The 58304-nt window shown below is 14.8% G+C and overlaps 11 protein-coding genes across 11 annotated transcripts, besides 89 other annotated features; 5 read left to right on the top strand and 6 right to left on the bottom strand. All coding sequences in view use genetic code 6, as the record gives it.

The window, feature by feature from the left end:
- Positions 1-457: 457 nt before the first annotated feature.
- Positions 458-556: a microsatellite.
- Positions 465-570: a microsatellite.
- A 54-nt stretch (positions 571-624) lies between these two features.
- Positions 625-682: a microsatellite.
- Positions 636-687: a microsatellite.
- A 1043-nt stretch (positions 688-1730) lies between these two features.
- Positions 1731-1794: a microsatellite.
- A 728-nt stretch (positions 1795-2522) lies between these two features.
- On the bottom strand, positions 2523-3962 carry IMG5_181300 (hypothetical protein; the record flags this gene model as incomplete). The annotated part of the gene is made up of 3 exons (XM_004027497.1): positions 3944-3962; positions 2839-3890; positions 2523-2783 (listed from the first exon to the last, which is right to left on the bottom strand). Exons 2-3 carry the CDS (start codon positions 3325-3327, stop codon positions 2523-2525), a joined length of 750 nt encoding a protein of 249 aa, XP_004027546.1. The 5' UTR covers positions 3328-3890; positions 3944-3962.
- Positions 2531-2573: a microsatellite.
- A 1877-nt stretch (positions 3963-5839) lies between the features above and the next one.
- Positions 5840-5921: a microsatellite.
- A 524-nt stretch (positions 5922-6445) lies between these two features.
- Positions 6446-6482: a microsatellite.
- Positions 6483-7317: 835 nt separating this feature from the next.
- Positions 7318-7357: a microsatellite.
- Positions 7358-7786: 429 nt separating this feature from the next.
- Positions 7787-7840: a microsatellite.
- A 12-nt stretch (positions 7841-7852) lies between these two features.
- Positions 7853-7981: a microsatellite.
- Positions 7862-8028: a microsatellite.
- Positions 7919-8101: a microsatellite.
- Positions 7990-8100: a microsatellite.
- Positions 8027-8064: a microsatellite.
- Positions 8027-8075: a microsatellite.
- Positions 8032-8100: a microsatellite.
- Positions 8038-8091: a microsatellite.
- Positions 8102-8126: 25 nt separating the features above from the next.
- Positions 8127-8204: a microsatellite.
- Positions 8127-8247: a microsatellite.
- Positions 8183-8245: a microsatellite.
- An 895-nt stretch (positions 8248-9142) lies between the features above and the next one.
- Positions 9143-9187: a microsatellite.
- A 588-nt stretch (positions 9188-9775) lies between these two features.
- Positions 9776-9807: a microsatellite.
- A 292-nt stretch (positions 9808-10099) lies between these two features.
- Positions 10100-10129: a microsatellite.
- Positions 10130-10815: 686 nt separating this feature from the next.
- Positions 10816-10856: a microsatellite.
- Positions 10857-11173: 317 nt separating this feature from the next.
- Positions 11174-11206: a microsatellite.
- Positions 11207-11654: 448 nt separating this feature from the next.
- IMG5_181290 (hypothetical protein) lies at positions 11655-14543 on the top strand (the record flags this gene model as incomplete). The annotated part of the gene is made up of 5 exons (XM_004027496.1): positions 11655-12150; positions 12206-12444; positions 12511-13325; positions 13375-14021; positions 14087-14543. The coding sequence occupies exons 1-5, from the start codon at positions 12125-12127 to the stop codon at positions 14541-14543; spliced, it is 2184 nt and encodes a 727-aa protein (XP_004027545.1). The 5' UTR covers positions 11655-12124.
- Positions 14301-14410: a microsatellite.
- A 17-nt stretch (positions 14544-14560) lies between the features above and the next one.
- Positions 14561-14601: a microsatellite.
- Positions 14562-14614: a microsatellite.
- Positions 14615-14870: 256 nt separating this feature from the next.
- Positions 14871-14926: a microsatellite.
- Positions 14927-16197: 1271 nt separating this feature from the next.
- Positions 16198-16235: a microsatellite.
- A 320-nt stretch (positions 16236-16555) lies between these two features.
- Positions 16556-16594: a microsatellite.
- Positions 16595-16747: 153 nt separating this feature from the next.
- Positions 16748-16780: a microsatellite.
- A 738-nt stretch (positions 16781-17518) lies between these two features.
- Positions 17519-17543: a microsatellite.
- A 111-nt stretch (positions 17544-17654) lies between these two features.
- Positions 17655-17709: a microsatellite.
- A 665-nt stretch (positions 17710-18374) lies between these two features.
- Positions 18375-19278, top strand: IMG5_181280 (kelch motif family protein, putative; the record flags this gene model as incomplete). Its single annotated transcript, XM_004027495.1, has 2 exons — positions 18375-18786; positions 19037-19278. 2 exons carry the CDS (start codon positions 18375-18377, stop codon positions 19276-19278), a joined length of 654 nt encoding a protein of 217 aa, XP_004027544.1.
- Positions 18549-18599: a microsatellite.
- Positions 19279-20347: 1069 nt separating the features above from the next.
- Positions 20348-20408: a microsatellite.
- Positions 20357-20418: a microsatellite.
- A 361-nt stretch (positions 20419-20779) lies between these two features.
- IMG5_181270 (ligand-effect modulator 3 LEM3 family protein, putative) lies at positions 20780-21584 on the bottom strand (the record flags this gene model as incomplete). Its single annotated transcript, XM_004027494.1, has 1 exon — positions 20780-21584. A coding segment is annotated over one exon (804 nt), but the record flags the coding sequence as incomplete, so codon positions are not given.
- Positions 21585-21775: 191 nt separating this feature from the next.
- Positions 21776-21820: a microsatellite.
- Positions 21821-21826: 6 nt separating this feature from the next.
- Positions 21827-21870: a microsatellite.
- Positions 21871-21954: 84 nt separating this feature from the next.
- Positions 21955-22000: a microsatellite.
- Positions 22001-22626: 626 nt separating this feature from the next.
- Positions 22627-22680: a microsatellite.
- A 97-nt stretch (positions 22681-22777) lies between these two features.
- Positions 22778-22857: a microsatellite.
- Positions 22782-22850: a microsatellite.
- On the bottom strand, positions 22857-23977 carry IMG5_181260 (hypothetical protein; the record flags this gene model as incomplete). The annotated part of the gene is made up of 3 exons (XM_004027493.1): positions 22857-23417; positions 23471-23841; positions 23914-23977. The coding sequence occupies 3 exons, from the start codon at positions 23975-23977 to the stop codon at positions 22857-22859; spliced, it is 996 nt and encodes a 331-aa protein (XP_004027542.1).
- A 1731-nt stretch (positions 23978-25708) lies between these two features.
- Positions 25709-25751: a microsatellite.
- Positions 25752-26169: 418 nt separating this feature from the next.
- Positions 26170-26229: a microsatellite.
- Positions 26175-26229: a microsatellite.
- A 1899-nt stretch (positions 26230-28128) lies between these two features.
- Positions 28129-28166: a microsatellite.
- Positions 28167-28828: 662 nt separating this feature from the next.
- Positions 28829-28874: a microsatellite.
- Positions 28875-30309: 1435 nt separating this feature from the next.
- Positions 30310-30430: a microsatellite.
- Positions 30431-30442: 12 nt separating this feature from the next.
- Positions 30443-30527: a microsatellite.
- Positions 30528-31008: 481 nt separating this feature from the next.
- Positions 31009-31093: a microsatellite.
- Positions 31029-31078: a microsatellite.
- Positions 31050-31093: a microsatellite.
- Positions 31094-31609: 516 nt separating this feature from the next.
- Positions 31610-31653: a microsatellite.
- Positions 31649-31688: a microsatellite.
- Positions 31689-32685: 997 nt separating this feature from the next.
- On the top strand, positions 32686-35391 carry IMG5_181250 (hypothetical protein; the record flags this gene model as incomplete). The annotated part of the gene is made up of 2 exons (XM_004027492.1): positions 32686-33592; positions 34115-35391. 2 exons carry the CDS (start codon positions 32686-32688, stop codon positions 35389-35391), a joined length of 2184 nt encoding a protein of 727 aa, XP_004027541.1.
- Positions 33693-33731: a microsatellite.
- A 151-nt stretch (positions 35392-35542) lies between the features above and the next one.
- Positions 35543-35592: a microsatellite.
- Positions 35593-36611: 1019 nt separating this feature from the next.
- Positions 36612-38036, bottom strand: IMG5_181240 (hypothetical protein; the record flags this gene model as incomplete). Its single annotated transcript, XM_004027491.1, has 5 exons — positions 36612-36739; positions 36791-36974; positions 37021-37301; positions 37365-37626; positions 37671-38036. The coding sequence occupies 5 exons, from the start codon at positions 38034-38036 to the stop codon at positions 36612-36614; spliced, it is 1221 nt and encodes a 406-aa protein (XP_004027540.1).
- Positions 37628-37667: a microsatellite.
- Positions 38037-38143: 107 nt separating the features above from the next.
- Positions 38144-38244: a microsatellite.
- Positions 38214-38261: a microsatellite.
- Positions 38262-38729: 468 nt separating this feature from the next.
- Positions 38730-40113, bottom strand: IMG5_181230 (hypothetical protein). Its single transcript, XM_004027490.1, has 4 exons — positions 39646-40113; positions 39507-39579; positions 38906-39057; positions 38730-38830 (listed from the first exon to the last, which is right to left on the bottom strand). The coding sequence occupies exons 1-4, from the start codon at positions 39649-39651 to the stop codon at positions 38732-38734; spliced, it is 330 nt and encodes a 109-aa protein (XP_004027539.1). The 5' UTR covers positions 39652-40113; the 3' UTR covers positions 38730-38731.
- Positions 40114-41124: 1011 nt separating this feature from the next.
- Positions 41125-41172: a microsatellite.
- Positions 41126-41168: a microsatellite.
- Positions 41173-46310: 5138 nt separating the features above from the next.
- Positions 46311-46361: a microsatellite.
- A 157-nt stretch (positions 46362-46518) lies between these two features.
- Positions 46519-46568: a microsatellite.
- Positions 46525-46577: a microsatellite.
- Positions 46526-46580: a microsatellite.
- Positions 46563-46607: a microsatellite.
- Positions 46608-46663: 56 nt separating this feature from the next.
- Positions 46664-46706: a microsatellite.
- A 165-nt stretch (positions 46707-46871) lies between these two features.
- Positions 46872-47489, top strand: IMG5_181220 (hypothetical protein). The gene is made up of 3 exons (XM_004027489.1): positions 46872-47010; positions 47064-47387; positions 47443-47489. The coding sequence occupies exons 1-3, from the start codon at positions 46888-46890 to the stop codon at positions 47443-47445; spliced, it is 450 nt and encodes a 149-aa protein (XP_004027538.1). The 5' UTR covers positions 46872-46887; the 3' UTR covers positions 47446-47489.
- Positions 47398-47441: a microsatellite.
- A 321-nt stretch (positions 47490-47810) lies between the features above and the next one.
- Positions 47811-47860: a microsatellite.
- A 247-nt stretch (positions 47861-48107) lies between these two features.
- Positions 48108-48151: a microsatellite.
- Positions 48108-48161: a microsatellite.
- A 693-nt stretch (positions 48162-48854) lies between these two features.
- Positions 48855-48909: a microsatellite.
- Positions 48910-49499: 590 nt separating this feature from the next.
- Positions 49500-49541: a microsatellite.
- A 91-nt stretch (positions 49542-49632) lies between these two features.
- Positions 49633-49680: a microsatellite.
- A 116-nt stretch (positions 49681-49796) lies between these two features.
- Positions 49797-49855: a microsatellite.
- Positions 49798-49914: a microsatellite.
- Positions 49843-50007: a microsatellite.
- Positions 49897-50020: a microsatellite.
- Positions 50021-50108: 88 nt separating this feature from the next.
- Positions 50109-50182: a microsatellite.
- Positions 50110-50169: a microsatellite.
- Positions 50121-50182: a microsatellite.
- Positions 50183-51491: 1309 nt separating this feature from the next.
- Positions 51492-51550: a microsatellite.
- Positions 51551-51595: 45 nt separating this feature from the next.
- Positions 51596-51629: a microsatellite.
- Positions 51630-51789: 160 nt separating this feature from the next.
- IMG5_181210 (hypothetical protein) lies at positions 51790-54438 on the bottom strand (the record flags this gene model as incomplete). Its single annotated transcript, XM_004027488.1, has 3 exons — positions 51790-53251; positions 53306-53640; positions 53703-54438. Coding segments are annotated over 3 exons (2532 nt in total), but the record flags the coding sequence as incomplete, so codon positions are not given.
- Positions 52760-52809: a microsatellite.
- Positions 53268-53320: a microsatellite.
- Positions 53935-53990: a microsatellite.
- Positions 54439-54843: 405 nt separating the features above from the next.
- On the top strand, positions 54844-55251 carry IMG5_181200 (hypothetical protein; the record flags this gene model as incomplete). Its single annotated transcript, XM_004027487.1, has 3 exons — positions 54844-54879; positions 54947-55042; positions 55179-55251. The coding sequence occupies exons 1-3, from the start codon at positions 54875-54877 to the stop codon at positions 55249-55251; spliced, it is 174 nt and encodes a 57-aa protein (XP_004027536.1). The 5' UTR covers positions 54844-54874.
- Positions 55252-55368: 117 nt separating this feature from the next.
- Positions 55369-55403: a microsatellite.
- Between the last annotated feature and the right edge of the window lie 2901 nt (positions 55404-58304).

Genomic DNA, 58304 nt, shown 5'->3' with positions numbered 1-58304 from the left:
AATAAAAAACATTATTAAAATATTTTAACAGCATGTTGTACAAACAATAGTAATATAGCTTCAATAAAATAAGCTGAATATAATTATTGTAAATAAAAAAAATTATTATAGTATATATAATTTAAATTATTAAAAGGGGATACAAGTGTTAATTTTAATGATTAAATAAATGATACAAAAATATAATAATAATAAATAAAAAAAGATATGAAAGATAGAATAATATAAACAGCAATTCAAAGATCTTCAAATTCATAAAAAACTATATTAAAAAATGAAAATTTATTAAATAGTTATGTGAATAAATAGAAAAAAAATAGTCCAAAATTATAAAATATAAAGGAAAGATCATACACAGAAGATATAATATAAACATAAGAATAAATGTAATAAATTAAAATTTAAAAAATAAACAAATAATAAAATGAAAAAAATTAGGATAATTACAAAAATTAAAAATAATAAATAATATAATAATCATAAAAATAATAATAATAATAATAATAATAATAATAATAATAATAATATTAAAAATAATAATAATATTTATAATAATTTTAATTTTTATAAAAACAATAAGAATTTAATTATTAATTTTAGTAAATATTAGGTGATTAATAATCATAATAAATAATTTTATAAAATTAATAATAATTTTATAATTAAAATGATTTATAAAATTCAAATAAACCTAATTTATTAAAAAATGAATAATTATGTTATTAATAATAATTGAATTCTTAAACAAGTTAAATTATTTGTGATTCATTTGATAATAATTTTAATAAATAAAATACTTCTTAATTTTAAATTTAATAATAATAATAATAATAAAAAATTAATTTATATCAATAAAATTGTTATAAAATTAATATTTCTTAAACTTAGTAATCTCCTGTAAATATTTAACCTACTTAATAATAAATCTATATTTAATAAAGATAATAATAAAGATCTAAAACATTAATTTTTGAAGAAATAAATAATAATAAGAATGAATTTATAATTTAAAATATAAAAAAAATGATATAAGCTGTATAAGTATAAGATGTATCATGCAATAATTTAGATAATCAAAATATATATGAAAAGTAAAATGATAAAAAAAACACTTAAATAATTAATTTGGTTAACATTTAGAAATAAAAATAAATTAACAATACTAATAAAACAGACTTAACTATAAATTCAAATAAATCTAATTAAATTAAAATTAGATAAAAAATATTTGAATAAAGAACAAATACTCCTTCATTTTATTATAATAAAAATGATATAACAACATTTAATAATTATAATACTTTAAATATATAATCCAATATAAATTAAAAATAAAACTTTCTCAAAACAAATAGTGGTGTTAATTTGGAAAATTCAAAAAATAGTAATATTTAATAACTTTAAATGTAAATCAATTAATAAAAAATTAATTCAAGTTTTAATAAAATAAATAAATAAAAATTATGATAATAATATTAAATATATGTTTGATTTATTTGATATAATTAAATAGAATTATATATAATAATTTTATTTTTAAATTAAGTTTTTAATAATATTAATTTTGTTTAAACCTTTAATAGATTATCGATTGATTTTATAATTTTTTTTAAAAAATAAGATAAATGAATATTTAAAGCAAAATTTATTAATTTTATTAATAAATATTATTTTATTATACATACTATTATTAATAAAATTATACTATTAATTTATATATTTTTTTATATTTAATATATTTAAAGATTATTAAATATTAAAAAATTAATAAATATAAAATATTGTTACAATATTTATTATGTTTTTAATTTTTAATTTATTAATAAAATTAAATATACATAATCATAATCATTATTATTTTATTTATTTTCTTATTTTTATTATCATTCATTTTACTTCTTTTCTTCTAGTAAAGTATTTAAATGTTCAATTTTAAATTTTGAAGGAGTTTTTTTTCTTTAATCCACACCTTATTAATCTTCTATATATAAATTTGTATTTCCAGCTTAATTATAATATTTATGAGGTTTAATAACAAGAGAGTTTTAAGAAGCATTTTCATTATCAAATTATTTTAATTATTAGAATCTAATTATGAGTTAGGCTTTAAGTCTTCAAAAATAAGAGAATCTTATTTTGAAATAATTTTTACACTATTTTCATATATATTATTATTTGCATTTATTGTACAATCATCTTATGTACTTTATTACCAAAAAATACTAATTTTTGAACATTCCATAGATTTTTATTATTTAAGGCTGTTTTAAAAAAATGAATGCATTTATATATTTATAATTATTGTAATTTTTTGTTTTTACTTTTACTAAACTTTATAGTTTATGTTACTCATATTAAATATATTTTTTTTTAACTCAAATTCTTAAGGAACATCATCATCAGGGACAATAAAATCTTTTTCATCATAAAAACTATCTTTAGGTTTTATAAAAGGATGCAAAAGTGCCTATTGAGGAGTTATTCTAGCTTAAGGATCTTTATTGAGCATATTTTTAAGAAGATCAAATGCTTTTTACTTTAATTTTAGTTTTTATTTAATTTTTTTTTTTTACCATATTAACTATATTTTGAAAAATTTTCGCTTTTTAAATCTATTACACATTCTTTATTTAATTATAAAAGTTATTTTGCATTTGAAGAGACAAATAAAGGTTTTAAAGTTAGCCTTACAACTAAAATAAATAAATATAAAAAACTAATAAAATATACATATTATACAGTACAACTCCTAATTAGAACATATCACTTTAAGTACTCTGAGCCTTATTTTATAAAAAATAAATATAAATATTTAATTTTAAAATAAATTATTAAAACTTCTTTGTTTCCTGATTTTTATTATATGATTTCGGGAGATATATATCCTGGAGTTCCACATTTGTAATATAAATATTCTTTTAAATTAGATTTAGTACTAAGTCCAAAATCAACAAAAAGTGCAGAGAGTTATTCCGTGTTTTTTTATTTATTAACTATTTTTTTAAATAATATGTTATCTGGTTTAATATCTCTATGTATAATATTTTTCTCTTATAAATAAACAAGTGCTTAAAGTAATTATTTCATAGAAGTTTATATTTCTTATTCATTTAAAATAGAAGTTTAATTGTTATAGATTTTATCATTTTTTTACTTTTTAGCTTAACTAATTCTATTTTATAAAGAACCTGCATTTGCTAATTCCATAACGTAAAAGAAACTATGACTATTTTCCCAAACTTCATACAATTTTAAAAGATGTTAATGGTTTATTTATTTCATTATATTTACTTCATTAAAAAATGATTCAACTCCTTTAGCTTCCATTAAAAGTCTTTCTTTTAATAAAGCTTTTGCAGCTAATTATTTACCTGTTTCTTTATGTACTACTAAATATACCTTTATATTATTATTTTTATTTCTTTTTAATTAATTTTTACTGTAGCAAATGATCCTTAACCTAGTTTTTTAATTATTTTATAATGGTCATGAAATTACTTCATTATTACTCTTGGAGCAAAATAATTGTATATATTTTTTAAAACTTGTTTTTCAGTAATTTAATATGTTCCCATTATTTATGTATATTCATCTGCATCTTCTATTGTATTAGTTTAATTTTGATTTTTTGTGTCTCCTAATAGTAATTAATTTTATGATGCTTGGATTGCTTAATATTTTATCTTTTGAAGTTAGCTATTATTTTAAGCATTTTTTATCATATCTTTTGACTTTTGATATAAATTATGATATTTTATGGAAAATCCTGTGCATCTATCAAATGCGTGTATATTTTCTTCTGGTTTACAATTGTTTAGTAGCCATTCTATACGGATTTAATTACTCATAAGAGTTTTTTGAGAAGGTTTATTTGATTGTGCATCTATTATCTTTTATAAAAAAAATTCAATTTAAAAATATATTTGTTTAATTAAAATATTACTAATATGTGTTAAGAATAAAAATTCAATTTTAATTATTTATATCCACTTTAACAAGATACACTTAAAAATAATTATTCTTAATTCTCTTAACTCATTTATTTTAGCCTTTTTTTTATTTTTTTTGTTAATTTTTTGTAATTTCTTGTTTTTAGATATATTAAAAAATAATTTAAATTTAGTTTTAATCAAAAAATATTATTAAAATTATTATAAGAATTTAAAAAAATTATTAAATATAAACTATAAAAAATTATAATTTTGTTATTATTATTATAATCTTTAAAAATATTTTTTTATTGAATTTTCATTAATAGTATTTAAACATAATAAAAAATTTTAATATCTCAAATTAAATAATTTAATAATTTAAATTATTATATATATAAAATATGAATTAAAAATATAGTAATTAATAAATTTTTCGATAATATAATATAAATTATTCTTTTATTAAAATCAATAAAAATTTAAAAAACAAAAAACTTTTTATTACTAAAAAATGAGTTTTAAATTAAAAGTAAAAACAAAAACGTGGAGAAAAGACAATTACAATTTGTTCGATTATTAATCATGTGATTCATTAGAAATAGTAAATAATAAACATAACATAAGTTCAAGTGGAGTTTTATAGCGCGTAAATGATAATACGTTATATATTACAGATAAAGTATTAAAAAAGCAGTAATTAAATAAAATTAATGAAACTTCTACAAATGATAATTAAAATACTTAACAATTATTAAAATTTCAAATTAGCAGTAAAAAACTATATTATTTATATTTTTTAAAAATAATGAAAATAAATATTTGAATAAAATTAATTTTTAATTTTTATTTTATATATAAAAGATAGGTAATTAATTGTTGTACCTCCTTATAATGAATATGGCTTATGGAAACCTGTTTATTTTTAAAATTAAAGTATGCATATATTAAAAAAAGATGATATTATAAAATTAGGAAAATTATAGTTTAAAGTTGTTTATGTAAAAAATATAGAAAATTAAAAATAGTTTATATCAGTATATATTATTATTTTTTACTAAAAAAAAAAATTATAGATACATAATGGTAATAATTTTAATAATTATTTTAATAATAGTCATTATAATATATCAAATTTATCATAATCTTATATATCAGAATTACAAAATTCCGTAAAAAAAATAAAAAGCTAATATAATAATATATAAATTAAAAAGGCACTAACAGAAGATAAAAATATATATTCAGAAAGTTCAGAAAAATAAAATTGCAGAATATGTTTAAGTAGTTCAAAATCACATATAAATCCTTTAATAGCAATATGCAAATGCAAAAACAGTGTAAGATTTATTCATTTAGATTGCTTAAAGCATTGGATATTAAGTAGAATCTAAGCAAAACAAGGTTCAAGTTTGATATAGTTTAATACAACAGCTGTTAATTGTGAATTATGCTAAACGCTATTTCCTCCAATAATATAAACAAAAGATTATAAGTTTAATATATATCCATTTATTGATGATATTTAGAATTTTATTTTACTAGAAGATATAGAAAAAAAAAATATGTATTTATTAAATACATAAAATAAAAAAGTTTTTGAAATTGGAAGACACTGTGATTCGGATATTAAGCTTGTTGAAATTACTGTTTCTAGAAAGCATGCTAGAATATTTGTTTAATAAGATGGTAGTATTTTTTTGGAAGATTTAAAGTCTAAATTCGGGTCTTTAATTAAAGTTGACAAAAATGAATATTTATATCTTGATTAAGAAATTAATCTTTAAAGCGGAAGAGTGCATATTTTTATTAATTTTAGTCAGTAAATAAATATTGTTAAAAAAATATTTAATAAGATTTGTTGTTAAGAGATAGAAAATGGGTTTATTAATAATTATAATATTTTTAATTAATAATAATAATAATAATAATAATAATAATAATAATAATAATAATAATAATAATAATAATAATAATAATAATAATGAATAACTGATTAATTTAATTACAGTAATTAAGTTTATGTTGATGCTGATGAAAATTAATTACTTGATGAATAAAATTAACATAATTAATAGAGTCAAAATTAAAGATTTAGTATTGAAAATTAATAATAAGTAAATATTTATAACACTTAACTAAATACTCATTTAAATACTAACACATTTCAGATTATTTGAAAATAAAAATATTGTTAATAATTTTTTTTATTTTATTTGAAAAAATAAATAAACTATTTTTTACTAAAGTTATATTATAAAGATATTTTATAAAATACAATAAAAATATATATTAATATTAAATTAAGAAAAAATAAAAAATAATAATAACGAAAAAATCATATAATATTTAATATATATATATTAGATAATATAATTTGTTTTCTATTTATTTTTTATTCTTTTAGATATGAATTTAATTTTTTAATAATTTAAATATATTTTTGCCCGCTCATATTATTTATTAATTTTATTTTTTCTGTATTTTCTTTTTTATTATATTAATAATACGAAGAAATATATATATATATATATATATATATATATATATATAATTAATATAATCTATTTAAATCGTTTAATACTTAGTGTTAATTATATACTAGTTTTCTTTATTTTTAATAGAATTTCTTTTAAGATATCTAAATAAATTTTAAAATTTTGACTTTTTACTAAACTATCAATATGTTTAATATATTATTTAAAAGTTTAAAACATATATTTTTTTACATACTATTAATTTTTTTTTAAATTATTATTCCAAATTTTAACACTTTTAGATTTAATAAATGTTATAAACTTTAGTTTAAGATAATTACATATTTAACTATTTATTTTAATCACTTTACATTTATTATTATTTTTTATCATCTTAATTTTAATTTATTGATAATTCACTAAAATCTGTAATAGATATATTTATGTTATTATTTGTATTATTGAGATTAGAGTTAAACTTTAATAAATTAATTTATTACTTTATTATATATTTTATTGATTATTAAATTTTAAGTTTTCTTATAAACTTTAAGAAGATTATATTTTATCCTGTTCTTTTTTCTTTTTAAAGATATAAATTTTTAAGAGACTCTACAAGACATTCATTTTCTTTTCAATATTTAATATTTATTTATTAATTATTATTCAATTTTTTACTTATATTTTTATTTTTTTATTATATATTTGCCAGATTTTATATTTTCAAGAAATTTGAATTATTTATTCTAAATATATTCTTAAAACTAATTAATTTAAATTTTAAAGAATTAATAGTATCATTTTATTAATATAATTATTTAATTTTCTTATTCATTATTTTGTTGTTTTTATTATCATAAGATATTTAAATATTATAAATCTAAACAATTTAATTTATTATACAATTAACTATTAATATAATTTAAATAATTAATATGTTTTAAAAAATTATTTTCTTTTGATTATAAAAAAGATAATTATAAATATAAAAAGATTATCTATATTAATATTTTCTAACAATATCTTTCATCTATTAACTATCTAGGCAATTTTTTAGTGCTTAGAATTATTTTAAATTTCTACTTCATTATTTTAATCTAAAATTTAAATTTAAAAATCATATGAGAATGAATTAATAAATGAACTACTAAAATATGAATTTATATATTTTCTTTTATAAAATAGTGATTGTATATAAGTAGGGTATCTAAAAAATAAATATTAATTATATATTTAGTTTTATATCAGAATTAAATTATTTTGTAATATTATTAAAAAATAAAGTTTTTACATTTAATATGAATATAAATTATGATAAAAAAATAAAAAGATATATAAATTATATATTTTATTTAATATTTTTAAAGATATAAAATAAAAAAAAAAATAATAAATTATATAATTAAAAAAATAATATAATAAATAAATTAAAAATAATTAGATATATATTATATGTATTATTATTATTATTGTATTATTATAATAATAATTATTATTATAATATTATTATAATTTTATTATTATTATTATTATTATTATTATTATTATTATTATTATTATTATTTTATTATTATTTTAATACCTTTTTTATTATTTTTTATCTTTTTTTTATTTTATGTATTTTGTTTTTGTTTTTGTTTTTTTTTATTTTTGTTTTTCATTTTTTTTTTCTATTTCATTTTTTTATTTTTTTTAAAGGAGATTAGTTTATTAATAAATCTTTTATATTATATATTTATCTTTATTTTATTTAATTAAATTAATTTTATTTTAATTTTATTTATATTTTATTTTATTTGTTTTATTAAATTATTTTTTTTTATCTTCATTTTTTTTATTTTTAACTTTAATAAAATTAACTTTTATTCACCTATTTTAACTTTTATTTTATTAATAATTTTATTATAATATTTTTTGCATTTTTTTGATAAAATATTTACACTTTTATTTTTTTAAAATTTTATTTAATATTATTGTTTGATATATTATCATCTTTTTTTATTACATTATTTTTTTAAGCCTTTTCTTTTTTTTAACTTGATTTGTTTATTAATTAATTAAAGTCTTTTTAATTTCATGAAGATATTGAATATGTTTTTTTAATCTTTTTTTTTTTTGCTTTAAGTTTCTTTAATATTTTTTCATGATTTCATTCAATTTTAAAAGTTTAAATTTTTATAATTTAATATTTCCATTTTATATTTATTTATTTAAAAGAATAAAATTAATATGTATATTAAAAATGTTATTTTATAAATAATAATAAAATATTTTTTTAATTTTTAATATATTTTTTTTTTCTGTTAATAAAAATTTATTTAAGAATTATTTTTTTCTTATATAAATCAAATAAATATAATTTTTTTTTTAAATAATAGATTATTCATAATATTTTATAATTTAATAAGCTTTTTATTTTTCTAATTTTATTCTAACAAATAGAAATAGTTTAGCTAAAAAAATAATTAATAAAAATAAAATAATTTCATTTTTTCTTTTACATATTTAGACTAATTTATATTTAAAGTAAGTATTAACATTTTTATATTTTTTTAATAAATTAATAAACTGTTTCATTACTTATTTAATTAAAATTAAAATTTATTATTAATATTTTTAAAGTTTTTAAATTTGATAAAGATTTTCCAAATTATTAAAAACTTGTGCCTAATAGCATATTTTAACTATATATAAAAAATAATAGGTTTAAAAAATTACAAATTATTTTACTTTAAATATAAAGATAAAATTTTCAATTATTATAAATATTAAATTTAATTAGAAAAAGCATTTAATCCTTTGTCATTAATTTTATTTTTACTTTTTTTTATTTTCTAATTAATATAATATGTTAATAAATAAAATACCTTAAGTATAATTTTAAAATTTTAAGTTAATTAAGTTTTCTTAAATTTACTGAAAATTCTTAAATACCATAATCACTTACATTATTATGTCTATTATTTATATAAAAATATTATTATTTTTTGTTATCAAAATATAAACACTTAAAATTAAAAATTAATTTTTCTATTTTAATACACTTAGATATATTCTTTCCTATATGGATTAATCCTTCATCCAAAACTTTATTTTCATTAAAATCTATTTTTATTTTTTTTAAAAGCATGCAATTGTATAATTTTTAAGTTATTTTTTCGGCTCCTACTTAGCTTAAATTATTCCATTGAATACTTATTTTCAAAGAGATTAAACTTTAGCATTATTATAGGCCATAACCAATCTCAGCAGCTCCTAATTCTCCTAATTTATTCATTTTTAACATTATAGTTAACTTTTATAAGCTTTTGTATGAATTTAAATATTATCCAATACCATTATTTACTTATCCTACAATTTTATTTCCACTATTTTATTTTATTTTATTTTATTTTTTTTATAAGTTAAATATATTATTTTTACTGAAAATTAAGTTTTAATTAGTTAATTTTTAAAGTTTTTAAAAACATTAAGACATATCTGAATATCCTATTATTCCAATATTATTTCTTCTAAATAAGAAAAATTAATATATGTTTTAAATATAGGATTAAATTAAATATTTATATTAGTATATATTTTAAGTTTTTTTATTTACTATAAACTAATGTTTAAATATTCTATATTTTTACATGATGATATTCCTTAAGCTAAAGCAGAAGCTCCCTCATCATCAATTTAATTATCACTTTTTTAAAAAATAAAAAATTAATAAATAAAAAAATAAAATATAGTTAGTTAAATAATTTAAACTATAAAATTCTTTATATTAAAATAAATAATATAAATTAAAAAGCTACTCTAATTAAATATAATATTAACTATAATTCAACAGTAAGAGATTTCAAATTTATGTTTTTGAATAAGTTTTTTGTTAAATTGCATGCACCAAAGTCACTTATTGCATTCTCACTTAAATCTAATTATAGTAATTCAAGCTTTTTAAATTTTGATAAAAATTTTGATATCTAATTCATATCTTATGGGACTAGTAAGTTTTTACTTTTTATAATTATTATTTTTTTTTAGTTTATTTCATTTTTATTAATTTTACGAAAAATTTATTCTTAATTAAATTATTTAACTTGAAAAGTAATTTTATTAAAGATTTTTACAAATTTTTAATAACTATAAAGAACCCAAATTTTAATTTCTTTTTTATATAAATGTTTTATTTTAAAAAAAAATTGTATATTTAATGTTTATTTTTATTTAAAATTTACTAAAAATTTAAAGTCATATTTGTTAAATTTTATATATTTTAAAATTTTTTAAATTCATCTAATTAAGTTATAACATTTTTTTTATATTGTTTACAATATTATTTTCTGTGTTTTTTTTATCATTAGTTTCTTATATATTACATAATAACAAGTTTCCCATTTTTTAATTTTTAAAATTAGTGAAAATATATATTTAATATATTTATAGTATTTATATATAATTATAGATGATGCTAATAAATATTTTTAATAATTAAATTAAAATAAAATATAAGTATTTTATATATTTTTTTTTGAAAATTTCATAAAAAAAAAATTAAAATTAGCATTTTAATATTTTTGGATATTTATTTATAATTTTTCACTTTTTTTATTTTTTTTATATATAATTTTTTTCCATCTTTATAAATTCTCTAATTTACTTAAAAGAAAAAATTTAAAAATTACTTAAATAAATTAGAAACACATAGAAAAGCAAAAAATATATTTTCGCTCTAAATTTAAAATTAAAAAGTGTTTATTTAATTTGTATACCTTCTATATACAAAAAAATAAAAAAAGCAAATAAATAAAAAAATAATTAAGAAAATAAAAATAAAAAAATGTAAAAAGAACAACAAGATAAAGATTTAATTATAATCCTTGAAAAGCTAAACTAATTCTAAAAGTAATTTACTGATTACATAGCCAAGCTAAAAAGATATAATAAAAAAATAACATCTTAGCCGACTAATATAAAAAATGGAGATTTAAAAGATTATTAGCTTGAAGGATTAACATGGCTAATAAAGTTATTTGATTTAAAGATAAATGGAATATTAGCAGACGACATGGGGTTAGGAAAAACAATTCAAACAATAGCTTTATTAGCTTTTTTGAAATAATAATATAAAATAAAAGGCCCTCATTTAATAATTTGTCCTTTAACAACTTTAACTAATTGGTAAAAAGAATTCAATTAATGGCTTCCTTGCTGTAAAGTAGGCCTAGTGGAAGCTAGAAAAGAACCTCGTTAATTAATGGAAGAATTGTTCTAGAATTCAAAAGTTATACCCTTTGATGTAGTGATAACATCCTATTAGGGAATCAAGACGTGTAACTTTTTATAAAAAATTAATTGGAATTATTTAATTGTGGATGAAGCACATGTTTTAAAAAACGAATTTTCTCAAATTAGTTAAATTGTGAATTCTGTTAAAAGCTAACATAGACTTTTGTTAACAGGAACTCCTTTGTAAAATAATTTACATGAATTATGGGCACTCTTAAACTTTTTAACGCCAAGTCTTTTTAATGACTCAGAGTAGTTTGATAGCCTTTTTATTGAAAATATGTCTAAGAGTGGTAATGTGGAACATAAGTTGGAAATTATTAAAAAATTGCATTAGATTGTGTCCATTTTTATTCTTAGAAGAACTAAAAAAGACACTCTTAAATTGTTTCCTAAAAAAAAGAAATTCATCTATATGTTGGACTTAGCTAGAAGCAAATTTAAATGTACTAGAGTATTTTAACCAATAGGTAATTCTTTTTTTATTATAAAAAAATAACTTATTTATTTTTTATTTAAAAATAGAACTTTTGGAGATAATTCAAAATTATAATTTAATAATGTTTTAATGTAATTAAGGAAAATATGTTGTCATCCTTATTTATTTGGAGAGGCTGAAGATAAAAATGAGCCAGAATACGGTGAACATATAATCGAAAACAGTGGTAAATTAAAAATTTTAGACAAGTTACTTAAAAAATTATATTCGGAAAAAAAACAAAAGCACTAAGTATTAATATTTTCATAATTTACAACAGTACTAGGTAAAAAAATAATAATTAATTTATTTTTTTTTGATAAAAAAAATATATTTTATTAAAATAAAAAAGATATACTAGAAGATTATTGTACATATAGAGAATTTTCATATAGTAGAATAGATGGATAAACTGACTTAGAAAACCGAAATTTAGAAATAGATTAATTCTAAAAAAAAGATTCAAAATAATTTATATTTTTATTATCTACAAGGGCAGGTGGATTAGGAATAAATTTAACAAATGCTAATTTTGTAATTATTTTTGATAGTGATTTTAATCCTTAAATAGATTAATAAGCGGTTGATAGAGCCTATAGAATTGGCTAGACTAGAGATGTAATAGTAATAAGGATGATAACATAATTTACAGTGGAGGAGAAAATCATTGAAAGATAAGTTATTAAATAAAAATGGAATCAATTAGTTAGTTAGGCTGGTAAAATAAACTAGTTAAATGAAAAAAAAGATTAAGGATATGATATTGAAAATATTAGGAATATTATCTCTTATGGAGCTGATGAAATTTTCAAAGCTAAAAATATAGGAGTTAATGATGAAGACATAGATACTTTATTATAAAAAGGAGAAGAAAAAGCTTAAGAAATCTAAAATAAATTTTCCTAATTTGAAACTAATGAGGATGAAATTTTAGACTTTGATATCAAAACTATTCAATATAAAGAATTTATGGGATAGGAAGCTAGAGAAGTTGATGAAATAGCTATTAGAGATGCTGCTTTATAAAATAAAGAATTATAAAAAAAAAGTAATGCTAGAAGAAAAAATAATGATTAATAATATTAATATGTCAATGTTAAACCTGTTATTATTGAAGATTTTTAATTATTTGTTGATAAAGAAAGGGTGGCTTATTTACTTTAAAAAGTATAAAAATTATTCTATTTTTATTTTTTATTATTATTTATTTTTTTAGTAAGAAGAATTTAAGGCTAATGGAATATCTCCTTAAGATGAAGAAATGTATAATGAAGAATATTTGGAGGAAATTACTTAATACTAAGGACTTTCATAAGACGAATTCAATGAATTAAATAGTTTGCTATATGAAGGATTCATTAATTGGAAAAAGAAAGATTTTACTGCATTTGTTAATGGATGTGTTTAATTTGGCAAAAATGATATAGAAAGTATTTAAAAAAACTTTTTAAAAGACAAAAGTATAGAAGAAATATAAAAATATTCTAAAAGATTTTGGGAAATAGGTCATTTGTGTATCAATAATTTCAATTAAATAAAAATCAAAATAAATAAAATTTAAAATGATAAAGACAGACTATAAAAATTAGAAGATTTAGTATAATATATATATATATTAATTGTTTTTTTTTATATTTATGCATTTTTTTAGATAAAATAGAAATTCAAATAAAATCCAAAGTTTTCAGAAGACATTAAATTTAAAAAAATAATATAAAAAAAGTATATGAATGATAATATTTTCGATTAATGTTTCTATAAATTTTTAATTAAAAAAGTTAATTAATATGGATGTAGTGCTGTTTAGAAAATAATGAATGACATATAAGAAGATTCTTTATTTGCATTTAATATATAATTAAAGTAATTATTATTAAAAATAAATTAAATTAATATTTTTTTTCGTTTTTAAATAATATAAATTTTAGGGTTCAGAAAGAATATGTTATATCTGGTAAAATAAATATTTTGAACACTTTGCTTAAAGGAAACAGTTATTTTATTGATGATAATACAATTTAAGATGAAAATAAATAAATTACAGATACTAAGAGCATTTCTTCTATGTCTGATATCTAAGAAAATGAAACAGATGTTTAAGAACAATAACAGGAATACGATTAAGAATAAGAACAAAAGCAGGAATAAGAATAAGCGTAACTATAAAAATAAAATTAAGATTAAGATTAAGAAAAAGAATAAGAACAAGAATAAGAACATGAATAAGAATAAAAATAATAATAATAATAAGAGAAATAAAAAAATAAAAAACCTTAAAAATAATTATCAATAGATTAAAGCTTTCAGAAGTAAAAATTATATGTCTAAAGAAAATCGCTTCGATTAAAAGGAGAAGATATTAATAAAAAACTAGTTTAAATTTGATATAAATATATTTAAAAATATATATATATATATATATATATATATATAATTATATATAAGTTATATGTATAATTAAATTTTATAATATATTTTTGATTAAAAGGATAATATTATTTAATATTTTTACTTGATGAAATAATTTAAATATAAAATTTGATTATTTTTTTATTTTAAAAATGTATATTTAATTTATATTTTATTAGAATTATTTATATATTAATATTCGTTTCTATATTTATTTTTAATTTAATTATTATAGCATTTATTTAAATAATTTGTAAAATATTGATATAAAATAAATTTGATAAAATAATTTTTAGAAAAAAATAAATATTATGATTATATATATTTATATTATTATTATATTATTTAAAATTATTATTTAATATGTTTTTTATTTAAAAAAAAATCAATATTATAATATTAAACACCAAATATATTAATTATTTCTATATATTTTTTAAATTTTTATTTTTGTATAACTCAATTTATTATATAAAATAAATTATACAAAACAATCAAAATCTCTATATAGCTATTCCATTATTTAACTTTTAAATTCCTTTAATAGATAATTTTATATATTTTATTTTTAGAACTAATTCAGAGTTAGAATTTTTAAATTGATTCTAAAGTTAAATATTGTTTATTTCTTAATTAATAAAATTCATTTATAAAAGAATTATTTTTGAAATAATATATTTTAGTATGTTTGTTTTAAATATATTATATTTATCTTTTAAATCAAATACTTAGTAAACAAATTTAGTCATTTCACTTTAATCCGCACAAAAGTTATTTTGGAGGGTTTTTTCATTCAAATTTAAAAACAAGCAATTATAATGGTTATGATTATAGTATTATGTTTAACTTAATTCATTTTTTTTACCTTTTATTTTAACTCTTTAGGCTATATTATTAATTAAATTAATAAAGGAATCATTAAACCCCAAAAGTTTTAAATGATTAACAGAAATTAGTTCGAGAATTAAATGCATTAAATATTTTGATAGATTGTAGAATTGAGATTTTTTATTAAAAGTGTTTCTTTTTTAATTAAAAATTAAATTTTATAAATAATTTTCTTCATCATATTCTAACTTAACTATCATTTATTTATTTTTATTTTATTCAAAATATTTTAGAAATCTATATTATCCTTTAAGATACCATATAAATTTTTATTTTATTTATTGTTATATCATTATATTCAATTTAAAATTATTTATATTCATTATTTATTAAAAAGAAGAATTAAAGTTAGTAGTATTTTCAAAAAGGGAATCTAAAAGACTTTTAAAAGATTGTTATTATTATTCTTTAGTTAAAATCTAAGAAAAGTCATACGAATTTACAAAATTATATGTATTTTATTAGATTGTATTATTATTTATTTTAAAGTTTATGAATTATAAGTTTTTGTATTTTTAAATAAAGCAATTATATTTGATTTCTTTAGTTTTACATATTTTTTTGACTATATAAACATTTTAATCAGAAAATTTGTTGCAATAATCACTATAATGTTCTTTTTAATTATTTTCAATATTATTATATTCTTAATAGTTTAGATTATTAGATAATTTATTATTTTTTTTAATAAAAGTTTTGTTTTATATTCGTTTTATTATTATTTCTTTATTCATTTATTTAGTTTAATTTTTTAATATTTATTTTTTTAATATTATTTTTATATAAATATTAAGATTTAGGATATTATTTTTAAAATATAAATTAAATTATTATTAAATTAATTTTTATATGGTATAGATAATAAATATTATTAAAAATATCTTTATAAATATTAATAATTTAAAATTTATTTATATTAAAATAAAAAAAGATTAACAAAAATTTATTTAAAAATAATTAAAAATAATAAATAAAATATTATTAAATTCTATTAATAAAGAAGAAATTAAATATAAATCAAAAGAAATTAAAATAGAAAAATTAAAACAAAAAATATTTAAATTTAATATGTAATTATAAAATATTATTTGAATTTTAAAAAATAATATATAAAATATTAAATAACATTAAAAAATTAATTTTAAAATAAGATTTATTTTAATTATTTATTTATATACAATTTTGGGGTTTATTTATTATAAATATTTTTTATATATATTTATTCAATGATATTATATTTATTTTTTATTTTTTGATTTAAAAAAAATATCTAATTTAATAAAAATATAAAATAATTTTATTTTATATTTTATTTTAATTTTATTAAAAATAAAATTTTAAATAATAACATTATTTAATCTTTATATTATAAATAAAATAATTATTAATAAATAAATATATAATTTCTATAGTATAATTTTGTTTTTTATATATTATTTTATATTTTAAACAAAATTATTTCTCTTTTTGTTTAATAGAATTTTTAATTAAGAATTTTTATATATTAATCGTCACAGTTTGCTTTTAAGAAGATTAGATAATACTTTTAACTATTTATAAATTTTATAATTTTTAAAATATAATAAGATTTATTTATATAATATACTATTTTCTTTTTTAATTAATATTTTATCATTATTTCGAATATTTTTTTTAAAAAAAATTTCTAATATTAATTATTAAATAATTAATATAAATTTAAATATATTATATATAGTATAAAAATTAATTTTATTATATTTAAAATTTTTGTTTACTTTGGGTCTAGTGAATTTATTTATTTTAAAATCTTTTCCGTATATTATTTATTATTAATTTTATTATAACAATTATTTTATATATATATTCTTAATCATCATTTGCTTATACAAAATCTTATCCTTATTTAAAAATTATATAAAAATTTAATTATTTCGCATTTTGCTTTATTAAAAAAAGTATAATTTAACAAATCAAACTTTAAATTAAAAACTGAACATTAGAACATCTGTTATTATGATTATATATTTATTAATGATTTTTTGTTTTTTTAATATTACTCTTGCAGTCATATAGTTGTAAATAAAATAAAATTAAAAAATAAAATTATATTATTTTTTTTATTTATAAAACTCCACAAAAAGATAATTAATCTGCTTTTTTTGACTAAGATATTTATTTTATATATAAATATATAAGAAAATAAAATATACAGTTATTAAATTAATATAAAAAAAAAGATTATTAAAAATATGAATATTAAAAAATATAATATGTTATTTAAAATAATTAAGAGATAATTTTAAAATTTTGTTTCCTAATAAATTTTAATAATTTTTTTGATAACAAATATTACTTTATATTTTAATATCTATCTCAACTTTAAATTTATAATAAAAATAATTATTTATTTTTTAAATTATTATATATTGAAATATACATAAATTAATAATAATATTAAAAATAATATTTTATTTTAATTTTTTAATTAAATAAAAATAATAAAAAATAAAATCATTATTTATTTAAATTTATTTTTAAATTTTTTTTTCAAAATTAATTTAATTTTATTGAATTCATATTATATTATCAAAATAATTATATATTTTAAATATAAATGAATCCAGATTATATTATTTAAAAAAATAAATCACATATTTAAAATGAATTATAAAAGTAGGAATAAATACCTCTAATAAATAATTTTCAAAATATTCCTCCAATAAATTTTTAAAAGTAAAAAAAAAAAATTAAATAATTTTATATTAATAAAAATAAAAAAGTCAACCATTAAAAAAAATTCCTATAAGCGAACTATCAATTTAAAATAATTTACATTAAAAATGCCCTTAACATACCAAATATTTTATTACAAACATATGTGTAGCCGATAACTGTTTTGAGCCTTTATGTGCTGAATGTGTAAAAGTACATACATTTATGCATAACTAAAATGAATCTTAATCAAATATAGATACTATATTATGCAAAAGAGAGTAATGCTTATAATTTGTAAAAGAATTAAAGGATACATTTGTAAATGAACAATCATTATTATAAAATATAGGAAATTTAGAAAGAGGAGATGTTTTTAATAAATGTTTAGAATAAATAAAAAAATCAAAAGATTATTTAATTTAAAAAATAAATAATTTTTATTTTAAATTTGAAGCAAAAGTTAAATAATAAATAAAAGAAATTCAAGAAAGCCGTCCTGGATAATTTAATGCGATTAATAATAAAATTCTAATGATGATAAAGGAAGTAACTGAAATGGAAAATTAATTAAATTCTAATTAATATGTTAAATATATTTTACAAGTAAATAAAAAAATATATAAAACTATTTATTGTAAAAAAAATATTATATTTTTAGATTCTTACTGATAATTTTAATATAGATCTTGATTCTATTCAAAAAGACGTAGATTATGGTATTTCTCATTATTTAGATTCTTTATTTGAAGTAAATGTAAATTATGAATTTTTAGAGACTTTCGATTAATTTTTAGAGGAATATATTTGTATACAAAATTTAGATATGTAAAAGAACTATTGGCGTGGGCGTGAAATTTAAAAAACAGAATAAAGTTAAAAGACAGAAGATAATTATTAAAATAATTAAAATAAATAAAACAAATATAATAAACAATAAAGAAACACTAATTAAAAAAATCATTTAAAAATAAACGAATTTTAAGACTATAATAATAATTATCAAAGAAGTTAAAATAATGAAATAAACTCATATTCTGAATAATAATAATAATAATAATATACAAATTCATAAAATTATTCTCCAAATAAATATGATTCTTCTAAATAATCATAAATAAGTATATGAAAATAATACAATTATATATATATACATATTTATTTATAAAAAATAAAGGAAATGTATAAGGCGATAATTCACCATTAATTGACACAGCATCAAATGCAGCAATAAAAATATAAGAAACTGGAAACATAAAAATAAATATATAGGATTATTTCATTGAGGAATGTCCAAATAGTATTCTTCATTTTTTTTAAGATAATAGTAAATAATTTAATGTTTTGAATTTATCAAATCTATCTAATGATCCAGATACTTAAGAATGGTATTCTGTAGAATTAAATATTCCTTTCAAAATTCCAATGTATCATAGAAGTATTATTACCTCTTAAGGAGAAGTCTATTTGACAGGAGGAATCGATGTAGTGCAAAAAAATAGAGTTTTATCACAAACATATTAACTTAATTTCGATAATAATGGGTTAGAATTAGTCGGAAATATGCATTAGAGTCGACATTCGCATTCTTTGATTCATTTAGGAAATTTTATTTATTGTATGGGAGGTAAAAATGAAGAAAGATGTCTTGTTTCGTGTGAAAAATTTGATTTAAATACTAAAAGATGGATTCAAATTGCTGATTTAAAAGAACCCGCTTGTGGGTGCATATTAAGTTGCTTTAATGAAGCTTTTATTTTAAAATTTGGAGGAATTTCAGATTTTAAAATCGAGATAAATTCAATTGATAAATATTGTGTTGAAAAGAATATTTGGGAAAATATAGCTTTTAATTCCCATTAGATTTAGATCCCTTAGTTTGGGGGAGCTTGTTAGATAAATTAAAACGATATAATTATTTTAGGAGGAGTTTTAGATAATAAATAATAAAATAAGTGCATATTAGCAAAATTAAATAATTAAAATTATTAAAGTGCAGTACTTTATTTTGATTTAAGCTTACCTTTTTCTGGGAGCTTTTGGTAAAATCCTATTGTAGGAGGAAATATTTTATTTGCTATTTAAAATATTTAAATTGAGAATTCGGATAGTTATTATTTTAGTAAAAAACTACACTTTTATTAAATGGAAAAATATGGAAAGAAATTGGAAGATGATTTTTTTATTTTTTTTCTCTCTTTTTTTAAATAATATTTTTTTTATAAAAATATTAATTATTTATAATATTTTTTTTATATAGTTTTTTTATTTTTTATTTTGATAAGAAAATAGTAAATATTTTAATGTCTAAATTAAATAAAATAAAATATATATATATACATATAAATATATATATGAATATATCATAACATTATTTAATTATTATATTCAATAATTCATTTATATTTAATTATTATTTTTTTTAGAAAAATTTCATACTGCTTTTATGAAATGTAAATATAATATAAGTTTTATATTAATTTTTTAATAATTTTACTTTTTATTAAATAAAATTATAAAATATTATTAAATAAAAGGAATAATAATATTATAAAGGAATAAAACTATTTAACAAAATATTTTAATCTATTCAAATTATATGTATAGATTAAAGAAGAAAAAAAAAAAAATCATTTATCACCACTAATTTAAATAAAATTTTTATCAGTTCTCATAATTTTAACAAAAAGTACTAAACTTAACAATATTTATATAAAACCAACAACTATAAAAGCATATTATAAAAAAATATTTTTTCCTCCAAAAATGTCTTTTGTACTCAAAAGAAGACTTTTATGTCCTTTAAAAAATTATGTGTTCCAAAAGTCATCAATTAAAATATCATATTCTCCTTAATTTAAATCTTAATTAATTTTTCCCCAAATTTTTCTAAATGAAGAAAAACTAGATGGCTTCATCCATTCAATAAAATTTTCATCCAAAGTGTCATACCAATATTTATCAAGTTCTTTTTTATTAATTTTATATTTATGTTCTAAATCAGATGGCCATACAATATCAGTTTTTTAAATTGATATTTACTTATTTTTATTTTATAAATCGTAAATTTAATAGTTATCATTGAAAAAATATTTCGCAATAAGTCCACAAGGATATGCAATATCCTCCTAATTTAAATTCTAACCTTCAAAAAAATATTATTCTGTTTTGCCTAAATCTTTATTTGTTATTGCTGGAGAGCATTACTTCCTTAATTTAGAGTCAGATACATATTCTCCTTATAATTATAAATCTGACCTAGATTTCATAAATACCCTATTTTATTGAGAAAAGTTTGATATTTCATAAAATATGTATACTGGTTAGTTGAATTTTTAATTTAATTTAATCCTTATTTAACATTTTTTTAAAATTTTGTCACAATTAGTGTTTTGGTCATAGTTTTATAAAGTATATTCTTTTATTTAAGAGTTTATTTAATTTAAATATATTCCAAATATTATAAATGATAATCCGATAAAAAAAAATTAGAATAATAAATGCTTAAATTAAGGATTAGGATGCCATTTTTTATAAAAAAAAATCTTTAAAAATTTGCAATTTATATTTTGGATCATTTATTGAATAAGTATAAAATATCTTATTTATAATTTAATAATTTAATAATATATATATATATATATATATATATTTATATATATATATATATAACTATAATTTTTTCTATAATTAATATTTTTTTTATTATTATTATCTTTTTAATATTTATATATATCGCATATTTTTCTATTAAATTTTATTTCTTAAAATAATATCCATTTTATTAAATAATAATTTTTCTATTAATAATTTAAAAAAATAAAAATAAAATAATTAAATAAATAAAAATATAATTTATGTTCTTTTTTTAATAAATTTCAAAAATAATAATGAAATCATTTTTCCAAAAATTCCATAAAAAAAAAATATTTTAAAGACTGATTTAAAATAATATTAAAAAAAGGATTATAAGAATAACTTTTATTATATTTTTAAATATTTGGTTTATATATATTTTTTTTATTCATGATGAAGAAAATATATATTTTGTTTGATTTCAATTAAATAATTTATATATTAAATGCCTTTTTTTACAAAAAGGGAGGTTTATTATATAAATATTTATCAAAGTAAACTTATTTAATTTAGGAATATTTATATATTGGATATTTATTAAAAAATAATATAAATGAAAACATATATGTAGAAAAAGTAATCAAAAAAAAAATTCTAAATTTTTTAGAAAAGATAATTTTATAAAATAATATTCAAAAAAAAGATAAAATTAAATTTAAAAAATTAAAAGTAAATAAAAAGGTTTAGAGAATAACTTAAATAGTTTGAATATATTATGTCTTGTTTTGTAATATAGAGAAATTTGAAAATTTGAAAATTTAAAAGATAAAAAATTTTAAGGTTTAATGCATATAAATAATTAAAATGGGGTTTTAAATAATTAAAATATTTTTAATACTTGATTTTAAATACAATTAAAATAATAAATTTGTAAATAAATATTATAATTATAAATCATTATTATCTAGTTTTCTATTCATCAAATCTTTAAATTATATTTGAAATTTATAAATAAATAAATATAATAAAATTATAAAAAAAAATTAAAATAAATATTTATATATTTATTATTTATATATATATATGTTTATATATTTATATATTATTATATAATTATATTTTATTTTTATATCATATAAACATTTAAATTAATTACGTTTTTTGCAAATTATTCTAATATCCTCCAAATACATTATTGCATTCTGTTCTTCCTAAAAATTAATATTTTGGATCTAGTGGATTAATATTTCTTTATGTTTTGATTCCATTTTATTTTGTATTAGTTGCAGATCCTTCTATATCAGCATTAGAGTATGCATAATTATTATTTTTGGGTATAGTTTTAAATAAAGAAGATGCCTTTGCGCCTAAAATATCTTAAGATGTATTAGGATCGTATGATCTTTATATTTATTAATGTAATTTTTTTGATTAATTTCTTTCTATTTGACCGTAATCTTCTGGTTTTTAATCTCGATCAATTTTCCATAAATAAATAGGCTAAAGAGGATCTATATGCCTTTAAGATTTAAATATAGTTTTTTGTTGATTTTAATTTATATCTTGGACATTTAAAGAACTTCTGTTATCTTTAGGTATAAATATTTTTTTTGGTTATGCTCCTATAATTTATGGTAATTTTACATCAAAAGCTTTTAAATGATTTTTTTTTTTTCTTGTACCATCTATATCCTTTTTATGTATTTTTTATTAAAAAATAAAATAAAATATAATTATATATGTACATCTATATATAATGAATCTCTTATAAATTTAGGAACTTCAACAGTTATAGGCGAATATGATTATAAATTATATACTGGCATTAATGGATTTTATGGTTATCTTTTTGTATAAAATTTATTTATGTTCGGAGATGTACCTTTAATGTCTTCTTTGTATAATACAAAGCTCTATTTATTAAACTCAGGTTTGAATTGAATTAATTTTTTTGATTAGGAACATTTTATGTCTGTTATGTCGAATTAATGGTTGGGTTTATTCAAATCTAATATTTTATATTTTGATTAGGCACCTTTTATATCTTAGGTATTTAAATTATTATCTCTGGTTGTGTTTTCGGGATTTAATTTGGTTGAATATTCTGGATTAGGTTCTTTTTTTTTTTTAATTTATATATTTGAGTTTATTTTATTTTTTTAATTTGGAATTATAAATAAATACGTACTTATTGTTTATAAATACATGCAGTCTTTTCTATTTAGAGATGGGTAGTTGTAAGGATCAAGCATTTTTTTTATTTTTTGTATAATTTTTATTGCGTTTATTTTATATTATATTTTAATTAAATTTATTTATTTAATTTTATTTAATATTATAAAAAATAAAAATAAAATTTTATTATTTTTTTTTATTTTAAATTATTAATTAAAAAAAAACATTATATATATATATTTTTATTTAAATAATTTTTTTATGTATTAACAATATTCAAAATTTAAAATTATAATCCGGAATAAGTATATTTTCTTTCCTTTCGTCCCAATAAGTTAAATCATTTCTTAATAGCTCAGCTTATTTTATATAATCATCAGATTCATAATTCCTTCCTTATTCTTTAAGTAATTAGGAGTAAGTTTCTAAAGCAAAAACTTTGTTATAAGTATTAAAATTATTAGAATACTCTAAACAATCAATTAACTAAGATTCACTAAAATCTATGTTTTTAAGTTTTTTACTTATTAAAGAAGTGAATACAACAGATCTCAAAACTCTACTTAATCCTTCATTTTTTATTGAATTATGCTAAGTAGCAAATAACCAGAATTACGAGTTCTTTAAATAAATGAATACTTAAAAAAAAATTTTGTTTTTAATTTTTTTTACATTAATATCGTTTATATAATAAAGATATTCGCCTATATTCATTGCAGAAACTAAACTAAATTAAGATTTAAATAATGTGTCTTTAGGGTTCTTTTTTTAATTTTTTTTTAGCTTATTGAAATATTTTTTATTTATTGATTACTAAAGTACTATATTAAGAATATTATTCATTTAAAATTTTTTTTAATATAATAAATTAGTTTTCATTTATTTAATCAGTTTATCTATTTTAATCTTCAACTATATATTAAATAAATTTTTATATTTAAAAAAAAAAAAATACATTCGAAAGAGTTTATTGCTCTTTTTAAGTTTAAAATAGATTATTTTACTTTTTCTTAACAAAATTATTTATTTGATTAAAATTATTTTAAATTATTCCAAAAAATAACACATCCTAAATTATTATAAGCCATTCCTTTTAAAATAGGAGGTAGACCAATTTAAATGGCTTCCGAAAAAAATTTTTCGGATTATTCGAAATCTTCGGCTAATAATGAATGCATTGTTCCGGAATAAAAATATAAAATTCTTAAAATTGCTTTAGGTATTTCTTCTTTTTGTAATTCTTGTAATTATGAATCTAAAAAAATAGAACCCTTTTAAAATAAATAAATTTTAATTGTAAAGTTAATAAAAAAACTCTTTGTAAATCAAAAAGACAATAATGTGTTAATAAATTGCTTAATATAGTTATATATTCTGAATTTTTAAATGAATATAAAGCAAAATGTTTGAAATAAATATCTTCAAGAATATTTGTTAGTTATTCGTTTTTATTTTATATTTTATATACAAGAGAAAGTTTTTTTAAAACAATTAATTACAAATCAATTCTTTCAGATTCATTTAATTAATTTAATACGTTTGTAAATGAAAATTCTGCCTGTTCGAAATTGTTTGTTGAGCATAGTTTAACTCCTTAATTATATTATGATATTTAGGAAAGTATTTACATTTATTCTTTTTATATTATTTATTTTCTTTGTTTATTTTTTTATATAAATAAATTATGTACCATCAGTTATTAATGATTTTTAGGTTTTATTGGTAAAATTTAATATAATTTTATTGTGAAATTTATTTGAAAAAAGTTTTTTATATTTAAAGATGTTTATCATTATTTTTTTTATTTTAATTAAAAATATCAAATAAAATTAAGAAAATAAAATAATATTACTTTTAATAGAATAATATAATATTAAAAACTTATATTAAATTATTTAATATACATTTTATTCCAACAAAAGAAAAATATTTTTAGAAATAAATTTATAAACACATTTACTTAAATAATATTTTTGAATAAATTATCGGTTCAAAATCAATAGGTTGTATATTTAAGTATTATAATCTCCTTGGCTAAATAAACTAAAATAATAATTTCATATCATAAGTAAATAAAATTTATAGCTTACAAAGCTATATGGAATCTTTTTTGTGGTTAAATGTTTTCTTTTTCAAATTTATAATATAATTATTTATATATATTATATATGAATAAGCTTTTTAAATAAGAAATATAATTATATTTTAATATAAAATAATTTGATATTTTTTTTTCTTGAAAAAATTAAATAAAATAAAGATAATATTAAAAATAAAATAAAAACTCAACAAAATATAAAACAAAATAAAAATTCAACAAAATATAAAAATAGCTTTTTCAATAAAAATTATTAATTAATGTATATTATAAAAATATGTAATATCTTATTTTAAAAACAAATAAAAAACTATAAATTAATATTTTGTTATTTAATAACAAAAAAGAATGTACTTTTTATAGAAAACGGCACATAAAGTAGAAAAATTTAGAAAATAGAAATAAAAAAAAATTATAAATATTATAATATCAAAAAATATAATTATAATAAATATATAGCAAGTATAAAATTAAAGGCTATTTTTATTAAAAATCAAAGTAATAATTTTTTATTTATAATAAAATAATACGTAAATGCTTTTTTAATTGATTTACTTTCTTTAGTTAATTATAAAAAAATAATATGTATTATAATTAAAATTAAAAAAGATTTAAAATATAGAAATCATATTGTCTTCAATCAAAATTTTAAAATCAAACATATTAACAAAATGCAATTCGTAACAAAAATAAATAAATCATTAGTGTCGTAATCAAAATTTTATAAATACTAAAAAAATTATACTAAAGTTAAAATTATAAATTTCAAAAAAAATATTTATATATAGCTTTTAATAAAATACTTATATATATAATTTTAATAATGAACATATTTTTATAATAGAAGTATCTAAAATAAATATAAAAAAAAATAAAAAAATTCCAGTTAAAATGCATTTACTATTTACTATTTATTATTAATTTATACTTTTTGCTAATTAAAAATACATATATAAAATAAATTTATTATTTATAAAACCATTAATTTAAAATTTTTTGTCATTAAATAAATAATATATAATTAATGAGTTATATATAAAAAATTTAACAAAAATTATTATAATAATTTATTTTATAAAAAAATATAAATAAAATATATACTTTTTAATATAAATGAAAGATATGATTAGAAATAAAATTAATGAGAGACAATATATTCTTAAAAAGATTATGGTAAAGAAATAAAAATCTAAAAAATAAATTAAGAAGAATAAATCTACTTAACTATGTCAATTTCAAAACTAATCTAAATAAACTATAAAATTTAATAAATTAATTTAAAAATTATAAAAGCTTCAAAATTATTTATATATTGCTGAATTAAATAAAATTCCTTATGAGAAAGATGAATTAATAATAAAAATGTAGAAATACAATAAAATATTATAATAATTAATTAATTAAACTAATTAGGAATGAAAAGAAAATAAAAAAATAAAATATAGATAATAAAATACTTATAAAATAAAGAGAATATATAATATTAATATAATGATTATACTATTATTATTATATATATTTTAATATTTGATATTTTAATATAATTAATTGTTATTTAAAAATTCTTAATAAATATAAGTATATTTATTTTTTTAAATAAATACACACATATAAATTTTAATTAATTTTTTTAGTATATTTCGAATATTATTTTATATTAATTTTATTAAATTAAATTTTTTATTTAATTACCTAGCTTTATTAATAAAAGATTTTAAAAGAATCTTGTATTATATATAGTATATAAGTAAAATAATACAACACAAATAAAAAATTGAAATTTTATATTAGTAAAAAACAAAAAACATAATAATTAAAATAATTTGATTTTTATTTATATAAAATAAATAAAAAAATTTCAAACATAAAATTTTATACTTTATAATATACATTTTATTCGTTTTTATTATGATGTTAAATAATTTGATTGCTATTTATTTATTTAATGCTAAGTAACAAGCAAATATTTTTTTTTTATATATATAATATAAAAATAGAATATATTTAATGACATATTATTTTAAGTAGTTATAATTAATTTAAATTTAAAAATCCATTTTTTTATAAAAAAACAATTATAATTAATAATAATTTAATAGTAAAGAAATTTAAATATATGTTAAGTGAAGTTAATATATTAAAAAGAATATTTTAATAAATAATATTTTTAAATTAAAGATATTTTTATTTCTATATGTAAGAAAAACATATGAAATAATTATGATTGTGATAATAAAATATTTAAAAATTAATTAAATTACATGAATATGAAATTTGCTGTTTACAGAAATTAAAATAGAAAGGGCTTTACAAAAACATTAATATTTATATTATTGTTCATATATTTATTATAATTATATTTTTAGATATTAAAATTGGTAATATATATTAAAATAAAAAATATAAGAATATTTATTTGTTATTAACTACTCTCTGTTAATTAATATTTTTATCTTTCCGTAATTTTTTTTTAATTTTATTTGAAAATAAATAAAATATTTATTTTATTTTAATTAAGATATAAAAAGAATTATTTTGCATTTGTTTTTTTTTTTCTTAATTACAGGGGAAGTGTAAAAATATTTGTAATACCAAAATTAAATAATAAATGTAATTATATTAATATTAATTGAAAATTATTTAAAGAATAATTATTAATACTTTAATAATAAAACTAAATTTGGATTATTAAAAAATGATTTATCATCCTTTATCATGGAAATAATTTTATCTAAGTTTTTATCAAATTTATTAAAAGCATTTAGCATTTATTAATTTGGTATAAATATTTATAATTGATTAAATAATAAATTAACTTATTAAAGAACAAATAAATTTTTTAATATAAATATAATATTTTTTATATTTTAATTAATGCTTCTTTAACTTAGAATATATATTAAATATATATTATATATTTATATAAATAAATGTAAACTAATTATTATTATTCATTAAATTAATTGAGATATTAAGTATTTTTATTTTAATAATAGGTTAATTTAGTTGGTTTAGGAATATTTTATCCTTAAAATAAAATTTCATTTATATTAATTATGTCTTAGTTGTAAGTAATATTTCTATTATTAATGTTCTTTAGGATAACTAGTAATATAAATATTTAATTTTTCAAATAAATCAGTATTAATAACTATTATAAATGAAGTAATTAGAAGACTATTAACAAAATGAACATTTAAATAAGGAACAAAGTATTCTAAATAATTATATTTAACTATAAAATACTTTTAATTATTTATAAGCTAATTTACATGAAACAAATGTATGGATATTTTTAAAAATATTTTATCTTTTAATTCATTTCTATAAGTATTTTTCCTGGTTGATAATTTATACTATTTAATAATATTGATTTCGAATATGCAAATATTACACTCAATCTTACTTATTCATTTCTTTCATCTTACTTATTTTATAAATTAATAATATTTTAGATTTAATCTTATTAAAAATATTATATCTATTAAAAAAAAAAAAAATACGATAATAATAAAGCAAAAAATTTCTGCTATGACTAAATATAAAGATTTATAAAATAATAACAATACTTGAAATTATAAATTAATAAAAGTAATACTTATTTAAAGAAAGAATAGAATTTATTGTAAAGAAAAAAAAAATTGATATATAATATTATATTGAGATAGTATCATAATTAAAAAAATGTTTTATATGTTGATTATAAAAGTAAAATATCTTTATATCTTAAAAAATTAAGATAAAAGAAATAAGTAAAAACTTAATTTATAAAGATAATTTAGATTGAAAATATTAAAAATAATATGATTATATAATATAATAAAATTAATAATATTCAAATGCAAATTAAAGTTTGAAAAAATATTTAAAATAAAAAATAAAGATTAAATTTTATAAAAAAATCTGATCTGATATAATTTTTAAATATTAAACAATTTCTAAAATGATAAAAAAAAGTTTATTTAATATGATTTCAAAAAACAAGAAATAAAAAATATTCAATATTATTAAAAATAAAAAAAAATATTATTTTATAGTATATAAAAATTAGAAAAAAAAAAATTAAATTAAAAAATATTATATTAAATCAAAAGATAAAAAAAAAATATAATATAATAAATAATTAAATAATTTTATAAAAAAAAAAAAATTAAATATAATTATATTAAATTTAAATATTATATATAATAAATAATTAAAAAGATTTTTTATATAAAAATAATTTATATATTATTTATAATATATATAAAGGTAAATTTATTTATTTATATTTTTTAAAAAAATAGTATAAAATTAATATTAATTATAAATTTATTATATTATTATTATTACAAATATTATTATAAATATTAATTTTATTATTATTATTATTATTATTATTATTATTATTATTAATATATTTTATTATTTAAATATTTATATTATTATTATTTATAATCAATTCATTTTTTAATATATATTTTTTACTATATTTTTTTATTTTTATTTTATAATTTATTTTTTCTAATAATTTTTTATATATATATATTATATTTTTTTTTTTTATTTAATTTAATATTTTATAAAAATTAAATATTTTACATTATATTAAATTTATTTTTTTTTAAGTAATATATATATTTTTTATATTCATTTTTATATTTTTATACAATTTTTTTATTATTATTATTATTATTCTTATTTAAATGCAATATTTCTTTTTTTATTTTTATATACATATTTATTAATTTATTATATTTTTTTTAAATTTTTTTATTTTTTATTTTTTTAACTATAAAAAAAATAGTATAATAGTTTTTTTTTATATATTTTTTTTAAAATTAGTTATTAAAAAATAAAAATCAATATAATATAAATATATATTATCACCAAAATACAAAAATAAACATCTTTCAAATTAATTAAATAGTTTAATAAAAATTATTTAATAATATTTTTAATTAATTTAAATTCATATTAAATAATCTTCTATTTAATTTTTAATATAAATTATGACATTATTCGCTTTATAAATATTCAAATAATAAAATAAAAATATAAATTTTTAAAAAAATAAAATTTTAAATAATAAAATATTTAAGAATAAAAATATTTATACTAAATGAATTAAATAATAAAAATACATATAAATTATATTAAATTATTATTATAATTAGAAAATAAATAATAACATAAATTTTTATTATTTATTTAATTAAATATAAATATTTTAAATATTACTTTTATTCAAAACATATAGAATAATTATTTTTATAATTTTACTTATTAATAACATTTTACAAAATAAAAGTTATGCGGTTTTTTGTAATTTTTGATATTTAAATATATTTTTTTAATATTTTTAAAAATTTAATTTTTTTATAATTAATTTAAATATAATACTCTATAATATTTACGAACAAAGTCTCTAAAAATTAAAATAAATGGAAAGCTGTAATTACAATCTATTTTAATATTTAGACATAGAAGAGATACTGCCTAAATATGATGATAATTTTGTTGAAAATAATATATTTTTAACGTAATATACAAAATTAATATCTAAAATTAAATCATTCACTAATACTAATCAACTTTAAAATATAAATTTATAAAAATTTTAGTCAAAAAATAATTAATTAAGAAATCATTTAATATAATTAGAAGATTATTTAAAGAATAATCACTAATACTTTAAAGAAAAAACTAATTTTGGATTATTAAAAATTATTTATCATATATCATGGCAACATTTTTTATATGGATTTTTAACAAATTTGCTTTAAGCGATATTCTAAATATTATAAATATATATATTAGATGAAATAGCAAATGCACTTAATACATAATAAAAAAGTTTTTATAAATTATTATTTCTTTTTTTCATTTTAATTTCGGCTTGTATTTGTTCGAATTTTTTTAATGCCTATTTTATATGGTATGATATATAATGGTAGATTAAATATAATTGTTCAATGACTTATTTATTTTTAAAAAACTTTAAGAATAAAGCCATTATTGTAAGATTATTAAAAGTTTTAAAATGAAAATAATAAATAAGTTATTCCTGACATAAATAACTTATTAAATGTAGATATGAAATAAGCCTAAATGTTATATTGGGGAACTGTAACTTTATTTTAATAATTTATTTTCATTTGTTTAATTATTGGCTTACTTTATTATAAAGTTGGTTCTATTATATTTTATTTGATACTCTTTATTATTATTATAATAATTATAAATTAAATTTTTATGAAAATCGTATTTATATATGATTAGAAATAGATATGTTAATAAGATTAAAGAGTATCTTTAAGTAAAGATATTTACGAAGGAATAAAAAGTATTAAATATTTATGCTGGGAAACTATTTTTGAAAATAAAATTTAATAAAGTAGATAAAAAGAATTCAAGTTTTTTATTTTAGCTAGAGCATTTGAATCTCTTTCTTTTTTTACTTGGTATAATATAAGTTATTTATTATTATTTTATACTTTGACTTAATATTATGAAACAAATAATAATCAAATTTAAAGCATAAATATTTTTACTATAATTACACTTTTCGGTTTTCTATAATAAATATTATCTTATTTTCCTCAAGCATTTTCTTATGTATATGATTATTAAATTTAATATTCTCGATCTAAAAGTTATTTATATTAATAAGAAATAGATTATATTGTTTAAAAATAAGATTAATATATGGAAAATTAATATTGCATATAAATATAAAATATAGTATTTAAATTCCCGTCATTAAAATATTAATATAATTAATAGGATTATTAAGATAAATCTAATATTAATGAAAATATAATTAAATAATTTGAAATAAAAGTAAAAGAATTAAAAATAGAATAGGGTTCTCTTAATTTTATAATAGGAAAAATAGGAAGTGGAAAAACAGCCTTCCTTAATTCTATTTTAAATGAAATGGAATAATTTAATTGCTAAAATAATGAAGATGAATTATTAAATTTATAAAATAACAATAATAAATCTTTATTTTATTTAAAAGGAGAAGTATGTATTGTATCATAGAATAGTTGGTTATAAACATAAACTATTAAAGAAAACATTCTTTTCGGGCTTGAATATAATAAGGAATGGTATGATTAATGTGTTTAAGCATGTGATTTATAATATGATTTTAATTAATTTCATAAAGGAGATGAGAAAGTAGTTTATTAAGGAGGAATTAATTTAAGTGGAGGATAAAGATAAAGAATTTGTATATGTAGAGCACTTTATGCTTAAAAAGATATTTACTTATTTGATGATATTTTTAGTTTAATAGATATTTAAGTTTAGGAGAAAATATTCTAAAATATGATATTAAAATTATTATTAAAAATGGGAAAAACAGTTTTATTTAGTTCAAGTAATTATAATATTCTTAAATATAAAAATAATGTTAATTAAATTATTTTAATTGATAATGGAGAAATAATATTAGAATAATAATAAATAGATATATTTTTTGAAAGTTAATTGATAAATGTAAAAAAACCACAAGAAAATTAATTACAAAAAGAATAATAGTAGCCTAATTAATAATTTTAATAGACTAAAGAATCATAAGAAATATAAATTAATTCTTTATCATAAAGTATTTCGAACATTGAAAATATTTATTTAACAGAAGATGAAAAAAAAGAATTTGGAAGTATATCATTCAATGTATATTTAACCTATTTTGAATCAATGAATTATTTTATACTTTTTTTATTTATTTTATCATTTTTTATATGTTAAACAATTACACTTTTAATAGATTTTTGGTTAAAGGATATTATAAATCCTCAATCATATTTTTATAAAAAATTAAATGAATAATTTGATAATTCATTTAAATAAGTATTTGTATTTTTAATAATGGTAAATATTGTTGCTATATTTTTTAAATGTTTATTTTACTTCTTTACAAGTATAAATAGTGCTAAAAATATATTTAATAAGTTAAATAACTCGATCATTTTTAGTAAAATGAATTTTTTTGATAATACTGCAATCGGAAGAATTATGACTAGAGTATCAGATGATATATGTAGTATGTAAATGGAATCATATTTTTATTTTAATGAACTTGTAGGTTTATATGTTTTGATAATTGGTTATTTAGTTGTAATAGGAGTACTTTATCCTTAAATAATAATTCCATTTATATTATGTCTTAGTTCAATGTATTATTTCTATAATTAATTTTCTTTGGGAAATCAATAATTAAAAAGACTTAATTCTGTAAATAAAGCAAAAATTATAACTATAATTAATGAAGTAATTAATGGATTAATAACAATAAGAACATTTAAATAAGAAAAAAGCATATTAAAGAATTTTATTGAAAAGCTAAATGATTATAATAATTCACTAGTTAATTTATTTGAAATTTAAGTATGGTTGTTTATTAGAATATTTTTATGTTCTAATATAATTACTATAAGTGTATGTACTGTTTGTTTGTATTTATTATTTAATAATATTGATTTTAATTATGCAAATATTACTCTCAGTTTTACTTATTCATTACTTTTTTCTTAATTATTTGAAAACTTAATTTATTATTAAATACACTTTTAGTAAAATATGGTTTCTATGGAAAGAATAAATCAATATTATTAAAATGAAAAAGAAAATTTAAATGAGAAAAATGAATAAAAAATTCTTGATGGGCAATAATTTCAAATTGTATTTAAAAATTTATTCATGTCTTATGATGATAATAATTTCAAATATTCTTTAAAAAATATTAATCTTTAAATAAAAAAAGGAGAAAAAGTAGTGTTTTGTGGAAGAACTGGAAGTGGAAAGACATCTATTTTTAATTTATTATTTAAATTATATCCATATTAATAAGGAGATATATATATTGATAATAAAAGTATAAAATCATTTAGTCTTAAAGAATTAAGATAAAGAATATCAATTATACCTTAATTTAGCTTTCTTTTTAAAAGTAATCTTAAGGATAATTTAGATCCGAATGATGAATATTCTTAAGAACATATATAATAAAGAATATAATAATATGATCTTAAAATATAGGATAGTAATTCATAATCTAATATTGATTTAGACTTCTAAATTTAAGAAGGAGGAAAAAATCTTTCTAATGGCGAAAAATAAATAATTAATTTTTTAAGACTTTCTTTAAAAAATTCTGATATAATTTGTATTGATGAAGCTACTTCTAATATGGAGCCATAGACTCATTAAAAAATTATTGATTATATTTTCAAAATATCAGAAGGGTAAACACTTATTTATATTTCTCATAGAATCGAAAAAATGGAGTTATTTGATAGGATTTTTGTAATGGAGAAAGGAGAAATAATTGAGTAAGGAAATTATTAAGATTTAATTTAAATTGAAGAAGGGCATTTTAATAAACTAAAATAATTATATTGAGTTGGAAACGTTATTATTTAAAATAAAAAAAAGCTTATATAAAATAATTAATTAAATAATTAAAAGATTTCAAAGATTTCATATTTTATTTAAACCTGTTATAAATATATAATAATAAAATAGTGTTAAATAGTTAAAAATTTATTTAATTATTTATAATAAATTTATAAAATAAATTTTTAAAAATTATTAATAAATTTAAAGCAAATGAATGATAATAGTTTTTCTTTATTTTTTTCGCCAAAATAAATATAAGGTTTATTTTCTTAAAATTTATCAAATAAAAATTAATAAAATTTATCATTAAGAGTTAATTCTATTGAAAAACTTTATACATCATTTTAAACCAAAAATAATAATTAATAAATTATTAAAAATGATTTATTTCAAAATATAATTCGTTCAGCTAAATAATTACATTAAGAATTATAAAATGAAAGTGTGAAAGTATAAAACATAGAAAAGATAACAAAATCATTTAGTACTCATCATTAAATTAATAATAAAGCAGATTATAAATTTTTCTTAAGAAATAAGGAATATGTAAATTTCAAATAGTCTTAATAAAATAAAAAAATATTACAGAATTAAGGAACTGTTCATCCTTATTTTTAATATTTTGGTTATTACACAAAAGAATAAATACCTACTAATAGATCTTCATAAGAAATAATTGAATAAAGGTATGCTTATGCATTATCAAAATAAAATACCATAGAAAATAGTTAAATTTAAATTAATAAATAAATACTTACAAGATATGGTAGACTTAGAAATAAAGAAGGAGATAATATATTATAAAAATTTAAAGAATGGAGAATTAATAATGTTAATAAAGATAAAAAAGAAAATAATAATAATACATCTTTATCTTTTAAAAATTCAAAAGATAATTATATAAAAAATTAATAATTATTATGTAAAAATCCTAAAGTCCTTAAAAGTGATTAATTATTAAATAAAGGATAATATTAATCATTTTAAAATAAAAAATATGATGTTACTTAAGCATTTAAATAGTAAATTATATGGGATAAATGTATGAAAGAAATAAAAAATGATTATAATGATATAAAATAAATAATTATTAAGGCTAAGAAAATAATTAATAAAAAAAAAAAAAACTATGAATGAATATTTAATATATTAATGTATATAAATAATAAAAACTGCTTCTTTTATTTTTTTTTATAATAAAAACAATTTAATTTTTATATTTTTCAACTTTTATTATCTTAAGGTAATTTCAATTTAGAATTAAATTCTTTATTTAATTAATCAAATTATATGTTTTTATACCATTAGGGGACCAATAAATTAATTAATTAAGGTTAACTCATTTTCTCTTCTATAATTTTTATTTTAATTTCAAAAATATGTCATAAAAAAAAAAACTAACCTTCAGAAAAATTAAATAAATCTTATATAAAAGGATATTTTTGTTAAAATTCTTATGTTCTTAATTCATTAAAATATGGATGAAGTAATATTTCTAAAGGATTAGGTCTTTCGTTTGGCACATAAACAAGTATTTTACCGATTAAATCAATAAGTAAAGAATCTGGTTTTTATTTTTAAAAAATCTTTTTTTTAAAAAATGATGTGTATTTTTATTATATTTTTATATACTCGAGTCCATTAAGTAGGTTTTATTTATGGAAAATTAAATTAATTATGTAAAGGATTCATTTTTAAAACTTATTCTTTAGTAGGAGTGCCTAAAATTTTAATAATTTCAACTAATTATTCAACAGAATTTTCTCCAGGAAATAAAGGCTCTCCTAAAATCATTTCTGCCATAATAGTACCTATAGACCAAACATCAATTTTGGTACTATATTATTCTTACCCAAAAATTAACTCAGGAGCTCTATAATATCTAGAGCATATATAAGAAATATTTGGTTCACCTTTTTTAAAAAAAAAAAAAAAAAAATAAATAGTAATATTTATTTTATTTTAAAAAAATTAACCTTTAACAAGTATTTTAGCAGAACCAAAATCACAAATTTTAAGCATATGTTTAGCAGAATCAGTCAATATATTTTAAGGTTTTATATCTCTATGGGCTATATCTAAACCTTTTAAATGTGCTAGTCCTCTAAACATTTAATAAGAAAATATTTTAATTAATAATGGAGGAAATTATTATTTGTTTTTTCTATAATATTTTATTATATTCGATAATGTTTCAGGCATAAAATCCATTACTATATTTAAATATATTTCATCTTCCTTTTTTTTTTATTAATTTTATTTTTTTTATTATTATTTTAAACTTTTTTTCCTTATGTATAATAGGCGTGTTTTAATTTTATCAAATTTTAATGATCAAGCATTTTTATTATCTCGAATTCACGATTCTTATACCTTTTATCTTAAAATACTTTCTTTATTGCTACAAGTTCACCTGTTTCTACTAATTTAGCTTAATATACTACTCCAAATGTGCCTTTACCTATTATTTTTTCTAGAGTTAATTATGGAAATTAATTTTAATCTTATTCCTAAAATTTTTTTAAAAATTATTTATTTACATTATTAATTAAAATGAAAAAAAAAAATTTGTTTAATATTAATTTTTATTTTACTTTATTTTATAAATCGTTTTTAGTATGAGTTTTTTATTAACTTACATGTTTCATATTTAAATTTTTTTTCTAATTTGTAATATTTAAAAATATATAAAAAAAATAAAAAATTTAATAAAATTGAATAAAAAAAAATAATTATTTATATGTAATATGTAATATACTCAATATAAATTAAAAATATTAAAATTAAAATATAATTATTATTATTTTACTAAATATATTAAAAGTTTATTAAGAAATAAAATAAATTATTATTATTAAAAAAAAAAAATATTAACTAATATATATATAATCATAATGTTAATAATTTGTTAAAAATAATAATTAATAATTAATAATTTTATATTTTTATTAATTTTTTTAAAAAAGTATAAAATTATTTAATAAAAATGCATATTTAAAAAAAATCCATTTAATTAAATATATTAATAAAAAATATTATATAAAATAAAATTTATAATATATTTATACACTTCTATATATTAATTATAAATTAGAAATTCGCGTTTATATATTAATTTTTAATTACTTTTTATATATAAATTTTAAATGTATTTTAGTTTAATTATCTTTTTTATTTCTATTAGTGCTTATATTTATAAAACATCTTAGAAAATTTAAATTTATACTGCCCATTAATATATATATAAATTTATTTAGGTTTATCTTTTTTTTTTCTTTTTTTAACAATATAAAAAAATAAAAATAAAAATAAAAATCAGTTTACAATTCCATCTTTATTCTAATCAAAAAATCATTTAATAATCTATTCTAGACCCTTCTATTGATTTACATATCACCAAACATTATTTCCATTTAATTTTTATTAATTATCCACCATTATACTTATTTATATTTATAAAAGAATAAAAAAATAATTGAATAAAAATAAACACCTCATAATTAATTAGTTTAAATACTTATTTTATTTTTTCTGATAATAATTATTCCTTTTTCATTAAAGTGACTATAATTTCATTAAATTCTACTTTACTCGATTAATTTTAATCAACAATATCAAATACAGCTTCAAAATTTTACATAGGTCTTAATTTATTTCCATAAAAACTTACTTAAGAATCCTTTTTTATTTAAAATATTTTTTTTTTTTATATTTTACCTTCAATTAGTTTTTCTTCTTTTATTATCATGCAATATTCATTAATATCTAATTTTTTTTAAATTTTTATATAATTCCTATTTATTTTATTTATTAGTTAATTAATTTACTATTATTATTTATGCCGAGTTTATTTTGAGAATTAATATATTGTATTTTTTGCACAATTATTTTATTTAATGGCATATCATTATTAATTGAATTCATCCAAGGGCGTGCAAATGCTTCTATTGTTTTTATTCTTTCTTAAGGATCATATTTAAACATTCATGTAATCAAATCTTTTGTTTCATTAGAAATTTTTCCTAATCTTTATATTAAAATTATTATATTTAAAAAAATTTCTTCTGCTTTTTTTTTTTTAGAAAAAAACATTAAGAACAAAAATACTTAAATTATACTATGGGATTTGAATTTCCCACTTTAAATTTTTAAAAAGTTTCTTTTACTAATTTATAAAAAAATGGAGGATATCTATAATATATTATAAAAAAAAGCAAAACTAAAAATTAAAAGAGACAAATATAATAAAATTATTACCCACATACTCACATGAAAGTATATATAAGACAATAATCAAAAACCATATATCACATTTCTTATCATAAGACTTCCTAAATAAAATTTCAGGAGAAATATGGTAAAAAGTTCCCATTCTAATTTTAATTTTTTTTGGTCTTTAATTAATATTGCTGGAGCACCAAAATCGATAATTTTTATTTCGCTACATGAATTTTAAGATTCAAAAAGTATATTCTAAGATTTTTAAATCTCTATGTACTATTCCGTTCAAATTACAATATGAAATTGCAGAAAAAAATCTATTTATATTTAGTATATGTTGATGCTATTTATTCGCTAAATGAGTTTTTCTATTTTACTTTTAAAATAATTCTTTTTCATAAAAATATCTTTTGTTTATCTTTTTTTATTTATTTATGCACTTTTACTCTGAAAAATATTTGAATATTTTAACTATGTTAGGATGGCTAATTTATTTAAATATATTTAGTTCTTAAAATATTAAGTTTTCTTGCTTTTGGTTGATTTTATGCTTTTTTATTATTTTTATGACTCTTTATATTCCTGTTGTAGTATTATGTGTGACTAAATAAACTTTTCCAAACAGACATATTTTTATATTTAAAAATTAATATGTTATTTTAGTTCATTTATAATTATTATTATTTTTATTTTTAAATTATATATAAAATATAATTTTTTTTCTTAAACTTTTACTAAAATAACTCCTATATAATTATACATGTTATAAATTTAAGTTTAGGTTAGGTTAGATAGATTTAATTACTCCTATTTTAAATTTGAAATTCTTTTGTTTTTTGTTTTAAATAAAAGAAGTTTTTGATTTACTTATTTATGTAAATTTATATAAATTGCACTAAAATTATATTTAATATATATTTGAATAAAATGGTTATATATTTTTTATTTTAATTTTTTTTCTTGTGAAAATAATTAGTACTTTGCTTTTCATATAATATAAATGCATGCTTTAAAATAATGTTGAATTCATATACAACTTATCTTATATAATATTTTAAGTAGAACCTTTTAAAGTTGGGTATTTAATTTTATCATTTTAATATGATTTTATAATATCATAATCTTTAATTTAAGCATTAAATATAATAATATTTAACTATTTATTTTATTATTAATATATTTATTTTTTGTTTAAAAAATATATAGTAATGATAAATATTAAATTAAGTATTATTTTTTTTAATATGTAAATATATTTTTTTGATTTTTTTATTTTTTTTAATATATTACTCTTGTTTACATGATTGTTGACAACATATTATTATTATTTTTTTTTAATTTAATATTGAATTAAAATTTTTATAAGTTTTATTAATGAAAATTAGGATTATAATTTTTTTTTTTAATTAATTTAAAACGAAATTAAAAATTTATTATTAATATTTTTTATTAAAAAGAAATTATTTATTAATTTTAATAAATAGCGAAATATATATATATATATATTATTCATTCAAAAAAAAAAAATTATTAAAAAAAAAAAACTTAAAAAAAAAAAAAAATAATAATTTAAATAAAGTATTAATAATTATTATTTATTTTATAAAAAACATTATAAAATTAAAGTATTTATATATTCTTTCAAATGGATATTAATTTTGATGACGAATTTAATGAATATCTCCGTTTGATAGATGCAACTGTAAATTAAACAAATAATTAAAGCTAATCTTAAAATTTACAATAAAATATTAATAAATAACAACATCAGAAAGAAAAACAGCCTAAAATGTAATATAAAATAAAATAAACTTATAAATATTCTAAAATTAAAAGATTAATAGCAAATAAAAAATCAAATGATGATAGTCTTGGTGATGTTTAGATATGCTCTTCTTCTTAATAAACTACTTTAGAATCACCCAATTCATATGATGATTATAATGAATTAAAAAATAATATATTGTTCTTTTTTTAAAAAATCAAGAAATAAATGTTTAACGACGTAAATAATCAAAATGACTAAATTTTAGTAAAGAATTGTTTTTAAACTATATTTTTTTAATAATAATATTTTATTTTTTTACGCTTTATGTATATTTTTATTTATATTTAATAAAAAAAATAGAAAAACATGAATAAGAATATTACAAGAAAAATTATTTTCAAAGTTATTGATTAAAACTAATTTAACTCAATTTAGGAATAAATAAAATTTTAAGGGGAATTTCAAATTATTAATTTAGAAAAGAAGTATTAAAAAATAAAAAAATATTCTCCTTTTATGAATTTATTTAAAAATATATTTTATATTTACTTACATTTTATTTATATATAATTTTAACTTAAAAAGTCTTTATTAAATTAACTTTTTTAGCTTAATTTAATCATTTAAAGTCTATTTAATTCTTCTTAAATTTTAAATGGTAAATACTTATTATTTACAAGAGGATAGTAATATAGATACCATGGTAAAATAAAATATTAAATATATATATATTTTTTATTTTTTTAGGTTATAAAAAATACTCATTTATTAAAAAATGACTAACTTTTTACTTATTTAAGCTTATTTGGATAAATAATTGAATGGAATAAGTTTTAAAATAATATTATTGTAAGATTTGACGACAAAAGATCTTTGGTAGAAATAAGGAATTTGCTTTACTTTTACAATCAAAATAATATATTATTAACAAATCTACATTTAAATTATTTTCCTTTATATGATGAATCATTTATAATAGATTTATTAAATAACATATATTTTTAATTCGAAGAAAATATTAATAATAAAAAAATTAATTTTCTTTTTGAATTATAAAACTAAAGTAAATAATTATATATTTAAATCTATTTTAAAAATTTATATAAATAAAAATAAAATATATTAATTGTAAAAAATAATAGAATAGTTTAATAATTAAAATTAAAATAATAACTCTTATTTAAATGATTATATCCCTTTAGATTAAAATTACAAAAATAATAATAACCATTTTAATATTTCTAATAATAATAATTAAAATCTTAAATTAAAAAAAAAATGAATATAAACTCAGCTAGGTTTAACTCTTAATAATTTAACATTTTAAAAAATAATACTCAATAATAAGAATAAAAAAATTAATTATAACAATAGATTTAAATAAATAATTTTTAAAAAAATTAATAACCAAAAATTTTAAATTTTAATATAGAAAACCAGCACGATGAGGCTGAAATTAAAACTATTAATGATAGGAATCAAAATATTAGTGATTGTATTCCTAATATTCGATTGTTTTATATTAATAATAACAATAATAATAATTAAAACTATACAATCCACTTATATAATATAATAAATGGAATTGACAAACGAAATACTGTTATGATAAGAAATATTCCTAATAAATATAATCAGGAAGATTTTTTGAAAATTATTAATTTTAATTTCAAAGGTTTATATGATTTCATATATTTACCAATTGATTTCAAAGTAAAATAAATCAAAATTACATTTATTTTTAAGTATTTTTTAAAAATAAAAAGAATTATTGTAATATTGGCTATGCTTTTATTAATTTTATTAATTACAAGCATATTGTTCAATTTTATAATTAATTTAATGGTAAAAAATGGGATATGATAAGAAGCGAAAAAGTAATTTGAAAATAATATTATTTATATTTTTTATAAATATATATAATATTAAGGTTTGCTATCTGTGTTATGCACGACTTTAAGGAAAAAACGAATTAATTTAGCATTTTAGTAAATCTGGAATTATGAATGATTAAGTGGTAAAATTATATTTCTTATTATTTATATTTTATAATTAAAAGGATTAAACTTTTAAACCTATAATATTTGCTAATAATTTAGATGAAATTTAAATTTCAAAATTTTAATAATGATTTAAAATTGTAATTTTCATATAAGTTCATTTATTTTAAAAATTGATATATTTTTTTATTGATTTTTAATTTATTATTTCAAAAAAATTATTTTATATTATAACTATTTATAAAAAAACTAGAGTAAAAAATAGAAAAAAAAAAAAAAATCATAAATTTTTATTTTAATTTCTTTTGCAAAAAATAAATAAATTATATATAATTTATATTATAATTTAGAAAAAAGTTGATGTATTTATTATATATATAAAATATATAAAACTTTTTCTAAATTATAAATAATTGTTTTATTTCTATTTAAAAATATATAAATATAGTATTTTAAAAATAAAAAATAACTAATAATTTATAACAAAAAAATTAATAATTATCTTTCTTTTTCTAATGCATTTTTTATCATAAAGTTAGTTAAATTAACCTTTGTTTAAAAAATTCAATTAATTTTTCGTTTACTTCATTTGATTTTTATTTTTTTTTACTAATCTTATCAAATAGCTTTCATAACCAGAAACAAAATATTATATTTTTTGTTTACTTTTTATCAAATATAATATTCAATAGCATTATAATTAGTCTTTGTTTTTAATATAATACATATATTATAATTTTTTTTGTTTTATTATTTAATAAAAAAATACTATAATTATGTAAATTTACAATACAAAATTAAAATCCGTCACTATAAATACTGCATATGAAACATTTATTTTTGATATCTTCGAATATAGTAGCATTTTTTTCATCTCTCAATTATGCAAAAATATCAATACCAAATATAATATTCACGAAAATAAAAAAGGTAAAAACATAAAAAAAAACTATTTCATCTTATTTCAGATATTACTATACAGTGCAAGAAATTTTAGCAAAATTTTAATTAATTTCCCTCTCTCATTTTTTATTCCGTTATAAACTGTAAAAAATTAAGACAAAAAAAGAAATTACACATCTTTTATCCTTAATTATCATTAAAAGTAATATTTCCATTAAAAAAATAAAAACAAATAACTTTGAATAAATAAATATAATTATAATTCCTATAATAAATATCAAAAAAAGTTATATTCTATTCATTGTTACTGATTATATTACACTTTAAATCATAAACGTATTCACTATAGCAAGTAAATGAAAGCAATATATTATTGGATTAAATAATAATCCCATTATTGAACAAATAGGGCGAAATACAATAAATATAAGTTCACCTTTTTTATTTTATTTTTTTAAAAGAAGTTTATATAAATGTTTATATAAATATGCCTTATTTTTAATCATTAAAAAGTTATAAATTCTTTAATAATATAAAATATATTTCCAAATATTACCTAGATTTCTTTATTTTTTTACTTAAAAAACTTAATGGAAAATTTTCTTTTAGTTTAAAAATATAATTTATTTGCTTAAATATTTAGGATAAATTATAGAGCGTATTCTTTTTCAGTATAAAGGCTAATATTATTTTATTTTCTCCAGTATATTTTACCATTTGTTAATATTTTTAATAGTAATATTAATTAAAAGCCAAAAAAGCATCATTTTCAGGTTGAAATTAATTAAACAAATCCTAAATAATAAATTTAGTTTTCAGATTTTGAATTATTATAATGATTTTGAGTAACTTGTTAGTTTAAACCTTTTTACGAATTAAGATAAAAATGCTAAATTTATAATAAAAGCAATAATAATTATAATAAATCATATTTTTTTAATGTAAAATTGAAATTTCGATCTTATAAAGTAGTTAAATGTTCAATGTTAATAAAATTATACATATAAATATATTTTTTTAGATATAAATTTTTATAAAAATAGCTAAATTCTAATATTTATTAATTAATTTATTAAATTTTTTAGACTATATGCATTTATTTCTGCTATTATTTTTATCCTGATAGATTTCGATATATTTCTAAAAGCAAGATTTAAAATGAAAAACATCTCCTTACTGTCTTTTCTTATAAATATACTTCGATTGTTTCATTATTTTATTTATAAATTAAAATCGATAATATATTTACTATTTTCTTATAATAATTTAATTTCTTAAATCAATTAAAATTATTGCTAGTTCTTTTTAATTTTTTGATTTAATAATTATTATTTATGAATTTAATTCATTTTTAGAAATCACGTATTTATAAATCTTTAGAATAGTTACTAATTATAAAATTAAAAAATACACAATATATAGAAACTCCTACTAATAATGTCTTTAAATCATATTAAATTGCCTGTTCTAAAAATTATTGAAGACTTTATTATTTTGCTCTTTTATTTTTTGGAAGATTTTTTATAAGTCTTTCATTCTTTTTTAAAGTTGAATTATTTAATACTGTTCTTTAGAGGTTTAAAAATCTGTTTTAAAGTAATTTATATAAATGCTTTTTTACAAAAAGATATTCCTTATGTTATTAGTAGTGCGATCATATTTAATATAAAAAGTCTCTATAGTTGTTTATAAAAACGATTTTACTATTAACATTTTTGATTTTACTGAAAATATATGCATATTTCAGTGAAACATTTTCCTTTTGCAATTAAAATCCGCTGATTATAAGGTTTGCTGATGTTTTAATGAAGCTCTTATGATTAAATTTTCACAATATTTTACAGAAGTTGATTATTTATTATTTATTTTTTTATTGTATTATTTGTAAATATATAAATAATTATTAATTTAGGTTTCATTTTTATATTTTTATTCATATTTAGGAATTATGATAAAAAATTTGTTGTTTTTTTTAATATTATTCTTTTTAAAGTTTTGTACGTTATGTTTTTGATTTTAGTTATTTTTATTAATTTATTAATATATATTATGTTTAATAATAATTATATTAAAATAATTATTTATAAATTTAATTTTTTATAATAAAAAAACATTATTTATAGAAAGTATATATGTAAAAAAATAAATTCTTATATAATGAATGAATATTATATGTTTATTTTTTTTATAAAAAAATATATATCTATCTATATATTAATTCTTAATAATATTTTTATTTAAAGTTTTTTTTTAAATATATATAAAAATTTTTTTTAAAAATAATAAAGAATATTTTTAAAGGCATAAAAAATGTTTTAAAATGCATATTAAAGTGGTCCATTTGTTGAAATTTATGATGCCAAAAGTTATAATTTTATTTATTAATAATAGAATAACAAATAATAAAAAAGCAAATAAAGAAAAAGAATAAGAATGTGCAAATTTATTTAAAATTAATACAAATAATGGATTTCATAAAATATATGATAAAGAAATGAAAGGTTATTTTTCAAAAATTAAAAAAAAAAAAAACTGAAATTTATAAAATATGAAATATGAAAAAAAAAAAAGGAATATGTATTTTAAATTGAGGGACATTAAACAAAAATGAAATTTCCAAAAGAAGATAAATAGGAATTATGCTTAATTTAATAATTTTTAGTTTTTTAAATATATTTACCTATTACTTCTGCTTGGAATTTAGAAATAATAATAGCTGATACATCTCGAGTATATAACAAAAAAAATATTACTTTTTTTAAAATTAATAATATAAATAAAAGACCAAAAGGAGAATTAATTTTATTAATAGATAAAATAAAATAGAAAATAATTTTTTTCATGTAAAAGTGCCTAATTATATAATAAAACATGGAATATGGCTTAATTTAAGTATTGATACTAATAGTTTTATGGAAGTATGGAAAGGTTTCATATATTAAATAAAAAAATAAATAATAAAAAAAAGGTTAAACTTTTAGATCTATAGATAGTATAATTATTGGTTCTTAATGTAAATTAAGAAGAATATTTACAATGAAAAATCCTTTATTTACATATGGAAACGAAGATTAAGAAATATAAACATATTAATACTATTAATAAAGGTATATTGACATATTTTTATATTTAAAAAAAATATAAATATATATTAAAAAAAAGTGAGGATATTCCTAAATGTTTTAGTTTTCCTGAAGGGCTTTAATATGCAAATTAGTTAATATATTATTAAGTAATTCGTGATAACTTGTAGATCAAAAATGAATAAAATATTTAAGTTGAAAATATAGAAAATTTATTTAATAAAAGTAATACAATTAAACAAAAAACGAATATAAAAGTCAATTAAAAAATTAATTAAAAGAATAAATCTCCAAAAAAATAATCTTAAGAATAAAAAAATAAAACTAAAATTAATAATTTTGTAAATTTAGAATAAAAACTGTAAATTAATTGTAATACAGCAGTTTTATAAATCAAAAAAATATCAGATTCTGTTAATAAATAATAACATTAATATCAAAATAATAATTTAAATTAAAAAGAACATATTTAAATATAAAAAACATCATTTAATTAATAAAAGGTAAATAATGTTTCTGAAAAAGAATAATTCTTAGAAAAAGAAATAGGAAATTTAAATAATAATAAAAAATAAATAGTAAAAAATTATAAACATATATACTTATATTTATAAATATAAATAAAGAAAACTACTAAATAAAAAGATTCATAAACTACACTAAATTACCAACTTAAAAAAAATAATCCATGGCTAAATTAGCCAAATAAATAAGATAAACACAAAGTCTAATAAATTATAGATGAAAATAATAATGATAAATAAATATAAAATAATAAAAAATCAATAATATAAAAAAATCTAAACAAAAGCATCGAATAAGAAAACAAATAAAAATCTGGAAATTCGAAAACACAAAAAATGAATAAAATAAAAGATAATAATTACTTAATTAATAAAATATAAGAAATATAAGAAAATACACCAAAAAAATCTTCGGTAAAAAAAAACGAATTATAATTAGAAACAGAAGAAATAATTAATAATTAATCTGTATCTTCTTCTCAAAAAAAAAATTAAAATTTTGAATTTTAATAAAGTGATTAAAATTAATTTACTTTATAAAAATAAAACTAAATAAATGATTTTAAGAGTATTGAAATAAATAATAGTCTTGAAAACACTTAGGATGAAAATTAATAATATTAGAAAAACTAAAACAATATATATGAAAGTAGATTTAATAATATAATCAATGATGATATGGAAAATAGTTTAAATAATAATATTAATAGTTTTTGTTCATTTGTAGGGTAATTCTGTAATTACAAAAAAAAATAATTAAACTATTGTATTATAAAATGATGTATATGAATAAAAAGATGAGGATAAAGAAGAAGATTAATAATATGAATTTTTAGAAGTAATATTTGATCCAGTTTTTAATTGTTATTATGATCCAATAAATAATACTTATTACTAATTAAAATAATGAAATAATTAATAAATAAAAATTATTTAATATATCCATTTTTTTTTTTCTTATTATATCTTTTAATAATTTTTTTTATATTTTATGTATTTTTGATTATTATTTTAATTATTTTAATTTGTTTATAAAAATATTTTTTTAAAAAAAAATATTATTTTTGAGTTAATTATTTTAAAATACATTGTTTAATAATATTTATAAATATAATAAATTTATTTCGAAATATATAATTCATTAATAAATTGAAAATAAGCAAAAAAAACAAATATATTAAGATTAAAAAAAAATATTATATTTAATTTTAAATTAATATTATATATAACTTCTAAGATATATAAATTTATATAAATTAGTTTATTATTAATAGGTAGATATCTAATATATAATTTATATAGAGTTTTTAAATTTTATAAAAAATAAACAAGTCATAATAAAAAATATTTATTCGTATATAAAAATATATCAAATCATTAAAAATAAAAAAAAATATTAATAATGAAATTTTTATCAGTAATAATTATTAGTTTATAATATTTAAATTATAATTTAATTTTACATAAAAATTAAGCAATAAAATATAGTATTTTATTCTGAAAATAAATAAATAATAAAATTATCAAATATAAAGGATAAAATAAAAAGTTTATTTAATTCTAAACAAATTAGGAATTGCAAGAGTATAAAAATAACTTGGATATATTGTTTATTATTTATATTATAATATAAATTATATTTATTTATAAATAAGCTCATAAAATTATATTTAGGTTAAAAAATAACGTTAAAGAAAATTATTTTGTTTTAAGAATAATTATATTTTTATAAATGATCTTCTTATATTATAAAAAAAAAAAAATTATAACTAAAAAAATAAGATTTAAATAAATATTGAGAATTAAAATAATAATTATTTAATTATTTATATATTGATAAGATTTTTAACAATAAAATTAAAAGAAAAAAAGTACAACTATAATATAATAAAAAATATATGCAAAATTTTATAAATTGAATTATCATAATATAAGTAAAATAAATTTAATGATATAATATAAAATAAAAAAAAAAAAAAGATATAAATATAAAATAAGTGAATTTAAATATAATAATAAAAAAAAATTATTAATAATAACAATAATAAAAATAATAATAAAAATAATAATAATAATAATAATAATAATAATAATAATAATTATAATAATAATAATAATAATAACAAAATAATATTAAAATTTTAATAGTATTTTTTTTTTATTTTTTTTTAGTTATTATTATTTTTTATTTTTTTTACTTTTTAAAATCTATGTTTAGTTAAATATTTATAAAATATATATTAATATTTATTTATATTTATATAAATTATTATATTTTTTATTTATTTATATTTAATTCAAATTAATTATATATACATAAAAATTAACAAATATAAATAAAAACTTACAATAATTTATATATTATTTTTAATAACAAATATATGTAAATATATAAAATTATATATTTTAATAAACTAATATTAAAAAAAAAAATATATATATATTTTTTATTCACATCAAAAAAGAATAATAAATATGAATTTTACAAATAAATTATTATAAAAGATTCCTTCATGGGATGATTTTTCTAAAAATGTACCTTTTATAGTCACAAGTTCAATAGCAATCGCTTTCATTTATATGAGTCATTAAGATAAATAAAAAAATTAAAATGATCAAAATAGTTAAATTTAAAATGAAAATTTTAAAAAAATATTATAAATTGGACCTATTAATAATACAAAATAAGATACTTTATCTATTTAAAAAAGCAGTAATTCTTTATAAGTAAAAAAACAGGAAAACATCCAAATATTAGATTTAAATAAAGAAATTAATATTTAATAGGAATTGAAGAGTAAAAAAATACCGAAGATAATAATTTCGAATAGGAATTTAATATTTAAAAAAATAATAATAAAAATGATGAATAAAATTAAGGCTAGAACACTTTTACAGAAGACAATGAAGAGGAATAGGAAGAAATAAAATTCAATGATTAAATATTATCAGAAATTAATTTATAATAATTATAAAAATTACCTGCTCATAAAGAGAAAAATAAGAAAAAAAATGTAAAAATTTCAAAATTAATTAAAAACTTTGCAACTGATACTGAAAATAATGAGAAATTCGAAAGACTAAAATCAATTATTAATAAAGAAAAGAAAATTGAAGATAAAGTTGAAGATAAACTTTGGCTTTAAATGTTTCTTAATATTGCAGGAACGGAAGCTGACGAAGATAATGAGGATTGAAATAAATATAAAAAAATATTGATTATTATTATTATATTCGAAAAAATATCATTATTAATATTTATAGATTTTTTCAGTTTATAATTTTAGTAAATTAATTATTTAACAAAATATATTTTTATTTTTTATATATAAAATATATTAGATTGTAATAAAGTTTATTTTTTTACATATATTAAATTAATAACAAATATTTCATTATATATTTTAGTTTTTAAAAGTTTATATCATATCTAATTGAAATGTTATTTTATAAATTTAACAAAAAAAAACATTACTATATATATATAAAAATTAGCAAGATTAAAAAGATTGTTTTATATAGAAAATGTAATTATTTAAAGTATTTTATTATTTTTTATTAAAGAAATAATTTTAATTACAAAAATTTAAGAAATAAAATCTGTTTTATTATTATTAATAAGCATAATTATTTATTTTATTTATTAACAATAATTCTTTATTAACTAAAAATTTTATAAACTTTTTATAAGAATTCTCAACTTAAATAATATATATATATATATATATATATATATATATATTTATTTATTTTAAAATTTAATTTTTTTTTGTTAGATAATTTTATTTTTACATTTGTTTTATTTTTCTAAAATTTTTAATTAGTAAAAAAATAATTTTTTTATTATTTTTAATTAAAAAAATATTTTAAGTTTATAAAAATATTCAAGCTTTTATTTATTTTCATTAATTTTGTATATTTAAATTATTTTATTGTGAAATTTAACTGTTTCTTTCTATTTTTGATTAATAAATATTATTTTTATTTTCATTAATTATATTTAATTAAATACTTTTTTCAATTTAAACTTATTAACTATTATTCAATTAATTATATTTTAATTACTAACTATTTCTTAATTCATTTTAAATAGTTAATTTATTATTTTATTGCGAAATCTATGAGAATTATTGGCTTTTTTTATGTTAAATTTATTAGCTTTGTCTATTTTCCTACGATTGCTCAATTAAAATGCTATTTTTAGGTTCACTTAATTTTGTTTCTTATTATTCTTATACTTCTATATTATTATTAGTTTATATTTATTAACTTAATTTTAATTCTTATTATATCTAAATACTATTTCTAAATTGATTTTATTATATTTATTTTGGTTATTATTATATCTAAATGCTATTTATCGGATTGTTTTATTATATTTACTATTATTGTATTTAAATACTATTTTATTAAAATTAAGGACTATTTTTTTACACTAATTATGGTAATTATATAAATTATTTAAGTTCTTTTTTAAATGAAGTCTATGAGCTCTTTTTTCTTATTTTTTCTAAAGAAAATTATTATTCATTTTATTATTAAATTTAGCAATTATTTTATAAATTATCTTTTTAAATATTCACAGAATTATATCTAATTTATTTCTAATGACTATCTTTTGTTGGCAATTTTAGGTCATCATCAGAATCACTTTAAGTTGTGCTTTTTGCAAAAAATTAATTAATTTATTCATATTTTTATTATTATTCTTTCACTAATTCTATCTTCTCCATTCTATTTAATCTCTTTTTGTTTTTTACTAAATATTTTTTATATGCATCTATATCATCTTTATCCTATATAAATGTTCCAGGAATTTCCAAAACCTAGCTTACTCTATAAGGCTTTGTTTCAATAAAATCTGGTTATTCTTTTTTTTTAATTACACATTTTTTATTTTCAATTAATTCACTTTTTTATTTCAAAGGTTATTCATTTTCTATTTTGTATTTTTATTTTGGTAAAAGGAAAATATCTTTACTGGCATAAATATTCGACTTTTGCATCTTAATAAAAGATTCATATGTATAGCTATTTTTTTGTAAATTATTTATGTTTTATTTGCTTAATTATTCATTCAAAGAATTTAAATTAATATCTGTTTATTCCTTTTTTTCATTTGCTTTATCTATTTGGCTTTTAATTTATTATATTTGTTCTTCTATATTATTTTTATGAAAATTTATTTCATATCTAATAGATTGAATTTCTCCGTTTATGGTTTATTTTACTATTTTTGAAATTTCTTAAGGGATTTCTCCTAATATTTTTTGCTTGATTTTTTCTAGGTCTTATTTTTATTCATATTGCATTTTTTCTTGTTTTTCATCATTATTTTACTATTCACTATATTATTTACTTTGGCTAATTTTTTTCATTATTTTTGTTTATATTATAATATTTTTTTTTTTTATTTACTCAATATTTATTTTTAATTATTTTTATTAAATTTATAATTATTATTCGTTATCTAATCTTTCTCTTTATATTCTTAAATCTTCAAGTTATCCGTCTCTAATATCTTATATTTTTCTAAGCTCAAGAATGTCTTTTTATAGTTAAATAGCTTATTCTGCTTTTTTAAGCTTTTCTAAATCTTAACGAGAATCATAGCTTTATCTAATATGATTTGAATTTTAATGAATATCATCGATATTACTTTAACTTTAAAATTGTTATCTTTCTACTTATATTTTTTTCTCTAAATCTCTTTTCTATTTAATATCTTAATTAATTATTTCTAAATCTGGAATCTTTATAATTTTAATTTTTTTTAAAAAAATACTTAATTCCTTTAAAAATATAAACAACATACACTACTATGCTTATAAAAAATATTTTTAGTAGTTTCCATATTATTTGGATATTATTAATTTCCTGAAAACCAATCCATGCTTTAAAAATTTCTATTTCCAGGCCTTATTTTCGTAGTTAAAATATTCCCATTTGAATCTCTTTGAATGGCTGCTTTATTATACAATTATTATATTAATTTTTCCTACATAAGTTTTTCTAGTTCTAATTTTTCCTATTCTTTTAATTGCTCATTTTTAAACTTTTTTATTTCTTATTGAGTTTTTAAAATATTTTAATATTCTTATTGTTATTACCATTTTTAATTTTAATTTTGTGTTTCAAGAAAATTTTAGCTTGGCTTTCCTTCAAAATTTAATTGGTTTTAAAAACTTAACTTTTTTTTTATTATTTTAGGACTTTCTTAATATTAATTCATTATATTATTTTAGGATATATTTTATTCATTTTAATATTATTGTTTGGCTTGGTTTTATGATTAATCTTATTAATAAGGAATTATTTGTAATACTGTTGGTTATGGATGAGACATAAAAGAAGAGTTTATCATAGTAGGTTATACTTAATATGGAACCATTAAAATTTAAACAGGGAAATAAGGAAACTGATTAACCTATGAAAAATCTTTTATAGGTGAATTTTAGTATTAAGAATAATTTTAATTTAAACCCATTTAACCGAACTATGCTAAATTAGATAGACTCATTTTTATTTTTCCTTTTTTATTTTGCTTTTATTTAAAACTTTATATTTAAGCGATTTATTTTAATTTTTTAATGGTTATTTTTATAATAAAAAAAACAGATTAGTTAAATATTGAATTAAAAAAAATATATATAAAAGAATTAATTTTATATCTAATAATATTTATTTATATATTTGGATTAACTATTTTTTTATAATAATTTAAAAATAATATTTCAGTAATTATGATTAAAAGCACTTCTAATAATTTAGATAATTCGAATACATATTTATCCAGTATGATTTATAATTGATATATTATATATTTTATTAACAAAAATTAAATAGATACCGATGATAATTAGTAATCTTTTAATTAAATTGAAAATCATTAAAATGATATAAAGAGTTAATTTAAAATAAGTTTATAAAATTTCGAATAAGGTAATATAGTATTTAAAATACAAGAAGAAAAAAAGCTTTTAAATCATGCAGTATATCATTTAAAAAAAAAAAAAAAAACTTATCGAATTTTTTTAATTTAAAAAAATAAAATAATAGAAATTTCATATTCATATAGAAGCATAATTTGAAAATATGCATTTTAAAGATATAGTATATAAAGAAAGCTAACATTTCAAAGGTTTATATGAAGCAGTTAAATTAAATAAATAATTATATATTTATTTTTATAAATTAAAAAATTAAAAAATATTATCTCTTAAAATTATTATTAACATATTTATTTATTAATTTTTTTATATTTATTTTCTATTGAATTATATTTTTTAAGGCAACTATTTAATTTCCAAATATTATTTTACCTGAATTTCCTGGAAAAATAAAAGTTTTTTAGAAGTAATTGAAAAGGGATGAATAATTTGAGAAAATTATGGATGCATTAATAGTACAAACTAATTTAAATTTGAAAAGCAAACAAATGGCTAGACAAATGATTTATAAATTTTTATGTTTTATTTTTATTTATAAATATATTATTTTATAAACAAATTATTTTTAGTTGGAATACGATTAGAATAGGAAAAAGATATGTAGTTATTAAATAATAAATAAAAAGATAAATTATAAGTATATATTGATCAAAAAGAATAAGAAATTAAATAAAAATAATTAAATTAATAAAGTCCATAAAATTAATTTAATATCAATTAACATTCATAGTCTTTTACTGCTTCTACACTTTTAGAACATTCCAAATTTAATAAAATATAAAATTTAGAATAAATTATTGGATCATATTAATATGTTTAATAATTATTAAATAATGATTCTGATACATAAGTATTAAAAAGTGTTTAGGAAATATAAAATAAAATTTAAGCTAAAGGTTATAAATATTTAAAAGAAATTATCGATTTTGATGATACCGATTAAATTTAAATTGAGAAAAAATAGGCCTAAGTAAATATTAATATTTTAAATATAGACATATATAATTTGTTTTATTGTTTAATATTTGAAAAAAGCTTAAGAAATCAATTTTATAAATAATAAAAAGCGCATAATAAACTAATTAGATTAACTAAATTAAAAAAGAAAAAAAAGAATAATAATTGAATGATGAAAAAATAAAAACATTTGATTTGTAATATAAAATTACTAATATTTTCATTTTTTTTTTTATATTAAAAAATAAAATAAGATTTTTTAAAATAAATAATAATGATGAATGGCTAAAATGCTCTATTAATTTTTTAGATGATGTTATATAAATATTTAAAAATGCACATAGTTCATGTGAATTTGTTATTCCATGTGATTAAATATAAATATGCATCTAATAACAAATGAAATAAAATAATGAAATATCTGTCTTAGTAAAATTATATTTTGATTAAAAAATATATTTAAAAAATAATAATTAGAGTTTAGGGCATTAATTTGATGCTTATAAAGTCTAATTTTGTTAAATAAATCCTAATAATGGAAAATATTTAAGATTGTGATAATAAATAAAATATTGAATATTTAACTTTATTTAAAAAAAGAATAGAATAGTCTAATTAAATTAATAAAAAATACAAATCTACAGGAAAAATAATTTTAGAAAGTATTTTTTTTTTAATTATATATATTTAATTAGTTTGTTTTTAAATAATAAAGTTTAAAATATTATACTACTTAAAAGTGAGAAATTTGCAAATTATTTTGTTAAAATATTACATAATTAAATATAAATAAATCTTCACAAAAAATAATTAAAATAAGAAAATTAGATTAATTATTCTACTAAAATATTTTTGCCAATATTTAATAATTATTCTTTTATAGAACTCTAATTATGGAAATAATAATATTAAATGGGAGTATTCAGTGATGGTCTAAAAGAATCATAATTAGGAACTTGCTAATTATAAATACAAGATTTATAGATTAATATATAAAAACATAAAAATTTTGTAATAAATAAAATATATTTTTATTCTTCTTTTTTTGTAAATATAAAAAAAAAATAGTATGTCGAATTAAATATTTATAATTAATCAGAAGAAAAAATAGGTGTAGCAATTTGCAAAATTAATGATTTTTCAAATATTTAAAGTTTTTTTGCTCATTCTGAAATTGATTTATATGAAAGTTTTGTGATAAGTAAAACTGAATTTACAAATAATGAAAGAATTTAATTTAAAATTACAAAAAATAGAATCAGAAGGATTAAAGCATAAGTAAAAAATAAATTCAACTCTATTTCTGAATTATTTAACTTCAGATATCATAGAATATCAATAATTTTTTATATAGTAAGTTTTTTGTATTTAATTATATTCACATTTTTTATTTTTTTAGATTTTAATTACATTTGTTTTTTAATTTAAGTTAAACTAATTTTTTTAATATTCGATTTTATTTTTTATTATTTTTACTTTATTAAATAAATAATAATATGGAATTAAAGTAAAAAACTTTTTAGAAAGTAAGATAAAATTAGATATTTAAAATAAAGATTATTTTGAGGAAAAAGTTTTTACTAAAAAATAAATTTAGGTTTAAAAATATTTAAATTTATCATAAATGACTATTGTTGAACTAGAAGGAATATTAAAGAAAATGAAAAAATATAAAAAATATTTATTAATTATTTATTATCATTTATTTTAAATTGTTGGATTTTGTGAAAAATTTAAAAACTTGATTACTTGGTAGCATGAAAAGAAAACTTAATATTCATTAATTTTCTGTATTTTTTTATTGATTTTGATATAAATAATTCCTTTTAGATTAATAGCTATTTTAATAAGTAAAATCTATATTTAATATTATACATTATATTATTTTATTTTTCAAAATGAATAAAAATTTATTAGTTATTATGAAATTTATTAAAGGACTAAACTTTTATAAAAAAACATATATACATAATTAATATGTAGTTAAAGAAATATTAGAATAAACAGTCCGTTCATGTAATTATTATTTAATGATTTTTATTTTTATTTAATAAATTTATATTAAATAATAAAGAGTTTTAATCTCTTTTCTATAATTATAATGAAAACTTCAAATATTAAGATTTATAATTTATTTCATTTGTAAAAAAGGTATTTTTTTTGTTCATATTTCTTAATATAAATTAATATATAAAAATTGTAAAAAAGGTTAATGAAAAGTTTTCATTATATTTAAGTTATAAATTAAAAGATGAATAAATTATTTAATGTAATAATATTAATAACTTAATTAAGTTTTTGGCAAGCTCTCATTAGAAATTACTTATACCAAAAAAATTTAAAAATGAATTTTAATATGATAAATAAATCTTTTATAAGAAGAATATAGTTAAAAAAATATATTTACACTTATACAGATTTATCTATAATATTCCTTCTGATTATTATAAAGTTATGTATCCTCCTAAATTAAATTGATTATTTTTAAGGAAAAATAAAAATAAAAATAT

The sequence above is a fragment of the Ichthyophthirius multifiliis genome, assembly GCF_000220395.1.
Source record: "Ichthyophthirius multifiliis unplaced genomic scaffold scaff_1120509251321, whole genome shotgun sequence".
NCBI classification, from domain to species: Eukaryota; Ciliophora; class Oligohymenophorea; order Hymenostomatida; genus Ichthyophthirius; species Ichthyophthirius multifiliis.
This window is presented reverse-complemented; position numbering and strand designations above follow the sequence as displayed.